The 71,119-nt window shown below is 46.4% G+C and overlaps 1 protein-coding gene across 5 annotated transcripts; it reads left to right on the top strand.

The window, feature by feature from the left end:
* Positions 1-12,379: 12,379 nt before the first annotated feature.
* RGS8 (regulator of G protein signaling 8) lies at positions 12,380-59,747 on the top strand. 5 transcript variants are annotated; one of them, XM_027565515.1, is made up of 9 exons: positions 12,380-12,614; positions 25,616-25,731; positions 26,888-26,960; positions 28,317-28,464; positions 28,868-28,996; positions 31,424-31,525; positions 32,763-32,827; positions 53,153-53,319; positions 54,764-59,747. In XM_027565515.1, the coding sequence occupies exons 5-9, from the start codon at positions 28,971-28,973 to the stop codon at positions 54,944-54,946; spliced, it is 543 nt and encodes a 180-aa protein (XP_027421316.1). In that variant the 5' UTR covers positions 12,380-12,614; positions 25,616-25,731; positions 26,888-26,960; positions 28,317-28,464; positions 28,868-28,970; the 3' UTR covers positions 54,947-59,747. The 5 variants fall into 5 exon arrangements, with proteins under 5 accessions (XP_027421316.1, XP_027421317.1, XP_027421320.1 ...); XM_027565516.1 differs by lacking the exon at positions 12,380-12,614 and adding an exon at positions 25,284-25,470; XM_027565519.1 differs by lacking the exons at positions 12,380-12,614; positions 25,616-25,731 and adding an exon at positions 25,856-25,911.
* The last annotated feature ends 11,372 nt before the right edge of the window (positions 59,748-71,119 follow it).

Genomic DNA, 71,119 nt, shown 5'->3' with positions numbered 1-71,119 from the left:
GAAATTTGGGTTGTAGGACAAAGTGCCCCTCCCCCTTCAGAGGATGCTCTGCAGAGGTTGAAGCCTGGAGGGCAAGGTCAGGGCTCTGACTGGGAATTGGAGACTCAGTCTGGACCATTCAGAACCCCTCTATCTTGTCCAGCCTTGCAGAGGGCATGGCACTTGACAGGTACTGACAATGAATGAATGAACAGGTGAGTGCATGGATGAACTTGCTGGAAACAAGTGCTCCTGCCCTTTGTCCTGGACCTGCACATTCCGATGACCCGGTGCACTCCCATTTAGCACAGGTAACTTACCGGCCATGGACTTGCGCTTAGTGGACTGTGCTCTAATGTTAGCTGGCTGTCTATTTGGTGTAAATCAAGGGACAAAAGTTTTTAATCTCCTTCAAAGTATTGGGTCATCTCCCATTGATCCATTCCTTTAACCTGGTCTGAAATTCCTATCATGATTATCAAAGGGGTTAGGTAACAAAGCTGAAGAGTTGAATTTCTTTAGGAAGTCACTAGAAAACTGTAACATTTATTTATTTAGGAAGACACAGATAATGTAAATATTTTACTTAGGATTGGACTTTTAACTCTCTCCCAAGTTAGCTGGTTGGTCCCTTTGCTAACAAGTACATGAAATATAAGGCAAAAGCTTTAAAAGCGGAGAAACCAGCAGTGATCAGGAAGGATGTAAGGACAGAGACAGCTCAAGGGTTTCAGCTCAAAGGTTGACTGGACTCTGAAGGGGAGACCTCTGCCTCTGCCTCTTTAGATAGAGGGTCCTGCTTTCTGATTTTACCCAGACTTTGCCCCCTCCTCAGCTGGAAGTCAAGATCCTTTGTAAGTAACATTCAATTTTCCAGGCTGCTAGACAGGAGGAATGCTTCTAAGAGTATTCTTGAGGTCAACCCTGTAATCTTAGCTCCTCTGAGGAGCAGTCACTCCCTCCCATGTAAGCGTTGCAGGAACCTCTTTTATGGTACACCCAGAGGGGCAAAAAGTTGCAGTTGTCGCAAGGGAAGATTGGAAGATCGCCCGAGAAAAGTGATAACTCAAATCTGCCTTTTCTTCTGACACCTGGGTGAAGTTTTCTAAATGCAGCTGTTATAATATTATAACATAACAGCTCAAAGACAACATAATTCTGCTCAAAGACACCCAATGTTTGTTTTTGTCAATCAGCTCGAACTCCCACTCTTCTACTGTATGCCTCTAATGTCAAACTTATTTGTCATCTTATTTGGGTTAGAGCAACAGATAGGGGGAAGAAGAGGCCTGAAAGTCATGTGGGATATATTTAATAGATTTTCAGGAAAATTGAGTACATGTACATGACAAATTTCTGACATTCACAATATTTATTAATTTGTTTATTAGAATGGGGAGGATTGGAAAGAATATTTGACTGGGACTGGAAAACTTGAATATGAATCCCAGCTCTGCTGTATTACTCACAATAAATTCTTAGATAATTTCGTTTTCTTCTGATGTCTCAATTTCCTCCAAGTTATTTGCTTAACTTACTGGATTGTTGTGGTGATCAAAGAGGATGAGTGGAAAAGAGCCCTTTCAAGTGATAAAATTTCAATTCAAAGTACTTTCAAACACAAAATTACATCAGTTAACAAAAATTAGAGATTTCATGAATTTTTAGGTGAAGTGCTATTTCAGTTTTTTCGTACTTGATAAAATGAGAAACCGAATAAAAAGTATTCAGTCTTCCTGAGACACTTCTGGATCCAGGAATGCTGCTGTTTTATGGAGGCTGGTGGCTCAGATGGCAAAGAATCTGCCTCCAATGAAGAAGACATGGGTTTGACCCCTGGGTCGGGAAGATCCCCTGGAAAAAGGAATGGCTGCCCACTCCAGTATGCTTGCTTGGAGAATCCCATGGACAGAGGAGCCTGGTGGGCTACAGTTCATGTGGTTCTAAGGAGCTGGACATGACTGAGTGACCAAACGTACATACACACACGGAACTTAGAGGGTGAGAGAGGCATCTTGCATCTTCTGTAGGCAGACTTCACCTGAAGAGGGACCTCGGGTCTTGGCTAGAATATTGCCCGGGACTGGCACCTCTTTCTGTCAAAGGGGAAGCCGAAGAGTGATGCTCTTGGTTTCATTTTAGGGCAGAAATGCTAAGGGGTCAGAGATTAGTGTGCTTATTAAAATACACAGGGACAAAGTGACGCGATGATTTGTAGAGTGTGTGCGGGGAGGGTGTTTTTGAGGGTCGGGTTGGGGTGAGCGGTTACACCTGCTTCCTTCCATTTTCCAGGGCAAATGACTTCAGCTGCTGCCCAGCAACAGCCGGTTCATCAAAGCCTTTGAGAACAGCTTTGAAAAATGTGTCAGCCAATAGGCGGGCAGGACCAGCCTGGCAGCTGAGGGACCCCCTCGCTGGAGCGGAGACTTGGGTAGGAGCAGATGGAGGCCTTCCTCCTCTTGGCTGGCTCTCAGGGCATGCAGGCACTCAGGGCTCAGAAGCTCAGACCAGGGCAGATCCTTGCCCTTGGCCCACAGCTCCAGGAGGAGTTTCTCCTAAGCCCCTCTGCGGTTTCCTCGGTGGGTGTGAGGCGCCGGATCTTATCCAGGGCAGGCACCCTGCAAAGGTTTGCTCTCCCATTACATTTGCCTCGAGTCCTCTCACGTGTCATTAATCAAGCTGCTGAACCGAGCCGACTCTGCTGGAGCACGGCATTCATTATAGTCCTCAAGGGATTCATTTCTCTAGATTCCAGACCTCTTGGCTCTCGGAATAGAGATATCTGTGCTGCCAGGAAGGCCCCAAGTCTGCAGGCCACTCCGGGGACTTTCCCCGCGTCCCCATCCCCAGGTTCTGTGAATCCCCTTTCTATTCTCAGGGTCCTCGAAGCAGGAATCTGGCTTTGGGAAGTGGCAGTGCAGGGAGAAGGGCCTCCCACAGGGATCTGTATGGGAGTTTCTGTGGACACAGCCGCATGGCAGGGATCTAGCCTTGTTTTGTAAAAGGTTTTTCGCTTTCCCTCTGGCAAGTGCTGGGACGACTCTGTCCTTTTCTTTTTCAGAACCGGTGCAACTTTGAACACTGGAAAAAGAGTCTGCTCAGTTAGCAGATTCACCCTCACCTAATAATACTGCTGATTCTTTACATCTACAAAAAGGAGATATCTTGGGGAAAGGTATATATGGCTTTAATTTTAGGGGGAAAATAATTACACATCAGGGAGGACTTAGGTTTCTTCTAGGACTTTATGGAAATATTTTTTGGCTTTCCAGAGAGAAGGGATCATTTGCTCTTCCAGGAAAATTCAAGGAGATTGTAATAATAATAATCACTTTATTAAGCATTTATGTCTGGCAGGCATTACTGCAAGTGTAACCACTTGTGAGAGCTGTTTTATACATATAAAAACTGAGGCACAGGGACTTCTCTGGCTGTCCAGTGGCTAGGACTCCGTTCTCTCGATACAGGGGGCCCAGGTTCGATTCCTGGTCAGGGAACTAGATGCTGCATGCCATGACTAAGTGTTCTCATACTGCAACAATGCTGCATGCCGCAAGACCCAGCACAGCCAAATAAATATTTAAAAACAAAAACAACTTAGGCACAGTAGGGTTAAGTCACCTGCCTAAACTCACACAGCTTTTAATTGGTGGAGCTGGGATGCAAACCAAAGCAGCCTGGCTCCAGAGTCTGCCCTCTTAACTCCTATAACAAACACAGTTAAACAAACAAACAAAAAACAAAGGAACAAACCATGTAATGAGCAGATGATGCAGCTCCTTATTCAAAGGCTATCCACCCATTTGTAGATTTTCATGGGTTTGGCTTCTTCTCCGTGATTTTATATTTTTCTCCTCTCTGTTGTCCAGCAGCCCCTGTTCCAGAGGGTGGCAGGGCAAAGGAGAGACAGGGAACTCAAATCCATCACTTTCAGTGATCATTAGTCATTCTAGCAAATGTCAAGTGAGAAAAACAATTGGTTAATTTGTGTCATCCTTTTCAGTAGTACCTCTAATTCCCTTAATTAGAGACAATAGCACGCTGAACTTTTTGGAAACCCTACCAGTTCTCAGGCCTTACTTTTCTCTGATTTCATTTGGATCATTTTCATAAACAAGGTGGTGACCCACAGCAACGCTTTCTCAGTTACAAGGCTTCATCCATCAATTGAAAAAGGAATCATGTTTCAATATATCTATTTTTTGAGGGGCGTTGGTGGGAGTGGGGGGTTACCAGTCTTAGCACATTAGACATACTTGCTGATTGTAAGACATCTTAGCTACAGACATGTTAAAATGTGAGCAAGAATGGGTTTTAGAATTGAGAAAATAGAGTATTTTATTTTTATTGTTCAACAAGGAATAAACCTTGTTAAGGTAGCATTTTGTAAAGGTTCTTCTTACGTGGTCTGCCCTCTCTGGGTATCGGAATTTTGATTACAGTTTTCAGCTGGAGTTCAGCCTGGTTCAGATATCTATTTTTAGCAATAGCTTAAGGGTTTTTTCTTTTTTTTTTTTTTTCATGACAAGAGGAGGATTACTTAAGAATAAGAGAACTGACTCATGGAAGGGGTCTGAGTTTCTCTCTTGTTAAGAAGGGGCTGGCTTCAGGGGTTGCCTTCCTAATGAGCTAGAAGTTAAGTGGAGAGTCTGATCTGAGGCAGAAGGGTTGAAAACCTCAGAGAGGTGAGCCAGGTTTGAGATCAGGGAAAGCAAAGACTCAAATTCCAGAAATAAATTCAAATACCAAGAATGTGGTAGATTTGTCATAAAAACAGCCCAATTCCTTAGCCTTTCCCTATACTCTTGCCTTTACGATGTGACTTTGCAGCCCTTCTCATCAAATGTGGTGTCTGTTTATAGTCTTGAGTCTCTTCTGGCCTTAGGACACTTGGTTTGGCAAATAAAGTATGGCAGAGTAAGGTTGTACCAGTGCCAAGCCTGGGCTTCAGGAGGTCTTTGCACTTCTGGTCTTTTCCTTGGGACCTTACCTCTGCCAAGAAAAGCTTGGATAGCCACCTGGTTGATGAGCAACATGTGTCCTTCACCACAGCCAATAGACCTTCAAGTGCCAGGCATGCTGGTGAGACCATCCTAGACCAACCAGGCCCTGCTGACCCACCAGTTGACTTTGGATTCATGCGCCAGCCTAACCAAGATCAGCCAAGTCTGGCCCAAATCATCAGAAGCAGCCAGATGACTCAGAGATCCGTAATCAATAACCAATGGTGATTATTTTAAGTTGCTAAGATATTGAGTGGCTTGTTACACAGCAGTAACTAACTGATGACAAAGACCAAATACAGGATTGAAATTAGGGCATCAGACCTAAGGGTACTTAGAGTAACAGAGACTAGGTTTGGAGCAACAGCTGATCAAAAACAAAAGATGGGCTCAGAGGGTCATTGTTGAGAACGGCCTTGCAATATATATGACTTAACTTCATAAACAGCAGGTAGATGCTTAAATTAGATAAGTTTTGATACAGGGACAGAGGCAGGGTAGGGAGAATGAAACCCAAGACAAGCAACCAAGATTGCTTTGTTTATAGAAGTATGCCTAACATTGGTATCCTTAGCATAATGCCTGATCCTAGCAAGTGCTAAATAAATAAAAATTGATTAAATTAATAAGTAAATCCTCTTTCTAGTAGAAATTTCACTTGTTCTTTCATTCATCCTTTCAATGGATTTTATATTAAGCACCATATATGGTCATCTCAGGCGAAGAGTTGACTCATTGGAAAAGACTCTGATGCTGGGAGGGATTGGGGGCAGGAAGAGAAGGGGACGACAGAGGATGAGATGGCTGGATGGCATCACTGACTCGATGGAAGTGAGTCTGAGTGAACTCCGGGAGTTGGTGATGGACAGGGAGGCCTGGCGTGCTGCGATTCATGGGGTCGCGAAGAGTCGGACACGACTGAGCGACTGAACTGAACTGAATGGGTGTACATGCTCATAAGTGGGCAGATATATGGGCACGATCCTATATAAGTTTTGAAATTCTATATCTACCACGTTATGTATGTAAACAATTTACTAAACATTCATCTTAAGCATGTGCTTATGTACATCAACCTGTAATGGGTTCTGATATTTACCTCCAAAAGGGCTGAGTGTGGACTGAAATGTCTCTTCTATTCAAGCTGTTGTTTTGTTGCTCAGTCATGTCTAATTATTTGTAATAATAATTACATGGGAGGAGCCCTCCAGGCTCCTCTGCCCATGGGATTTCCCAGGCAAGAATACTGGAGTGGGTTGCCATTTCCTTCTCCAGGGGATCTTCCCAACCCAGGAATCGAACCTGCATCTCCTGTACTGGCAGGTGGATTCCTTACCACCGAGCTACAGGGGAAGCCCCTCTGTTCAGGCTAGAACTCTCTTATTCTTTCTTTGACTTCTGCAAAGCCTATGGACCATATCTGGGTCCCAGGATACTCATGTCAGATATTAGTCTGGGATGTAACAAATGCTGTCTTAAATGGCCGTTCAAGAATGATTGTAGGTAGTTTTGCAGTTGCTCAAAATTCAGATAGGATTCCTGAGCTCCAAGAGCTGCACAGTGCTGAGTGAACTGAAATGTAGGAAAGTTTGTTTGCCTTCAAAGTGCTCTGTAAAATGTGAATTGTGGCTAGTTATTGCATGTTTATTTTTGTGTTGTTGCAAATGTATCTCACTGGGATCTACTGCAGTGATGGGAGGGGTTGGGACCTGCTCCTGGGCAGGTTTCCAGAGTGAATATGGAAAAGGACTAATCCCTTTAGCAAAGATAATGGATGCTGAAGACTTGATGCTTTTGAACTGTGGTGTTGGAGAAGACTCTTGAGAGTCCCTTGGACAGCAAGGAGATCAAGTCAATCCTAAAGGAAATCAGTCCTTGAATATTCATTGGAGGGACTGACGCTGACGCTGAAGCTCCAGTACTTTGGCCACCTGGTTTAAAGAGCCGACTCTTTGGAAAAGACCCTGATGCTGGAAAAGATAGAAGGATTGAAGGCAGGAAGAGAAGGAGATGACAGAGGATGAGACGGTTGGATGGCATCACCGACTCAATGGACATGAGTTTGAGCAAACTCTGGGAGATGGCGAAAAACAGGGAAGCCTGGTGTGCTGCAGTCCATGGGGTCTCAAAGAGTCAGACACGACTGAGTGACTGAACAACAACAACAACAACAATGAATGCTGAGGTAGCTCCTAGGTGTTCTTGTCAAACACCTTCTCTGATTATGGCCTTTTATTATTCTACTCTTTGTTTCATGTTGCAATGATGCAGCCCATCTGTAGGTTTCAAATACAACCCATTTATGCATGCATGTGTGTTCAGTTGCTCAGTTGTGTCCAACTCTTGTGACCTCATGGACTGTAGCATGCCAGGCTCCTCTGTCCATGGAATTTTTCAGGCAAGAATACTAGAACAGTTTGCCATTTCCTCATCCAGGGGATCTTCCCAACCCAGGGATTGAACCTGTGTCTCATGCATCTCCTGCATTGGCAGGCAGATTCTTTACCACTTGGAAAGCCCAATCCATCTTTGACTGTATCCAGTCAAAGGTACAGTTATCACTCACCACAAAAAATGAGAGAAAAAACTAATAATCCAGTGTGTGTATGCATGCGTGTGTACTTGTGTGTATACATGTGTATGTGTGTATATATTTCTTTATATCAGTTTCTAAGTACCTAAAAGTGGATTAAAAGTTTCCAATTGGGCTTTCATGGGAAGAATCCTTCATTCTAAGATGATGTCCTTCATACTTTTTTGGCAGTAAGATTATTTTTTAAAATAATGGTAATAGCAGATAACCACTTTTAATGTTCTTCTTTGGAAAAATAAAGATTGATGATCCTATGGTTGCTGCCTGGGAATTTTATAAATTTACCAGGACCATGATTTACCCATCTGGAAATCACTTAAAGGCTACACTAGGAAGTATAAAAGATACAGAAGGATGACTCCTTGCTCTCTGTGCGAGTGTGCTAAGTCACCTCAGTCATGTCTGACTCGTTGCAACCCTATGGACTGTACCCCACCGAGTTCCTTTGAGGGATTCTCTAGGCAAGCATATTGGAGTAGGTTGCCATGCCCTCCTACAGGGGATCTTCCCGACTCAGGGATTGAACCCACCGCTCTTTATGTCTCCTGCATTGGCAGGCAGGTTCTTTATCACTAGGGCCACGTGGGAAGCCCCTCCTTGCTCTCCAAGAGCAAGCAATCCCTGTGAGACAATTAGACATTTGGACAAAATATTGAATAGCTGGCAAGAAGTTAACTTCCAAAGCTACGCTCAGGGAATGGACTATGTCATGATAGGTGAGTAAATTAACATACTTATTATATTCAAGAAAAAAATTAACTGATCTGAGGTAAAAAAATGGTTGATGAAGGTTTCAGAAGAGACCAACACAAATCACCTTTGTCATAAAACCTGGGTTTCATTAGTGGCCAATGTCAATTTTATTCATTAATATTAGAAATGAAGTTGGGATAGTAGATATATTAAAATTGGCTGATGTGCAAGGAAAGGAGCTGGAAATACCCAGAATGGGTTTGAAATCTGGGCTACTCCATGATGTATGAGTGAGCTTTTGCTGTGTAACGTAATATCCTAAAACTAAAGCAAAATGGCTTAAAATAAAAATCCTTTATTGGGTCATAATTACATGGGTCGGCTGGGCAATCCTTCAGGTTTGTGCAGGTTAGTCAACCTTGGTTGGGCTTGTTCATGTATCAAGTCAGCTGTGGGTTGGATGATGGCTGGATTATCTACTATGGATTATTACTGTCTACTATGACCTCACCTGACTGATAGTTGACTGGCTGTTGACTGGACAAGTAGTAGTGACTGGATCACATGTTTCTATTCGTCCAGTAAGCTCTTCACATGAAGACCATAGGAATCCAAAGTAGCAAGAAAGAGCAAGCCCCAGTTTGCAAGTACATTCGAAACCTCTATTGCATCCTATTTGTTCCATCCTCTAAGCAAAATCTTCCCGACTCGTTTGCCTAGTGTATACTTCGATGTGCCCAAACATTTCTTCCCTCAGCGTTTGGCAGTGTGGCAGGGCCGTGGACCCCACTGTCTCCAGTGTTCCATATAAATTTATTTTTTACAACCAAAGTAAATATATTTATATCAAATAACCTAGAGAAATTAATCAGTGTAATACAATCATAGAAGAAATCCCTCGCAGGTTGGAGATGCTATTGGAACTTTGCAGAAAGGACACCCAAGAGAAAAGGGTTATATTTTGAATGCAAATGTGATTCATTGTTCTCATAAATTGCTATTCAATCATGCAAAATCTGAGATTCAGAAGGAAAAAAAATCTTGAGAAGGTTATGAACTCTTTTATCGATCTTTTTGCTAAATAGATCCATATTTTAAAAAATTTCATTGCAATGTAATTGACATGTAACACTAGCTTCAGATGCACAGCATAGTGATTCGATATTTGTATGAATTGTGAGTTGATGAGCACAGCTGCTGCTGCTGCTGCTAAGTCGCTGCAGTCGTGTCTGACTCTGTGCGACTCCATAGACGGCAGCCCACCAGGCTCCCCCGTCCCTGGGATTCTCCAGGCAAGAACACTGGAGTGGGTTGCCATTTCCTTCTCCAAGGCATGAAAGTGAAAAGTGAAAGCGAAGTCTCTCAGTTGTGTTCAACTCTTCGAAACCCCATGGACTGCAGCCCACCAGGCTCCTCCGTCCATGGGATTTTCCAGGCAAGAGTACTGGAGTGGGGTGCCATTGCCTTCTCCGGATTAGCACAGTAAGTCTAGTTTAAATCTATCACCACACATAGTCATAACATTTTTTTTCTTGTGAGTAGAATTTTTAAGGCTTATTCTCTTAGCAAGTTTCAAATATACAACACAGCATCATTAACTATTGTCACCATCAGTCAGTTCAGTTCGGTTGCTCAGTCGTGTCTGACTCTTTGTCACCCCATGGACTGCACGCAGAAGACAGGCTTCATTGTCCATCACTAGCTCCCAGAGCTTACTCAACCTCATGTCCATCGAGTCGGTGGACTCAGTGCATTCAATATACAAACAAATATCGAATCAGTATGTTGTAGGCTTGAAACTAGTGTTACATGTCAATTATATTGCAATGAAATTTTTAAAAATATGAATCTACTGTCACCATGGTATATGGTATACATTATATCCCCTGGCTTGTTTATATTATATCTAGAAGTTTGTACATTTTGACTCCCTTTACCCATTTCACTCAACCCCCCATCTGTTCACCAATCTATTCTCTGTATCTATGAGTTTGTTTATTTTTCAGCTTCCATATAAGATTACATGGTATTTACTCTTCTCCATCTGACTTGTTTCACTTAGCCTAACGCCTGTTGTTGCACTGCTGCTGATCTCTGATTTATCCATCCTCTTTCACCTAGTTGATGTTGTTTTTAAGTTGCTCAGTCGTGTCCACCTCTTTGCCACCCCGTGGACTATAGCCCACCAGGCTCCTCTATCCATGGGACTCTCCAGGCAGAAATAGTTCAGTCAGTTGCCATTTCCTTCTCCAGGGGATCCTTCTGACCAAGGGATGGAAACTGCATCTCCTGCCTTGGCAGCAGATTCTTTTTTCCTCCAGTCCTTCTCTACTCAGCATCTCCTCAAACCTGGATCTGATAATGCAAATGATTTGACCAACATTGCTTTGTTTAAACTTTTTTCTTTTTTCTTTTTTTTTACTATCTGTTTGCAATGCACACATTAATTTACATCCTCCTCTGCGGCCTCCTATCACACTCTACTTTCTACTCCAGCCTCCCTTGAAAGAGTGCTCACTGTTCCCCAACCCGCTGGGGGCACCTCTAGACCCTTTGCCTTTGCCCAGGCTGTTCCACAGCCTTGGATTCTCCTCTCACTAAACTCCATGGGTCAAAATCCACCAGTCACCTTCAACATGCAGGTCAGATGAGGCTTCCTGGGAGAGGACCTGGTGGACTTGGTCTCTCCCTGCTCCAGCGTTTCTGTGTCACCCTTTGAAGTCCTTAGCCCCCTTATCTATGAGTTAGCATCACTTACTTAAAGCTCTCTTTCCTCTGGATCACCTGAGACATGACAAGGATGTCTCAGTCATGTTTGCAACCCCCATGACGCACAATCGGCGCCAAGGATTGTTGGCTGAATTGACCTGATTTTGTGAATTGGGGCAATGTCTGATGCTGCAGTGAACTGGTTGGTGATCATGACCGATCACAGTGGCACTGTCCTAACGAGAGCAGCTGTCCCCTGGGGGTCATCTGGGGCGGCGCTGGTCAGGGTGTGTGGAAGCCGGCCTGAAGGAAAGGAACTGGCTTGTAGCGGGAGGACGGGTCCCTGGAAACCCGTCGCAGTTCTTGGCCCCTATATCCCCCTCCCTGCCCTCCGGAGAAGGTCCTCATCTGAGATCTCTTTCCCTTCATTAGCTGTGCTCGTCGAGTCTCCCCAGCTGCACTTCCTCTGGTCTTTTCTGGCTTTGCTGTTTGTTTATTTGTTTCCCTGTCAGCCTCTTTCTCTGGCTGTGCTTGTAAATAGAGCCGATGACTGTCAGCTCCAGGGCCTGTGTGGTGAACCTGCTGCCCACGTGGGGGCGGCAGGTCTCGTAGACTCTAGAATCCGATGCCAACGGTTATTTATCCCTGATGCTCAGAAGCTGCTCCAGGCACTGGCCCAAGCTGTCCAAAAGGTTTTTCTCCTGATCATCTAAATGGAACTTTACAGACAGAAGCATCACATGACATGTTCTCTCTGTCCCCTCCCAGCCCTCTCTCTTGCTCCTTGTTCTTGCCACCACATCCCCATCACAGGTTGGGCAGCTGACCGAGGGGCACCCAGGCTGGCCTGTGGTGTGGAGTGGCAAATAACACGAAACGTTTCATGCATTACACTCTTCCCTGGCTGATTTTTAATCCTCATTGAGAAAGTTAGAACTGGGCTTCCTCTACTTTGCCCAGCCATTCCAAATTCCTAAAGCCAGAGCATCCTTGCTTGTTGGCTATGGCAGGAGAGACCTCTTTGAGGCTGAGCCTTTGTCTTTTGCGCCCATCCCGGTCTGTTTTTGAGCCGAGGCAGGTTCTCCTCTCTCTCCTGAGGCCAGTTACCCTGTTTCACCCGCTTCCCCGCTGTGCAACCCTGGGGGACCCCCTCTGCCCCCACTTCCAACCTCAGACCCCTGTGGGCTCTGCTTCTCCCTGCCTTCTGCAGCGCATTGGCCCCTCGGAGGCAGCTGCCAGTGAGCTCGCTGTCAGCAGGAGAGCCTCATAGGCAGTGCCATCCTGCTTGAGTCTGCGGTCCTCCCCCGACTCTGCGTGGCAGCGCGCATCATCTGTCAGAGTGCCCCCTCCCCTCCCTCCGCTTCCCCACCCCCTTCCCCGGGCGCTCGCTGCCTTCCCAGTTCATGAGATGCAAAGCCCCACAGGCGGGTGAGGAGCCAGCGGGAGCTGCATGTTACAGCCGCCCTGCTAGGGGCACCCCCACCCCACCCCCCGAGGTGAGGTGAGCCGCCCCTCGGCAGCCCTCTCCCATGTACCAGGAAGTGGCTGACTTGGTCACTCAGGGCTTCACCGAGCCATGCCCAGCTGGGACCAGCACCAGACAAACCTTCCCAGCTGCACTGCCCTCCACCAGACAGGTAAGAGAGAGCCGCTCTTCCAGCCGGGCGAGAGGGCCCCCGAACTGGCCCTCCCAGCCGGCCATCCTGAGCCATGAGTCTTGCTGGGAAGTGTAGGACACCCCAGGGCAGAAAAGGCGCTGTCTGCCTGTCATAACCCTACCCTCCCATTCTCTAACAGAGCTCCTTAGACAGACTGGGTTAAGCCGGTCACTCTTGCCAGGAGCAAGGGTGCAGGGACATGCCCATTCTTCCCGGACAGTGGGTGCTAAGCTGCCAATATCCTGTTTTTGTTCTTTCTCCTCCTCTGAAACCTCCTTTCTTGTCCAAGGGGACGCAGTATCTCCCTGCAGATCCCTTCGGGGGCTCTGTGATTATGGTTGATTGCTGCCTAGACCGTGTCACTTTCTGTTCGTTTCATTCATGTCTTCTTTGCTGTTGCGTTCAGCGGATCGCCGGCACAGCAGTCTGGCTGCCCACAGCATCTGTTCTGTTTCCAGACAGCGTGCAGGTCCCCTGTGCTGCTGGTGACTAACGCTGGTGACACATTCCGATGCAGGAGAACTCACAATCACAGTGGGTTCAAGGGAGATCAAAATACATCGGAGGTCACTGATCTTTTTGGGTTTTTTTTCAGCTTTATTGAGATGTAGTGACAGATAACATTGTAATATGTTTAAAGTGCCCAATGGGATGATTTGATACATGTATGCATTCTGAAAGGACTCCTACTGTCGAGTTAATTAACACATCCACTGGCAGATCACCAACTTCTAGTTTCAAATATTTTCCCACATTTTTATTATTGCATATAATATTGGAAGAATATCATCAAGTTTTGTTCACATTCTGTATTGTTTTCTTAGACTTAGTCTTAAAATGAGACTTGCTGGGATGGTGTGTGTTTTTTTTTTAAACTGATACAAGTGACATATAACATCATTTTGGTTTCAGGTTACAGTGTAATGATTTGATATATGTATGTATTATGAAAAGATCGCCACAATAAGTCCAGTTAACTTCCATCACCACACGTAGCTGCAATTGTCTTTTTTAGGAGAGGGCAGGTCACCAATTTCTAAGCAGTGAGTTGAGGACATAGTAAACACCTATAGGAGGGGATGCGTCCTTGGCATCAGCTTCTCAGAGCTGTCTAGAGGGGCGTGGAGGAGAGTGGCTTTTCTCTGTGCTAGAGTCATTCCATCTCAGTCTATTGTTTCACTCCATATTTAAAACCTGGCTGAAGGTCCTCATAGGTGTTTATCTTGGGATGCTTTCAAACTAATGAAATAGGAAGGAAAGCCTACTCCTCCTGCAACTTGGGTTATTTTTGGATTATTTGTTCCTACAGTTTTGGAAAATTCCAGGTTTTTTTGGGAAGATGCAGGAGGTGCTGGAAAGTGGGGGAGTGAGATAACGGTTATCACGAGAGCATCTAAGTGCTTGGGGGAAAGTTCAAAGCTCTAACTGGCAATGTGTTGTTATGCTGATGATGGCTTTTACTTTTAGTTTGGGAATGGTATCCCTGTGAGCACTCAGTCAGTCTGGCAAACTGTTTTTATTAACCATTTGTTCTTTGCTCAGTCCTTAGAATAGGTGTCCTAGTAGAAGATTGATGGGAGAGGGGTGAATGGGGATTGGAGAGTGTTGGGTGGCCCCTAGTCCACCGTGGCCTGGCCGAGGTAAGCTGCTCCTGGAGACCCTGTTATTTTGGCATTAAAATTTTTTCTCACACAGTGCTTTATGCACAAAGGAATCTTAAAACTTTCTCATATTCTTTGTCCAGTTGAATTAGACTTTTGCTTGAAGCCAAGGTCTTTCTCCTATGGGTCAGTGAGCTTCAACCACAAGAGTCATTTCACAAATGCCAGGGACTCCCAAGGGATTGAGTAAGAGGTAGATGGTTGGCTGCACAAAATCCATCATATTATCATTTTAAAAATCCTCCAAATGTGGGTCTCAGGGATGGGTCAGCAGCAGCAGTACTGAATGTGATGCAATGTTGGAGAGAGTGGAAAAAGCCCTGGTGGTCCTGGGTTTGAGTCTCCCTAGGGTCATTAATCGAATTACCCTGTGTCCTTCACTCAGGGATCCTGTACAGCTTTGCTTTTATCATCTGTAAAATGGGTACAATATCAAGGGCCCAACTTACCTCCAAAAGTTTTTATGAGGATCAACTAAAAAATGATGATAGCTGCCAGTTATCAAGATGTGCTGGGCAACTTTACTAGGTATCTTCCTCACAAGATGCTGTTTAATCCTTCCAACTTCCCTAAAACTTAGTCTCCAGGAGCTTAAAAAACTTGATCAGTTAAAGAAGTGAAAGCAATTTTTAGGTTTTGGCAGTGCCATACAAATACAAGTTTTGTTGTGTATCACGACTTCATGGCTTAGGATATTTATCCTGCTAATCCTTTCCCAGGCTCTCCTATCCCATGTGTTTGCTGATTTCATTTCTGTCCAAATACTTATAGCTCCAGAGCCACTAGAAATGCTCCTTGCTTTTCCTCTGTCTTGAAAATTAGAATACTTTTCACTGTTCAAGAAGCATCAACATTCTCATCAGAACCTTTATCAGGCCTCTCTGTTTGGAATTTCCAAAAAACTTTTGAATCCTTCAATAAAAGGTCCTAAAAAGAAGAGGGTCTCAGAAAAGCTGAATGGCTTAAGGTAGATTCCTACCAGGGCCTTGTCTCTCAAGGAAAAGTGTCAGAATTTGCTCAGCGTCTTTGTGCATCAGAGTGCACCCACGCAGCCCTGGTCCCTCCTCCCGCCCGCAGTGCAGACATTCATGTGTGCCCGGCACAGGCCTGAAAGCAAAGCATTTCATTTTCCAGGGGGGTCTGTGAAGGTAGGAATAGATCCCAGCAGGAGACCTGCCCCCAGTCTCCACACCACCATTTCCTGCCACTGTTGGTGTGGCCAGCCCCATGCCCTGGTCTGATGGCTGTGGAGCTTCTTTTTTGCATAAATCTGGCTAGCTGGCTGGACTGGACCCGTCAGGGAGGACGTAAAAGCCATTGGCTGAAGTCATTAAAAATGGAGGATTAGAAACACCTGATTTTACATTCAGAGGAGGGGGAGAGTGCTGAAGCTGCTTTCTGACCACAGCTGTAGACCCTGATGGCAAATGGTAAAGCTTTTGTTACTGTCTATGAAGGGGAAGAGATTGATAACCAGCACCCTGGCACTGCGACATAGGAGGAGAGCCACACTCCTATTGTGACAGGGCCTCGTGCACTCACATCTCAGCCCCAGGGCCTTGAAAACTAGGTCCCGCTGCTTCTCCATCTCCTGCCCTGCTGCCCCATCCTCTGTAGCCTCCCCTCTACCCCTGTGTGGTGTCGGACCTCTGTCTTCTATGACTCTGATGCTCTCAGTGTGACTTCATGTTTTGATAAGGCTGAAGAATTTACAATCCATGTTTGCTTTAATATTACTGAATTCTTACAGTAGCTCAGGAAGTTGGCATTGCTTTAGTATTCTGATTTCACAGAGGAGACAGCAAGGTCTTAAGCCAAGAAAACTCAGCCACGAAGAGGATAAGTTGGAGTTTGAACCCTTTTTACTGGACCTGATAGCTCATACCATTTCTGTAATTCCTTGCTGCCTCTTCCAGTCATCATCCTTGCTCCAAAGAGCCTCACTCACTCACCTGTTGTCTGGTTCAGTTAAGTTCAACAAACATTTATTGAGCATCTTCTTGGTGCCAGGCACTGGGCTAGGTGTTGGAGATGTAGAGAGGAAAAAGCTTTTACCTGTGTCGTCTGTATAGGTCATGAAATGGACCCATGCCGCCTGGTACATTGCTTGGCGCGTAGGAGATACCTAAGGGTTAGTTGAATAAATGAATGAAAGAATGGATACAGTTTCCTGTCCTTGGTGAATTTAAGAGACTGGGTAGGAGACGAGAGTTGTAGGCACTTAATCATGCCGAGTGCTGAGGTAGAGAAGTATGTCCAGGAGCACAGAGTAGGACACTTGCAAAACCTGGCTGTGCAGAGGAGCCTGCTTGGAGGAAGTGGTCCTGAGTGCAGCCAGAAGGGTGAGGAGGCAGAACAAATTACAGAAACAAGGCCTAGAGACTTGGAACCATGATGTGTGCTCAAGACTGTGAGCACTTTGGAGTTACTAGAGCATGAAGCATCAGCCACTGGGCTGGTGGGCAACTCTCAGGTAGGTGGGACCCAGGTCCTGAGAACTTTATGTGTCAGAATATTTAAGCTTGAACTTTATTCCGAGGCTTGGGCTTACAGGTTGTGAGGTGAAGGGACCATAATCATGTTTTACATAGGTGATTACGGCTGCAGACTGGAGTTGAATTTAAGGAGGTAGGCTGGATCACAGAGCCCGAGAACAAGAACCAGGAACTATGAGCCAGGAGGTGAACCAGAGCAATGGTAGTAAGAAAGAGAGGAGGCAGGTGTAAAAACTGAAGGAGATTTAATCAGTATGCTTTGGTAACTGCTTGACTATAGGAGATGAAAGAAAAGGTGTCATCTCTAATTGCTTCCCTATTTTTGGCTCGAGTTACTCAGTGGATGTTGGTGCCAGAAGCTGAAACCAAAGATGGCAGAGAAAGCCAAGATTTGTAGGTATATGGGGGAAGGGTGGGCGAAAATGGGTCAGGAGAAGAAGTGGGTATGATGTACTCAATTTTTAGATAGATCTGGGTATGTTGTGCCTGGGGAATATCTGAGAGGTATATTCAGCAACCATGGGCTATAAGAATGTTTACACTTGGGAAAAGGGCCAGAATTAGAGGAAAGTATTTGGAAATGGTCAGTATATCTGTGTAGTTAGGAGTGCGGACAAGGATAAGATTGCCCAAGAAGCATTTAAGGAGAGGAGAACAGGAAGCCAAGGTTAGAAAGCAGGAGAATATCAATATTTATGCTTTGAGAAGAGGAGGAGCTAGCAAAGAAGACCAAGGGAAAGGGCAGTTAGGACAGTGTCAGGTAGAGGAGACTAAGGGAGTAGGAATGCTAGAAGTGACAGGTCACCGTGGTGGATGCAGTGAAGAGGTCCTTAAAGACAAGTGTCATTGGATGTCACAGGATGGGGGGGTCCCTGTTTCAGGGCAGTGGTGGGGATGGAAGCCAATTGTGAAGAACTGAGGATGGGATAGGAAGTGGGGAAACGGGAGATGCTGTCAGACAGCTTTGCTGACAAAGGGAGGAATACCCAAGGGGGATTTTTTTTAATGAAAGAGTACTTTTATTTGTAAGTGTAATGGGGGAGAGAAAGAATAAAGATAGAGAGTTGATCAAGCAGGGAGGGTTAAGTGGGGAAGCAGGGCCTCGAGGAAGAATTTGCCCTGATAGACACACCTGCGAGGGGTGGATGTGCATAGACTTGCAGATGAGGAGACAGGAGAAGAGGTTGAGGTTATTTCATACCTGAGGGCTTGATGATCATGATGAACCAGGAGATGAGGCTGTGGACATGTGAAGGATCACGTTCTAGAAGCCCTCTCTTCTCTGTGGACTTCCCAGGTGGCTCAGTAGTAAAGAATCTGCCTGCAATGTAGGAGATGTGGGTTCAAACCTTGGGTCAGGAAGATCTGCTGGACGAGGAAATGGCAACTCCCTTCAGTATTTTTGCCTGAAAAATTCCATGGACAGAGGAGCCTGGAGGGTTACAGGCCATGGGGCTACAAAGAGTCGGACATGACTGAGCGATGGAGAATGAGCACGCACACTCTTCCTTACTCTCTGGCTTCCTGCCCTTTGCCTTCGCAGAAGCCAGCTGGCCACTGGGAAGCTAATTTGTAAAAAGTGAGTTCACTGTGTAAGGCTCAGGTCACAATAGGGGCAGGGAAGGGTTGGGGATGTAAGCAAACAGGTCATCCTTTGCATCCTCGTCCAAGGGTGACTTGTGGCCCTGGATTCTGGATGTTTGGGCAGCTCAGAAATGGGAGGAAAGGAAGTAAGTAGCTGGATGCTGTTCTAATAGCTCTGTGCTGAGTCCTGACTATGGCTCTAAGAAATGTGACTTTGGGCAAAGTCTTTAAAGTTTAGGTTCTGTAGGTGATATCTGAGAGTCATACCCACTCTAAACCTCTATGAATTTTAGCACCTGCTCCCTAGGAGTCAAACAGTTTTTTGGTTTTTTTTTTTTTTTAAGTTGATTTATCCTTGGGGAGGAAAGCTTACAAAGGAAAATAAACAGGAAATCAATTTCTATTCAAATTGCATCTTTCATATTTTGATTTCCTTGCACTAACAGTTTACACATATGCTCTTTTTACTAAAGCATATCTTGTCACACTAAAAAAAAAAAATTAGGCATACTATCAAAAATACACAAGTCAAGAAGACAGGACAACTCAGCTTTGATCCCCTTGCACTCACCACCCTGGGTGATTTTTAAGCAATTTCCAGATAGCATATCATTTCAATGTTAAATATTTCCAGGTGTATTTCTAAAGAGTGAGATTGCTTAAGGAAAAAAAAAAACCCTTAGTATTGATATCACATTAACAATAATATCTAATCAGTGTTCCCCCTTCCCCCAATTGTCTCATAATATTTTTTTATGTCTTTAAATTCAAATCAGGGTTCAAGTTAAATTTCACACACTGTATTTGGTTGATGTGCTTCTTAAGGTTTTGTTTTGTTTTTTAACACTGATGGCCACTGTCTGAGAGTCCTGTAATTCCATAACAACTCCTGATTTCATGTCATTTCTCCCAGTGTAGGTCTGCCATTTAATTTTAGGAGCTCTAGGGAACCACTGCAGTTTAGACAACAAAGCCTCCGAAGATTCATTTTAAAATTCCTTCTAGACACGCTTAGAGGGAGAAGTATAAAAATAATGAATAAAGAAAAGAGGATAGAAAGAAGGAAAGGCTGGAGGGAGTCATAAGGAGACACACGAAGGCTCAAGGGGGACAAAAGAAAACAGCTTTTGTAGCTGGGACTTGAGTAACGCCCATCCACCAAGAAGCTTGAAAATCCTTACAAATGTGTTTCATACTTTTTTTTTTTTTTGCTGTTACCTGGCTTAGCAAGTGGCAAACATGAATCTTTAAACAATAACATTCTATCTATTTAGCGTGTTTTCCCAGACAGCTTATCAAATAGCTGAGTGGGTATCGTTGAAGTCATCCCCTATGTAAAGTGGGGAAGGGTAGGAATTCTAATTCCCATTTTACAGATGATGAAACAATTGATACAGCTAATAATGGTGGCTCACAGTCACTTGCCGTTCATCAAACATAATGCTGAACTTGATGATGTTATCTAATTGGATCCTTTTAACAAGCTGATGACATTGGTATAAGGATCGTTATAATCTTTGTAGCAAACTGATGACATGATGAAAATAATACTCAGAGAGGGAGAATAACTTGCCCGCAGTTACAGATCTGGGGAAGTCAAGGAGCAGAGATGGAAATTCAGGGCTGTCAAACCCACTGTTCTTTTTTTCCAGGTCAGTCTACTCTCTACTAAGTCATCAATCTTGTTCTGCATAGACTTGCTTACTGGCAAAATTCCATTTAGAGAGTAGCACAGAGCATCACCAAATATAATAACAGGGTACAGTGTGCTGGAATTTGCAAAGCATTTTCCTTCCCACAGACTGTCTCATTTCTTTCTTATAACCACCTTGAAAAATAGGGCAGGTGTGTTAATTTGTGTTTTACAGATGAGGAAATTGAAATTCAAAGCTCTTGGTTATGTTAGTTGGTAATCATGCAGCTAGTGAGGGCAGTGAGTGTCACCGAGCTAGTTTGCAGCAGAGTGAGGATCAGAGGCTCTTTCTTCTGATTCCAGAGCCCGTGTTTCTCGGGTCCTCTTTGCAAACCTCCTGGGCCCACACCTTTAGCTGCTGACTTTTTTCCATGCCCCCTCTGATGTTCCTTGTGCAAAGTCGAGTAGGCTTATTACAAATTAAATATCAGGAAGCTCGAACTGATGAACAGGAAGGAAATGAGGCTGCTAATGCTCAGAGGAATGGAATCGAGATGCATTTTTTTTTTTTTAGCAGAATTTTGGGCCAACTGGCCTCTTTCTGTCCTTCCCTTCCCTGTGTCCTTCCAGTCTCCATGGAAACCCCAAATCAATGTGGCATATGTTGATTCATGTTTCTACTGTTACTAGGAAGCTACAAACTGGAAATTGCTTTTAAAAGATTTGTGGAAGAGCTTTAGCATGCTGACCAGAATTCAAATCTAATATCCAAATGACTGTTTTATTAAAAGCTTTTAATGTGGTCCTATCCTAGGTGGTATGTTGATGAAATCAGCACACAGGGGGCATTTGGCAATAAACCTCCGCTTCCACTATCGTGGCTTTTAAAAATATTATATTGCAGTCTTTAATTCCCTTTATCTTCAATGTAATTACATTTCTGTGGCCCGTGTGACAATGCCAGGTGTCCTTTTGCTCTTGATTAATTCCACTCTGCCCCGACCAGGCAGTTGGGAACAATAGTTTGCAGATGCCGTACATACCTGGATGGCTGCCCCTGGGCGTCATTAACGTTGGTCTGACTTCCATCTTGACCTGGAGACTGCAGAAGTCTGGTGTGTTTCTGCCATAAGGAATCCTCGGTGATTTTTCACATTTTCTCATGAACTGAAAATCAAATGCAGCTGACATTTATTAAACATCTGCTCCATACCAGGCAATGAAAATTGATGGCAGGGGGAACGAGTCAGAGACTCTGTCTTTGTGACACACACAGTCATTTGGGAGGATCTGAAAACATAGATCACAAGGATAAACTACAGGCTGTGATGCGGGCTGTCAGAGAATCACAGCACAGCGGCGATGTCGGAATGGGGGGATTCCTCCCAACTGAGGGAGCTCTGGAAACGCTTTGGAAAGGCGAAGTTTTAGCTTGGAGATATTGGGTTTCAGGAAGGAACTGGGGGTTAAGAGACAGACCCAGAGTGGAGACATTCAAAGAGACTAGCTGAGGAATCAGGTGTGTGCTTGCATGCATGTGTGCACACATGCACATGCCTGAGTGTACAACGGGATGTGAGACTGGATAGGTAAGTGAGACCAGATTATTGGAATATCAGGCAGAATAGGGAGTTACGGTGGAGCCCGTTACACAGATGATCTGCTTTGTTGTTGGTTGTTGCTGTTCAATCGCTCAGTTGTGTCCCAGTCTTTTGCAACCCTGTGGACTCTAGCCCACCAGGCTCCCCTGTCCATGGGATTTTCCAGGCAAGAATACCAGAGTGGGTTGCCATTTCCTCCTCCAGGGGATCTTCCCGACCCAGGGATCAAACCCGTGTCTCCTGCACTGCAGGTGGATTCTTACCACTGAACCACCAGGGAAGATTTGCTTTATGGATCTATTCAGTAGGTTACTCTTGTGGAGTGTGCCAGAAGGTTTGTGGGGAATGGGGGTGATGAAATAGGGACAGGAAGGTCAGTTATTTAGGGGAGGTGAAAGGGCATGCATTGTGCTGGGTGCTGATAACCTCTGACATGGCAGCATCAATGGATGCGAGATGAGGAAATTCAGAAATAAATCAGAAGTACAATGACAAGGTTTAGAAATCAATTCAGCAAGAGGAATGGAGGGAAAGAAACCCCAGATACCTGCATTTATTACCTTGAGGGTCTGGAACACAGTGATGTCATGAATGCACACAGGAGCCCAGCAAGAATGGAGGACTTGGAGGGGAAGGTGGTTGTTTTGGAGACAGTTGAGAGTCTGCAGGGTCTGAGAGGGGTGGGGCTGTTTAGAAGACCTCTTGAAGTGCAGCATGGAGCTCAAGAGAGCTAGGACCAAAGTCGTGATTCTGGAGAGAAGCCGTGACCGGTGCTTGGGAGGATGGAGTTCCACAGAGGAGCAAGTGCAGAGAGGGACGATCATCGAGGTGCCCGGCAGCCAGAAGTGCCGAGAAGCCAGAGCAGGGCTTGCGGTGATTGCTTTCCCAGGAAAAACCATGAGTCGCAACCTGAGATGCTGTCCTATGCCTAGTTTTCAGCCAGCAGCTCAGGAGCTGTAAACAGAGAAGAATCCAGAGTTCTATGTCCCTGGACCAGAGTCCAAGTAGCAGGGGCCTTTCTCATTAGCCCTCCAACCTGCTTGCCTTTTCCTATCTCTCTCCTTTGGAAAGAAAACCATGCCAGGATACATATCCCCTCAGTTCAACTTAATTTCCTGCCCCTAAATTCTTTATACACCTGCCTCTATAGGAAGGAAGATAAGAGTCCTCCCTTAAAAAATTATTTATTTGACTGCACTGGGTTTTGGTTGGGGCATGCGGGATCTTGGGGGCTTTTCAGGTGGTGCTAGTGGTAAAAAATCCATCTGCCAATGCAGGAGACTCCAGAGATGTGGGTTGGTTCCCTGGGTCGGGAAGATCCCCTGGAGGAGGACATGGCAACCCACTCCATATTCTTACCTGGAAAATTCCACGGACAGAGGAATCTGGCGGGCTACAGTCCATGGGGTCGCCAGGAGTTGGACACGACTGAGTCTGCATACCCGAACCACTTGGGATCTTGAACCTGGACCTGCTACACTAGGCCACCAGGGAAATCCCTAGAGTCCTCCCTTGGGAGGGACCTGTCTGGTCTGTGTTGCTCAAACTGGGGTGCTGTGAGCTTACTCCTTGGTGTTTAAGAGAGTTTTCTTTTTACTCGTGTTAGAGTCATGTCTACACACCCTCATCCCTCTGCTCTTTATATTCCTGTTCTTTCTTTTAAAACTTTATTAATTATGGTATTTCTCCTTAAATGTTTGGGTTGGCTTATTGACTTGCTGCAACTGTATTAATTCTCTAAAAGCTAGTTGAAGATTCTGATGTCTGGTTAATATGGGTCAGCTTCCACTTGAGAGTTGGGCTCCCGTACAACACTCCCCTGCCTCCTCAGTGCCTTTAAATCCTGGATGCTGGACTGGGCAGTGTAAGACTTGGAGGAAGCCTCCAGCCCCCTGTGTTAGCACTAGTAAAGGGGTCCCACGCTGACCCTGCCTTTGTATTCAGGCAAAAGGTGGAATAGGCTGGAGGCACTGAGTTTGGTATCAGACACCCAGCTCTGTTGCTTATAAATGGCTTTTCTCTGTTTTCCCATCTGTAAAACAGATGGTAAAGACGTTGATCTTGTAAGTTTGTGTTAGTCACTCAGTCGTGTCCAACTCTTTGCAACCCCATGGGCTATGGCCCACCAGGATCCTCTGTCCATGGAATTCTCCAGGTAAGAATACTGGAGTGGGTTGCCATTCCCTTCTCCAGGGGATCTTCTGGACCCAGGGATGGAACCCAGGACTCCTGCATTAGGCAGATTCTTTACCGTCTGAGCCACCAGAGAAGCCTGTAAGTTTTTGGTGAGAGTTAAATAAGATAACAAAGTGCAATGTTTAGCACAGTGTCTGGCACATACTAGTCAGTTCAGTCACTCTTTCATGTCCGACTCTTTGTGACCCCATGGACTGCAGCACGCCAGGCTTCCCTGTCCATCACTAACTCCCGGAGCTTGCTCAGACTCGTGTCCATTGAGTCGCTGATGGCATCCAACAATCTCACCCTCTGTCGTCCCCTTCTCCTCCTGTCTTCAATCTTTCCCAGCATCAGGATCTTTTCCAGTGAATCAGTTCTTCTCATCAGGTGGCCAAAGTATTGGAGCTTCAGCTTTAGCATCAGTCCTTCCAATGAATATTCAGAACTGATTTCCTTTAGGATTGACTGTTTTGATCCCCTTGCAGTATGAAAGGAGTATGAACAGTATGAAAATGGCACATACCAAGTGCTCATTAAACATTAGCCCTGGATGAGGAATCTAGGGGTGGATCCAGCTTATAGTATAAACTTACCTTGGATTGCTGCTGCTGCTGCTAAGTCGCTTCAGTCGTGTCCAACTCTGTGCGACCCCATAGACGGCAGCGCACCAGGCTCCCCCGTCCTTGGGATTCTCCAGGCAAGAACACTGGAGTGGGTTGCCATTTCCTTCTCCAATGCATGAAAGTGAAAAGTGAAAGTGAAGTCACTTGAGTTGTGTCCAACTCTTAGCGACCCCATGGACTGCAGCCTACCAGGCTCCTCGTCCATGGGATTTTCCAGGCAAGAGTACTGGAGTGGGGTGCCATTGCCTTCTCCGTACCTTGGATTAGGGAAGCGCTTATCGCTGGGCTTTTATTCACTGGTTTATCTGTGTGCCTGTTTCTGATGGTACAGTTCACCAGGAAAATGCCCAGAAGTGAACGATTCTCTTTATGCTTTAATTCGAAACCCCAGTTTGCCTTGGGGTTCAGGACAGGAATTCGGAGGGATAGAAAACGCTCGTTTGCATCTCCTTTTATAACACGAAGTTCCCTTTACCTAACAGAGGGGCACTGTGGACATTTTCAGAGAGAGACTATGAGTCACTGTGGAGGCAGCATCAGAATTTTTATTTCATCCTATCATCAGTGTGGTTGCGGCAGAGTCATTGCACTGAGAGGGTCCAGGCTATGCACCAATAGATCTGCCAGGAAAGACTGCGTTCTGGCGTGACGTAGTAGAAAAAGCTCTGCTCTAAAAGTCATAAGGAAGCAAGTTCTGGTCCTTGAAGTGCCGCTGATGCGTGGTGTCACTTTGAAAAAGGCAGGTCACCTTTTCTACCCTCAGTTCTCTGATCTGTGTCACAGGGATGATAATACTGTCTCTTGACTGTGGCAAGGGGTTGTTGAGTGACAACACATGACAATGCTTTCTACATTGGGAACGGGTCAACAAAGAGAGTCTGGTATCTTTAGAATAAAAGCATCACTTTCCATAGTGATATCTGCTGATATCTCCAGCCAGTGCTGCTTTCTGGGTTTCAGGAATGATTTGCAGCAAAGTCTAGGTGCATTGGGAGCTAGTTCCTGGGTGGGAGCAGGAGGCGGTGCCTTAGAGACCTGGAGTGGAATGAGGAGAAAGAAGGTAAGTAAGCTTTATCCCAGGGCAGCGGTTTGTAAACTTTAGCATGCATTGAAATCACCCGCAAGGCCGGCCCCATCCCCAGAGTCTCCAATTCTGTAGGTCTGGGGGTGGGGCCTAAGACTTTACATTTTGAACACATTCCCAGGTGATGCTGACACTGCTGGTCCAGGGACCACGCTCGGAGAATTACTGTACTAGGGCAAGCAGGAAGAGAGAATCCTCCTTGTGGAACTGAACCGGGCAGTGTGAAGATCCATGTGGGTAAGGCGATTTGAAAGAAAAAAAAAAAAAAAAAGACGGTAGAAGATAGAAAAATAGAGATAGTGTGCGGATTGGGCAGAACAAAGGGAAAAGTCTCATTCCGTGACAAATGCAAGTCGGGAGAAGTTGCTAGGTGATGGATGAGCGAGAGGGGTGAATTTCCAGTGTAGGGAAACCCAGGTGAGAGGCAAGAGCATCGATTTGGAAATGTACAAGTCTGGGGAGGTGGAGATTTCTCATCAAGAAGTGAGGAGTGGTGTGGTTGGTTCTGGGGGCTGGGATGGGTTGGGGGGGACCAACGCCCCTGTGGGGTAAGAGGGGCAGCTGAGCTGTGGCAGAGGGGGATAATTTCAGCGCTGTGTGGTGTGGCTTGGCAGTGTGGCACAATAGAAATTGGGAGAAAGGGGGTGGAATTTAGATGTGTGACCTGCCCCATAGCTTTCTTGCTCTCTGCATTTATCACATCACATCACACCCAGCAAGACAGCCCCCCTCCTCCTGGTTCATTAGGAGATTTGATTCGGCTTGGCTCCTGCTGTCAGCAGCTGTCTGGGGGCAAAATCTTTATGCTCCCTGCTCCCTAAGCAGCAACCAGCCTTCAGCCAGCAGCAGAGCTCATTAGAAGACGCCCCCCGCCCCCCACCCAAACCCTTGATTTTCAGCTCACTGGTGGCGGGAAAGAGTTAATACCTCCAGCTTTGCTGCCCCCCTGGGCAGCCTCTGGGTGCTGAGGGAGGCAGCTCTGGGCTGTGGGAACTTCTCCCTGAGCTGCTGAGCTGCAGCCAGAGGAGCAGTGAAGCAGGTTAGTGAGGCTGAAGACGGAGATGCAGGAGGAGTGCCAGGCGAGCTCCGCTCAGGGGCACCTCCTGCATCCTGCCAATGAGGATGGGCGTGCAGCCTGTACCCGGGAGCTGAGCCGCCGCCCGCTGGGTGTAGGCTGCTTCAGTATTTACCGAATGTGACAAGCGGAGAGAAGAGCTTTCAGCGGGGCCGCTTGCTGCCCGGCTCAAGTGGTGGGAGGTGTGTTGTGCATGCAGGCATGTGGATATGTGTGTGTGTGTGTGTGCGTGCGCAAGTGTGCCTCCGTGTTCATGCACACATGCCCTTCACCCGCCAAGGATTTGACTGCTAAGAGAAAGATCTACTCTTTCCCCAGAGCTCCTTACCCGCAGCCTCTCTGACCATCCCGTTGGCAAAGACGCGCAGGCCATGAGGACTGGTCAAAGACAGTGAGTATCGCTTGGGTTACTCTCTTTCCTCTCTGGGGTGCCCGTGTGGGCTGATTGCATTATCCATATTTAATTAACCTGCCTCTCCATGCATATTGATTGCCTTCTTCCCGCTGAGGCTGTTAGTTCCTCTTCCCTCTTTATAAATCTTTGCTCTTCGCTTTTAACCTTTTTTTTTTTCTTTCCCCTTGAGTATCCTCACTTTCTAATGTGTCTCAGCCTGTCTGCCCCAGAGTCACCTGTAACTCGATGCCCACTTATTAGGGCACATGGACTATGGTACCATCATACCTTTGACCTTCCTGGGCTCTGGGTAACCCCAAACTCTTCTACAAATCGAGGGCCAAGTAGGGTAAGAGCCCCTAGGTGCTGGGATGAATGAGAAATGTGGGGTCAGGGTATCCTGCAAACTCTTACATACTTGACTAAGCTGATATAAGGGGCAGTGGAGGGGTTTAAAGGGCAATAGTGGCCAGTGTTGGATGCGGAAGAGAGAGAGGCAGACATCTGAGCAGCCCTGGGAAGCCGGCATGGATGGTGGTGGGACCGAAGAGCCGCAGGGCAGGGACAAAGGCCAGGTGATACCGCCCAGGTGACCTTGCCTGCTGTGAGTGTGGGTAGTAGTACCAGATTCTGCTCGGCCCCAAGCTAATAAAGGCTCCTGGCCTGGGGGTCCCCCTCCTCTGGGGCTCTAACCCACAAGTCCATGAAAATGAGGCTAAGATACTGCAAGTAATGATTCCTGGTGACGCTTATGGCTGTGAAGGACTTTGATTTCCTGACTTCTGCGCATGCAGGTATACGCACTGTTAGGGCAAAGATTGAGGAAACGTCCCTGCCAGGAACACAGCCCTAGCTCAGTCCCCTGCACACAAAGTCTAATTCTTTTCCCCCCCAGTTTTAAGAAAGCAGTCTTTTAATTTGATTAATTATAGTAGTATGAGAGAAGGTTTTTTTTTTTTTTTTTAAAGTATTGGTGAAATGTTCCCGGTGATATCAAAATAATTTAACCTGCGTAGATCTTGCTGGGGCCGTATCTATCTAAATTAGGTTTCTTTGAAAATGGATTCTATGTTTGGTGTCAGGGTTCCCAGGGGAACCCTTAATGGATAGGCTGCTCTCCTCACGTGTTTCTTCCTATCAGTTTCGTCTGTGGGAACAAAGGGTTTGACGCCCTGAGAGTGGGACCCCACAGGAGAGAGAGGGGATCAAGTCAATCAGGCCTCTACCTGGAGACCCACGTTTCCCTGATGCGCTTCCTGCTTCAGGTCAGGGACAGGCCAGTCCCCAAACTGTGGAAGGTCAGGCAGTCTCCATCTGGGATGGGGAGAGTGACTTGCATATTCATTTCTTCAGCCTGTGCCTGTGATCCCTGCAAAGGAGCAAACCTGAGTGGTGACAGCGCCTGACGAGCCTCCCTTGGAGTTCTTCCAACCTTCCTCCCGCTCACGCCCTCCCCGGGCTCCGGCACTCCCACCTCCGGGACAGGTCCCCTTGGAGGGAGGTGAGAAACAGCCAATTAAAGGATTCTGGAGCAAGCGCTGACCCCTCCTCCCCCACCCAGGGCTGGCTGGTCACTTGGGCCCCACTCAAGTAAGACATAGGGAACAGTCATTTTGGGCTTGCGATGCTGTGCCTTCCTCCCCAGGGAGGGGCTCGCATCCCACTTTACGTTGATGGTCAGTAGCCGGGGAAGCAGGGACTCCTGACCAACAGGCAACAATGTGAATCCACCCAACACCTGATCCTTGTGCACCCTGGTTGGTCACCCTTGGTCAGGACCAGCAGACGTTCGTGGGGGACAGGGGTGTGTGGGGAGGTATTTCCTTGGCAGACGGTCACCTGCTAGGACTTGCAGTACCGTCAGAGAGGGGGGCCCCCTCTTACAGCAGATTCTTTGATTTTAGGTGAGAGGACGTGAAAGGGTAAATCCCTGAGCCCTGCAGTCTTATCTCCCGCCCTGTCGTCCCTGCACATCAGCCAGAGGGTTAACCATAAGTGGGCGCCCGTATGGCCGCTTTACTGATGCCACGCAGGTAACTGATGCTAACATGTTTTCTCATCTTTCTTTCCTCTTTTTCCACCTTCCCACCTACCCTGCTGTCTGAGCCAGCCCCAAACCTAATCCTGTGGGTGGATCACTGGCCTCCATCCCCCAGGCCTCCTGTGTGGACTGTGCTGTGTTTGCCTGGATGCTTCTTGCAGAGTTGGGGCCTTGCAAGCAGAACCTGCCTTAGCACCAAGCCCTGCCCTATGGGATGGGACTCAGAGGGTGGGACTGTGCATGAGCTTGTATTGAACCTTTTAGGGGTCTCTCTGTGTTACTGGGATAGAGAAGAAAGATGAGGGCAAGTCCTTTGTTTTTAAAGTAGCCTTAACCTTTGACTCTTGCTTTTGCTCCTGTTATTTCAGACCTAATGAAAAGGTTAAGTCTCAGTTAGACAAGATAGAAAGTCAGAACTATTTTGCCCCAAAGGATATTTTATGGAAGACTTTTTGCAAACTATTTGGAAGACTCACTGTTGTCTTGGTAACAAGCAGCACCCTTTACACTGGCCCCTGCTAAACCTTGTTAGATGGCTTGCATGGATTTACCACTTATTGAAGTCCTCTTAATTGCTCTTTTGGGGGCATCGACCTGACTATTCACTGACTGATGTTTCTGAGGCACCGAGGAATGAGCCAACTCACTCTGAGTTGGTTCTGGCCTGTGGTGCAGCCTGGGCAGGACCTGCACTTGAATTCATGGAATGTGATGATTCAAGGGCCCTTAATCAGTTGCTCCAATAGCCTGATGCTGGGACACCCTGTGATTTGTAAGAGCAAGTGGACATGACATGCTCACTGTTGAGGGAGAGAGAATGGCTGTAGCCAGTGTTTTGAAATGCAAGGAAATCGATGGCTGCACAGTGAGCCTGGCTGAGATGAGAGCTGGGGGCACAGGATATGCAGGAGAGGAGATATTTCTGGGGCCTTGGATGTTCTGGCCTTAAAAGGCTCCTCGGAGATAGGCTGTGCATGTGTTGTCCACCCCCGCCGAAGGTAATACCATCCCCGTAGACGTTTGCTGGATGAGATTTCTGTGAACAATGACCGGGGTCAGAGATGAAAACCCATTTGAAGTAAAAGAGCTTGAATTGGATCTCACATCTCTGCCCAGGTTCAGGATTTGTGAAAATGAGGAAGGGAAACCAGGATGGAAGAAGTTCCTTTTAACAAGGAGAATAATGTCTTCTTGGACTATTTCCAGGCCAAATTGTCACCAGCGTGTACATGGCGGTCCCCTTTTATCAGCTACTTTTAAGTCCTGCTCATCCCAAACTCCTCCCTCTTACCTTTGCCCTCCATCCAAGGAGTGATCATGGTTAGAGGTCAGGGGTCAATGAACTTAATCTATCAGGAACCAGGGAGTAAATATTGTCAACTTCATGGGCCATACAGTCCATCCTCAACCACCCAACTGTGCCCTTATGTTCGAAAACAGCTTCAGACCATATATAAACAAGCAGGGTGTTTCCAATAAATAAGATTCCAATAAAATTTTATTTACACAAACAGGTATCTCTCAGGGCTGTAATTTTCCAATCTCACTGAAAGGTCAAAGGGGGCTAATATTGAGAGTCTGAAAGAGATATTAGCTTCATTTCTCTTGGATGCTGTCACAACAAGTAACTGCAAAGTGTCTGGTCCTTAAGAAAACAAAAAATATGAGAAATTTAAGCACGCATGTTAAAATTTTAAATGTGTTGATTGAGATTAGCCAAAATACAAATAAGTGTATGAGAGCTTAGTTAAGTGAAATTGCTAACAGAGGGTACCCTGGTTCTTAGCTGCTGATTGTACCCACTGCTTCTGCTTCCCACCTGCAGGCATCAGTCCTCTGGTCTGTCACCATTCATGTCTATCCTCAGCTTTGTGGGATGAATGGGAAGGACCTGAGGTAGAATTGACCTGCCCTGAAGGTCCCTACTTTGTGCTCTGAGATCCTGTGACAGGCATCACTGTGTCACTCGAGCATCTCTCTCTCTCCGTGTGGCTATCACTGGGGCTCTGCAGTCAGGAGTTATCGCTGCTGCTGCTACTTTGCCCTCCTAGAGGGAGAGCAAAATGTGGATTGTTACTTCGCCATCACTGTATTTCCTTTCCCCACAGAGAATCCTAATTTAGAAATTCTTCCAAGCTAATGACCTTCATTGACTTACCATCAACTTGCATGTCAGCTTTAAAAAGCGTTAAGCCTCTAGGGCTAGGGGACCTATTACTATTCCGGTCGTCAAGATAGGGAGTGAATACTGCCCTTGATCCTCTTGGTGTTTCTCCTCTCGCTCATGAAATCTTCAGGGGCCACCTGGGGAAGGATGGGAGCGGGGCGGGGCTGGCCTCTGCCACAGCAGCTCCCCTTTGGGGGCTGACAGTTATTTTCATGACAGTTCCCCATCTTTCTGCCCTTGTGTTTTTTGCAGGAACAAAGGGATGAGGACTCGACTGGGATGCCTGTCTCACAAGTCTGACTCTTGTAGCGATTTCACAGCCATTCTTCCCGACAAACCCAACCGTGCTCTAAAGTGAGTTATACGGCCACACTGCATCCCCAGAGTGTCGGCCATGGGATGCTCACGCTGGGACTATACAACCCCTTCTTCTCTGGTAGATGGCTGAAGAGATGAGCCGAGTGACAATAACTTCCAGTCTCTTGGTGGCTTCTTTTCTATCTTTGAACGCAAGTGAAAGAATGTTATCTTCCTTTTCAAAGCATATGGCTTCAGAATAGGGATCCTCCTTTTTCTCCTAAGAAAGCCATATTAAGCACCACTCTTATAAAGCTGCAGTGAAGAATACTTCTTTGTTCTACTTAATTGTCAACCTGAGCTTCTCAGTTTGGAAACACTCAAATCTACTCTTAAAAATCTGCTTAGGTTGAGATGATCTGGTTTCAGTGCCTATTCTCTGTGCAGGCACTGTCTTAAATGACGTCACAAACGGTACCTCATTTAACCCTCATGGGGTGCTGTGATGGGTGCCTTCAACCCCATTAAAGAGGCGAGGAAACAAAGCTGGCAGTAAGAGATGGAGTCAGGAACTCAGCCTCACTTTTGTTTCCAAGTCCAGCTTCTTTCCGTTGTGATTGTGATATGTTAATTAACTAATTTATTAAGGAGAGGTATAGTTGGCTTGGTGGCTCAGATGGTAAAGAATCCACCTGCAATGCAGGTTTTGATCCCTGGGCCGTTAAGATCCCTTGGAGAAGGAAATGGCAGCCCACTCCAGTATGCTTGCCTGAAGAATTCTATGGACAGAGGATTGTAGGGGAGGGGGTCACAAAGAGTCAGACATGACTGAGCAACTAACACTTTAACTTTCATAGTTGGCTTACAACGGCATCTGTTTTCTTATTTTTTAAATTTTGCTTTTAATTTATTTTGGCTGCCCTGTGCAGCTTATGGGATCTTAGTTTCCCTTCCAGGGATTGAACCTGGGCTCTTGGGAATGAGAACACTGAGTCCTAACTGCTGGGTTGCCAGGGAATTCCCCTACAGTGGCATCTTTAGAGGATATACTTTCTTAGTTTTGCTTTTTAGACTGAAAGCCAACTTATTAAACTTACGGAATCCCAATTCTGAGATTCTTCTATCAGCTACTTAAGAATGTGTACATTTCTAGCAACAGGATTGCAGGAGTCCAAACGTGGTCTTCACTTGCCCTCCATTGCTTTGATTTGTTCTCATGAGCAAATCTCAGTGGTGGCTGAAGGAGAGGAGGTCATTGCAGAAAGATTCAAGACAGATGTTTCTTCTTTCCTAGGAGACTATCCACAGAAGAAGCTACAAGGTGGGCAGATTCCTTTGATGTGCTTCTCTCCCATAAGTGTAAGTAAAATTCAGGCTTTATCATGTCTCAGCAAATCATTCATTTTGTAAAAGATGAACCCACCATGATCCAGGTACTGTGCCTGGTGTTTCAGACAGCTCCAGCCTGCACCCTCAGAGAGCCTGAGTATAGACAAGAAAACATAATTTAAATGCTCTGGGAAGAGGGCCCTTATTTTCTGTTTTCTGAGCTGAAAATTTGGTCCCAAGAAGCCTTCATGTCTCAGCAACTTTAGCAAGAAAGAATTTGATTTAGAGAGTTGGAGTGATGGGTTCTTTGGGAATGAAAGTCTAGATTCCATGCAGATCTTGCTTTATAAAATTAAATGACCTCCCCCCAAGTCACTGGAGAGCCTGGGGTTACTCATCAGTCAAAAGAATATTTTGTGCATTTTGTTATTGACTTGGGTTGGCAGAGTTTTGAGTTTTCTTATCCCTCCTTATTTGGGGGGTTTACTATCCCAGCTGTATTATACCCTCAACTTGCCATAAGTTTTATTAGTACACACTTCTGGTATCTTTCCTCTTCTGTTGCCCCCTTGCCTCATCTCATATGCCTTCTGCTTGCCACAAAGACAGAAAGAGTTGTGCATTTTCATAGGAAGGGCATTTTGATGGGAGCTGGACTTTTCAGCTCTTGCTTTTTTTCTCATCGTAAGCAAGTCCAAGTTCACTGGGCTTCACGACCTAGTGGCATGAAAAACATGGAAGTAGGAAAGCAGAGGTAAAGAAGATGGAAGGGTCTTTTGAGGAGAAAGGAAGGTTTTACACAGGCATTCAGTGCTCCCTGTAAATTTGTCTTGTTGGTATTAGGAATCCTGATTGATCTGGGAGCAGGAGGGAAGCTTTTGGCATGGAGTGTGGAACATGATTTTGCACTGCGAAGTGAAGGGCATTGGCTGGTATATCCTTGTTTTCTGGATTCTGACCCAGCTCGGCTACCAGATAGTTGATGGCCTTGATGGGGTTGCTCCGTCTTTAGAAAATGTCTTTAAAAGTGACTTCGCTTTCATCTAGAGGAGCAGTTCCTTCTAACCATATCCTTGGTCCTAATACTAATTAACAACTGCTTTTGAATAGTTTTTAAAGTGAAATGCAAAATTTAAGAATAAGCGCATATTGTAACGAGTAATTTTGTGAGACAAATAGTCATTTTAGTGTTCTATGGATTACAGTTAGGAAGGAAAATAAAGCAGAGGAGATACAGCAAGTATAACATATGGCTGTAACACCAAACAGCAAACTTCTGTGGTGAATTTGCCAAAGCAATGGCGTATGCGCAATAATACTTAGGATTTGACAGCAATGGTCGTTTTTTTATGCGGCAATTCTGACTTATTTTCTGGAGTGACATTAGGCGGCTAAACAAGTGTCACTATCAATTTACTCCTTCTTTTCTGGCTGGATTTGACTCAAGGTCATCTTGAAGTTTGGTTTCTATTTCAGCCTCATGACTGACTCAGTTTAAGTCCCTGAGGCTGTTTCCTCATTCTTAAATCGGGATGGAAATACCTGTGTGCCACCTGTCACCCAGGTGTGAGAATCTTCACGAGAGGTCACCTTTAGATGATTTTGGGGTTCTCTATGCAAAGGTGTTTTGTGAGAATATGGTGGAATTTTTTTAAGAATGGAATTTTAAAAGAATTTTTCTCAAATGAGAAATAAATGTGCCTTGAGAATAAGACTGCAAATTTTGCTGCCGATGATTAATGAGAAGCCTTTACAAAGTTTATGGTACTAAAGCTAGTGGATGGATGCTCAGGGTATATTTGGATTTCTTTAATGGTAAGACCCGGAGATTGAGAGGTTTAATTGTATTTGTTTGATTCAATGACTTTTAGAGCTAAAGACACTTGGTTCTGCTTCTGTCACAGGTACTTTGGGTTTCCAGGAATGAAATAACAATTTTCTGAGAGGGAGATTCCACTAAAGGGTTACAAGCTGACACCAGATTGCCTCTTTGTAAAAAAAAAAAAAAAAAAAGGTACAGAAATAGGCTTTTTGAACTTTGAAGTTCTGTGATCTTTCTTGGAATCTGATGTTCATTTTTATTTATTTATTTTTTACTACGGAAATAAAAAGCCGATGGAGTGAATGTCTTTGAGAAGCAAGGGACTTTCATTTAGGGGCTTCTGGCAGAATTTCAAGGTTTTAACACTTGAAAACTTACTCCCCGTGAATCTGTGGAGGGTCAGAGACCAGCCTACCTCCAAGAGTGTTGGCAACTTTCTAAAAGTCTAATTAATTTGGGTTAGTATTATGACTCAATTAGGCCTGATTAAGCTTTTCCAAAGGGATTACATGTGTGCTGGTCTCTTAGGAGGGACAGCAGTTGATCAGAGGTGCACAGGAATTTAAACAACAAAATGTCCTAAAAAGAAAAGAGAATGATTGAATGACTGGGCTCCAGGAACACTTGTGTTGGTCTAGAACACACTGGCTGGTAATTCTCCAGGCAGCTGTCCTCCCTGCATATTCTATTTCAGAAAACTCAGATAATTGTTCTTGTTCCCATTCTCAGTCGACAGAGCATCTCTGCCATCTTGCCCTGCCTGGATGTTTTCATTCTCTCCAAAAGGTGAACTGAGTCCTCATTATGGACAAAATCTATGCTAAGTTGCTGATGGGCAGGGGGCTGCAAGATGAACCAGACTGTCCTTCCTTGGTGGAGAATGCAGCCTTCTGAGAAAACAGACATGCCTACAGACAATAAAGATACAGGCAGTGTGCTAAGACTCGGGGGGGTGGGGGGAGTTCAAGATTTCACATAGGATCTTGGCATCCAGTGTTTCTCTTAAATGCTACCTAATCTGTGTTAGAGGTCCTTACCAATCCAGAGCAGAAGGGCTGCTTTTGGTTTAGAACAGCGGTCCCCAACCTTTTTGGCACAAGGGACTAGTTTCATGGAAGACAATTTTTCCATAGACTGGAGTGAAGGGATGGGTGGAGGGGTTGTTTTGGGGATGATCCAAGTACAGTACATTTACTGCATTTTATTTCTATTGTTATTACATCAGCTCCACCTCAGATCATCAGGCATTAGATCCCAGAGGTTGGGCACCCCTGGTTTAGAGATTTGTTCCATTTAATGGGGAGCATGTTTCTGCTTGGAGAAGGCAATGGCACCCCACTCCAGTACTTCTGCCTGGAAAATCCCATGGATGGAGGAGCCTGGTGGGCTGCAGTCCATGGGGTCGCTAAGAGTCGGACACGACTGAGCAACTTCACTTTCACTTTTCACTTTCATGCATTGGAGAAGGAAATGGCAACCCACTGCAGTGTTCTTGCCTGGAGAATCCCAGGGACGGGGGATCCTGGTGGGCTGCCATCTATGGGGTCGCACAGAGTCGGACATGACTGAAGCGACTTAGCAGCAGCAGCAGCAGTGTGTTTCTGCTCACACTAACTGGTAGTCAGACCTCTCAATTTTGACCCAGCTCTACTGCTTAATAGCTGGATGGCCTTGATGGAATCCTTCATTCTCTTGGAAAATCTGTTTCCTCATCTCTACAGTGAAGGCTCTGGACTCAAGAGGGCTGGATTGAGCTCTGCCCTGTTCTAGGAGGCTGTCTACAGCAACCACCAGGATTGGCAATCACTCGTCACCTACGGCAGGTGGTTTGAGTCAGCACTGCCTGCAGGGTTATATAAAAGTGCTTTAGAGGTGAAATGGCTTGAGCAAGCAGATAAGAGGCGAGGCCACCTGTGTTATGAAGCCTTCTCTCCTTGGCAGGATCCCACTGGACAGGGATGCACCTCATGGGTTGAAATCTCAGGCAAAAAAGAACTCTACTAAATCTTAAACCGTAGAATAAAAAAAGCTAGGACACAAATACTTGAAGCAGTCTTATTTCCAATTACATTTGCTTACAAATGTAGTACAGAGCTGAAGAAGAACCCGTGGCGGTCTAGGAGATAACTATTTGCTAAGTGCTCTTTTTTTTTTAACCAACAAATGAAAAATGAAATTGAAATTGCTGATGGCTTCATTAGATAGAGAGGGATTTCTAATGTGTGTTAATTTGGCATCTTTTTCCTGTTCAACCAGTGACAATTAGACTTGGTGCCTGTGAGTGTGCACGTAGTCTGTCCCTGGGGGGGTGTGTGCATGCGCCCACCTCTGCAGTTCAGACCTGGGATGAAGCCTCCCGGCTTGTGGGAAATCTTCTCTGACAGGTTGCTGGAGAGTACAGAATTGTGTGTCTTCTGCTTTTATTCCTCATGAGGTTCAGACATATGCTTGTTATTTGTCCAGCTTTTAGTAGGACATTCAGTCCTTAACTCTGAATTGATTCTCTCTCCTTCCCTCTGTCCCTCCCTCCTTTTTTTTTTTTTGACATAAAAGTTGAAATTCATTCCAGTTTTAAGGTGAAGGTGGAGACCGTGTTCCTTTCCCGTCCTCTCACTTCTTGCAGCCTGATCCCCCACCTGGATGACAGAGCTCCCCATCCTGGGTCTCCGTTTGGTCCTTGTCTGTGTTTCATTGTTTGCAGAGCATGAAGGGTCCAGACTGACCTGTCCCCACCAGGCCCAGGGAAAGCAAGATTCATGGAACAGTATAATTGAAAGCTCTTTTACATTTGCAGAGTTAGTGTTCATCTCTGAGCAAAGGAGATCAGTAAAGAAGCTTTTAGTTTAATGAAAAAATTAGCCCCTTTGGGATAATGATTGAGATACAGAAAAATAATGATGTGACCTGGTCACATGGCACCCGAGCAGAAAACCCCATACAAGCAGACACTAAAATTATCAGCTCATGAAATTCCACACTCGTTCGTCCAAGTGGCCTTTAGCTCTAGAATGTACAGTTTAATAATCAGATTTCCATTTGTCACACAGGCTTCCCCTCATTCCTCTCCAAGCCCTAAGGTTCTAGAATAGTGTTACTCAAAGTTGGATCCATGGAAGGCTGCATCAGCAGCGGATGATTCGATGGGAGCTTGTGAGAAAGGCAAATTCTTGGGTCTTGGCTCATACCTACTGAATCAGAATCTCTGCAAGTAGGGGCCCGTAATCTGTTTTTTCTCTATACGGGTGTGTGCTCAGTCATGTCCAGCTCTTTGCAACTTGGTGGGATTATAGCCCACCAGGATCCCCTGTCCATGGAATTCTCCGGGAAAGAATGCTGGAGTGGGTTTCCATTTCCTTCTTCAGGGGATCTTCCCGACCCAGAGATGGAACCCACATCTCTTGCATCTCCTGCACTGGCAGGCAGATTCTTTATCACTGCTCTCAAATACAAGTAGGGAAAACTATGAACCTGGAACATCTTGGTGGGGCAGGTGGTTAGTGCTTTCCAAGAGAGACACTAAAGACTGGACTTCAGTTCTCCAAGATTCTCAGGCAACACATCCATTTAATGGGGCAGCGTCTATGTGTTGCAGAGTCCTCATATATAGCAGACATGGTAGAGGGTCTTCACAGTAAATAAATACGGCAGGTGTACTTTCTGGATAAAGTGAGGATAAAGGTTAGAAAGAGATACTCTAACTAGAGGTGGATGGAAAAGAAACTTCTCTTCCTCTTTACTACCCTCTCTGTTATCATTGTTAAGTCATTAAGCTGTGTCCAACTCTTTTCCGACCCCATGGGCTGTAGCCCACCAAGCTCCTCTGTACACGGGATTTCCTAGGCAAGAATACTGGAGTGAGTCGCCCTTTCCTTCTTCAGGGGATCTTCCCAACCCAGGGATCGAACCCATGTCTCCTGCGTTGGCAGGTGTTTTCCTTACTGCTGAGCCACCAGGGAAGCCTGCCACCCTCTCTACATTGCTATAATTTTTACTTTCACCCACCCGGGAGCATGGGTGCATTCAGCCTTTACAGAAGAACTGCCAGGAATATATAAGGCAGCTATTAAAAGCTCACTGGAAAAGGTTTGAATGAAAGCAATTGGACACTCATTCTGTTGCTTACCAGCTGTGACCTTTGGTAAATTATGTAACCTCTATAAACCTCGCTTTCTTCATCTATGAAAGGGGAATGCTTAGACTTACCTTGTAGAGTTATGAAAGTGAAAGTGAAGTCGCTCAGTCGTGTCCGACTCTTTGCGACTCCATGGACTGTAGCCTACCAGGCTCCTCCCTCCATTGGATGGCGAGAATTAAATGTGATTGTGAAATGCTATGCATGATGACTGGTGCATAGTGAGGCTCCATGAAGGATAACTATTACTATTTTTGTTATAACCCAACATTAAATTCACTGAGAACAAATGCCTTTTATGACTCCTATATGCTAGAGATGGTGTAAGCTCCTTGATCCTGTAGGCAGCTTGAGGTTGAACTCGGTGGGTGGGATGTGGGTCACGTTAGTTTCACCAGTGGGCTTATTTAGATTTCATAATACCTCCCTCCACTTGCCACATGAGGTTTTGACATCCTTTCCTCATAGCATCCCAATTTCCTCTCAATGTATGTGAGAGAATCTACCTGGATATGTAGTCTTTTCTTTTTTTAAATTTAAATAACATTTATTAACAAAAGTATTGATTTTATTTTTAATTTTATTGGAGTATAATTGATTTACAATATTGTGTTAGTTTCTGGCATACAGTAAAGTGAGTCAGTAATACATATGCATATATCTATCCTTTTTTTAGATTCTTTTCCCGTATAGACTGTTGCAGAGTATTGAGTAGATTTCCCTGTGCCACACAGTGGGTCCTTATTAATTATCTCTTTTATGTATAGTAGCATGTATATCAATCTCAGTCTCGCAATTTATCCCTCCCCTCCTTAGACCCTGGTAACCATCTGTTTGTTTCCTACTTCTGTGACTCTATTTCTGTTTTGTTCATAAATTCATTTGTATCCTTTTTAAAGATTTCATATATAATTGATATTATGTGATTTGTCTTTGACTCACTTCACTCAGTATGACAATCTTTAGGTCCATCCATGTTCCTGCAAATGGCATTATTTTGTTCTATTTTATGGTTGAGTAGTATTTATTGTATATATGTACCACATCTTCTTCAGCGGGAGGTAGTTTTTAAAAGCCCAGCAGGTAAATCTGCTATGTTCCCTCTTTGAGAGTCCTTGCAGAATTGTTATATCAAACCAGCCAGACAAGCATTCCCAAACACTTAATTTTTGAAATCTTTTAAGCTGTGGGCTGTGTACATGGGATTTGACAATATTTCTCTTGTCTTTATAGTTATTTGTGGATGCTAAACTTTCACTCTATTTGGGGCACATCTCCTTTTTCACATATTTAATAAAAAATATTCCTTGCTAATTTCTTATAATAGTTGCAGATACAGGTTCTATCATGTTCTGTTACTTGACTAAGTTTCTGCTTGACAAAATAAGAAGGAACACTGGACTAGAAGTGTTAAGACCCAGGCTCTCCTTTCTCTTCAGACCACATCCTAGGAATGAGGAACTGTGCAACCCAGGGCCTCACGGGTTCCTAGTGTTCAGTGTAGGGCTGGATCGTAGTATCTCCCACGTCCTTCCTGACTCAAAGATTCTAGCAACTAAGTCCTGCTACTTCATAATCTAACATCTTCCTGTATATACACTAACAAAGTAGAGATCATTGAAGAAAATTACGTTAATCACAAGACTGAAGTACAATTAGCATAGTAATTGCTTGCCAATAAATGTCAAGAACCGGAAATAGTTTGTTCTCTAAATAATCTTCCTACCTAAATCTTCTTAGCCAAAGTTATTTGCTTTAAAACCTTCATTCTGTAGATAACATAAAAGGAAGGCTTTGATCCTGGTGCTATTCTCATCACAAATTTCAAATTAGTAAGCTTGGCTCTGAATCACAGAGGTTTTGATTTGCCGTTAATGTATGTAGCCTAGATTTTATAAATGTATATTCCTCTCTTCTCCTGTCTGACCTTGGACCCATGCGCCAGCTTATTTTTCCCAATTGGTCAGGGATGCAAGAGGACTCTGGTCTTTGAGACTACTACACTTTAGCAAACAGAAAGCTAAAAAAAATAAATAAATAAATCATTCTTGTGATCTTGTATTTTTCCAAGCCTGGGGACTGAGTTAGGCTGCAGCCCACCCCCACTGCCGGCTAAATCAGGACTCCTGGACCTTGAACTGTTACCTAAGCCCCCCTCCCCACCGCACCAGCTGCACTGATCATTCATAGTGACCCAGTTTCTTTTCTTATGTAAGCACCCTGCATCAAAGAACTAGAGGGAGGGTGCCGGCAGCAGGCAGCGTGTGCGGCCACGGGTGTGTTCTTGGAGATGCTGTGCATGCTCGGGAGGACGTCAAAATTCTGTCCCATGTTCCAGGAATTCTGGTCACCAGCTTTTCCGTTCCTGCGACTCAATAGACACTACTTTCAGACATGTCTGATGTCTTTAGAGCCTTGACTTCTTAGAGGGTTGTACAGAGAAAACCCAGTATGAAATGAAAAAGGAAAAAGGCGGATCCTCCTGTTTCTCTCTCATTTTCCTCAACTGTTTCTCACCCATCATCTTTAAGTTACCAGGGTCGTTTTTCCGTGTTAGGCATTTTTTTTTAATTGGAGGATAATCACTTTACAATGTTGTGTTGGTTTTTGCCGTGCAACAATGTGAATCAGCCATGAGTATACATCAGGCATGTTATGTTCTGTCTAATGAGTCCTTAAGGCAGCAAAGTACGGGAATAATGGTCATAAACATGTATGGAGCAATCACTGTTTTGGTGTCAGACTCTGCATGCGCTTTACATGCATTAAGAGTTTCACGGGGAAGGTACTATTAGCATCTGCATTTCACGGAGGAGAGAACTGAGCCTCAGAGAGGTCTAGTGTCTTGCTCAAGGTCACACTTAACTAGTGTGTGTCGAGCCAGAACACAGTCCCAGGCAGAATAGCTTCAGGACTCAGAAGTCACTCTTCCTGGCTGCCTGGAATCTGTGGGTGTGGTGAAGGGGGGACTCTATTTCTCTGGGTACTGGGGAGGGAACTGGGTCTAGGATGCCCCAGGGAGGGGTGGGTAAGGAGGGGTGGATGTATATGGCTGGGCGGGGGTGGGGGGAGGGCAGAGGAAGCACAGCTAATAAAGCAGGTCACTCTCAGAAGCCAGTGGAGGCTATGAGCCTTTCAGAGATGAAGCAGCATCTTGCATTTTAACCAACTGCAGTTTATGGACAAGTGGAAGGGAAGGAGAGGGTCCTGGTAGAAAGAAGGGGAAAGATGGAAGGAGGATCGAAAAGGGATGGAAGACAGAAGAGAAGGGGAAAAGGCAGGGAAAGATGTTGAGGAATCAGGCAGAGGACCAGACAAAAGACTTGCTGGGAGGAGGTGGGAGGTGATAGAAGGGGGAGGAAAAGATGCAGATGAAAAGAAGAAACACTGCTGTAGTCCCATAAGCTTCCTCAGCTAGGTCACAGGATCAGGAAAGGTGGGCCAGGTCGGGACCAGTGGTCTGTACACAGCAGGGAAGGGGAGGGGCTCCTGCAGTCATGGGGGTGGGAGGCTTCCACCTGCATCTCAGGGTCCTTTTTGCAGGATGAAACTTCTCTTTGCACAGTGACCCTCCTCCCTGCCTTGCTCAGAGGCGGCCCTGGGAATGTAAAAGGAGGGGGCGATAGGCTGCGCTGAGAGGGGAGGGGAAGGAAAGGAGGAGGGCTGCGATCCCCAGGGTGGGGGCAGGCGTCTTTCAAAGACACTTTTCGGGTCATCTTTGCTACAGTGCTGCTGTTCGGGTCCAGACCCTCCCAGGCCTTTCTCCCTTCCTTCCCCATCTCTCACTGAGCTCTTCCCTTGGAATGCCAGGCAATTTTAAGTACCATATTTTGCTTCAGTTCCCCTCCCACATCCTCTGAAGCCTCTGAAATGCAAGCAAACACATTTTGGATCAAGGTCACCTGGAAGGATGCACTCTACAAGGTCACTCAGCTGTGCTGTGTGATGGTGTCCTGGGGCCGGGGTGCGGGAGTGTGTCTGTCTGCTCTGTGAGGTACCTCTGCATCCTGGGAGGGACACTCAGGGTGGATATCAGAGCTGTGGAAAAGAAACAAGCCTGATTCTAGGTTATGGCTGGTACCTGGTAGCCTCTGTGGACCACACAGAGATGGTGGTGGCCGATGTTGTCTTGCTGGAGAATCCCCGGCTCTGTGGGCCAAATGTTGCCTTTGCCCTGGTGGAGCGTACTTTCATCATACCGTCCAATGTGGGGTTATTGTTCATCCCGCCTTTGGAGGAAGTGATAACGTGGGACCCACCAATGTTCACAAGCGGACAACAGGCAGAGTGGGCTCCGAAGTCATGTAGATGTGTGTGTAAATCCACCTTCCACCCCTCACAGGCCAAATGACCACAGTCATTTCACTTGAACTCTCCAAGATGAGAAGACCTGGGCTTCAAGATGTTAAGATGTTTTTCCAAGGTCTCACAGGATTCGAACCCAGGCTGTCTGACCCCACAGCCTCTGGCTTAATAACGGGCTTGGTGTAGAGGTTATGTGAGTTGATAACTGGACTGCACACCATAGAACTTGCCCTGGGGTAAGTTCTGGATGTGTGATGGTGAGGAGGAGGAGGATGGAAAGCCATCTACTGAGAGCTGTGTGTGATGCAGGCTGGTGATTGTGATGGAAGCCCAGGGTGGAGCACTAACCCTACCTGGGAGAGTTCATGAGATAGACCACCCTCACTTACAGACCAGGGTGCTGAGGCTAGGTCAGGTTGAATGTGCTAATTACCAGTGGCCTGCCTGTGACCTGAACTGGTACTCTAGCTGAGACTGCAGTGCTCCCACCCTAGGTGGGATGGGCGGACTCACCGGGCTGCCTGACAATCTGAGTATGAGCCCACCATGCATTTTACTCCAAATCCCCCTCCCCACACAGTCTGAGCTGCTGTAACTCCATTGGATTCTCCTGCCAAAGCGCATCCCTCTCTCCATGTTGTTCTCATCTCTCATACCCTTCCGCCTCCCTTGGTGACTTTTTTCATCTTCTCTCCACCTCATCTGTTGTCTTCATTACTGGAAATGTTGTCACCAGCATGTTCTCCAGACCGCCTTGGCTTGCACTGCAGTGGCTCTCCTCTCTAGTCGTCACTGGCGCAGGCAGGCATCCCTTGAGACCATCATGCAGAGCTGGGGACTGGACCACCAGCCGCAGAAGAATGCTGGCTCTGCAGTTTGGCCTCCTTGCCACTTGCTAACCATGCGACCTTCAGCAAGTTATTTAACTTCTCTAAGCTTCATCTTTCTCTGCTGTGAAATGAAGAAACTCTCAGGACCTATGCTGTTGATTTGCTAGAAGCAGCAAATGCCATGAGGCGCACAAAGCATTTGGTGCTGTGTCTGGCCCAAAATGCGTGCCCAGTACAAATTGGCAGGGAAAAAGAAATGCAAAAAGGCAAAATGGTTGTCTGAGGAGGCCTTACAAATAGCTGTGAAAAGAAGAGAAGTGAAAGGCAAAGGAGAAAAGGAAAAATATACCCATTTGAATGCAGAGTTCCAAAGAAAAGCAAGGAGAGATAAGAAAGCCTTCCTCAGTGTTCAGTGCATAGAAATAGAGGAAAATGACAGAATGGGAAAGACTAGAGATCTCTTCAAGAAAATTCGAGATACCAAGGGAACATTTCATGCAAAGATGGGCACAATAAAGGACAGAAATGGTATGGACCTAACAGAAGCAGAAGATAGTAAGAGGTGGCAAGAATACACAGAAGAACTATACAAAAAAGATCTTCACAACCCAGATAATCACGATGGTGTGATCACTCACCTAGAGCCAGAACATCCTGGAAGGCAAAGTCAAGTGGGCCTTAGGAAACATCACTATGAACAAAGCTAGTGGAGATGATGGAATTGCAGTTGAGCTCTTTCAAATCCTAAAAGATGATGCTATAAAAGTGCTGCACTCAATATGTCAGCAAATTTGGAAAAAGCAGCAGCAGCCACAGGACTGGAAAAGGTCAGCTTTCATTCCAGTCCCAAAGAAAGGCAATGCCAAAGAATGCTCAAACTATGGCACAGTTGCCCTCATCTCACACGCTAGCAAAGTAATGCTCAAAATTCTCCAAGCCAGGCTTCAACAATACATGAACTGTGAAATTCCAGATGTTCAAGCTGGTTTTAGAAAAGGCAGAGGAACCAGAGATCAAATTGCCAACATCTGTTGGATCATCGAAAAAGCAAGAGAGTTTCAGAAAAACATCTATTTCTGCTTTATTGACTATGCCAAAGCCTTTGACTGTGTGGATCACAACAAACTGTGGAAAACTCTTAAAGAGATGGGAATACCAGACCACCTGACCTGCCTCTTGATAAATCCGTATGCAGGTCAGGAAGCAACAGTTAGAACTGGACATGGAACAACAGACTGGTTCCAAATAGGGAAAGGAGTATGTCAAGGCTGTATATTGTCACCCTGCTTATTTAACTTCTATGCAGAGTACATCATGAGAAACGCTGGGCTGGAGGAAGCACGAGCTGGAATCAAGATTGCCAGGAGAAATATCAGTAACCTCAGATATGCAGATGACACCACCCTTATGGCAGAAAGCGAAGAACTAAAGAGCCTCTTAATGAAAAGGAAAGAGGAGAGTGAAAAAGTTAGCTTAAAACTCAATATTCAGAAAATCATGATCATGATCATTCAGAAAAATTTGGATCATGGCATCTGGTCCCATCACTTCATGGGAAATAGATGGGGAAACAGTGGAAACAGTGACAGACTTTATTTTGGGGGCTCCAAAATCACTGCAGATGGTGACTGCAGCAATGAAATTAAAAGATGCTTGCTCCTTGGAAGAAAAGCTATGACAAACCTAGACAGCATATTAAAAAGCAGAGACATTACTTTGCCAACAAAGATCCGTCTAGTCAAAGCTATGGTTTTTCCAGTAGTCATGTATAGATGTGAGAGTTGGATTATAAAGAAGGCTGAGCACCAAAGAATTGATGCTTTTGAACTGTGGTGTTGGAGAAGACTCTTGAGAGTCCCTTGGACTGCAAGGAGATCCAATCAGTCCATCTTAAAGGAAATCAGTCCCGAATATTCATTGGAAGGACTGATGCTGAAGCTGAAGCTCCAATACTTTGGCCACCTGATGGGAAGAACTGACTCATTGGAAAAGACCTTGATGCTGGGAAAGATTGAAGGCAAAAGGTGAAGGAGATGACAGAGTATGAGATGGTTGGATGGCATCACCGACTTGATGGACATGAGTTTGGGTAAACTCTGGGTGTTGGTGATGACAGGGAGGCCTGGTGTGCTGTAGTCCACAGGGTTGCAAAGAGTCAGACATGGCAGAGTGACTGAACTGAACTGAATTCACTGAGGTGTTATTTTAAAAATTCCTCCTCTAACTTCAAAAAAGTTTTTTTTTTCTCTTTAACCTTCTGCTTAGCCTCTTCCTTTTTAAGTGTCCCAACTCCTCGTTCCTTTCTGCTCTCCAGGTTCCAGCCTGGAGCTGATGCTCCTGTCCTTGAATGATGGGCACACCCCAAAACTAAAAGGTCTTAATCTTTTCCCGGTGCATCATAACCTTTTCCAGGAACTGAGATCTATGTCTTCACAGTGGTTTGCCTATTTCCTATCAGATTCCTGCTCTTTTTTCCAAAGTAGCTGTTCTAAACTCTTTCTACTCTCATCGATATTCCCACTTCAGCACACACTGCACTTGTAATTATTCAACTGATTATTTTGTTATTTATTTACTTATTTATTTTTGGCTACCCTGGGTCTTGGTTGCTCTGAGCGGGGGCTACTCTTCATTGCAGTGCCCTGGCTTCTCATTGCAATGGCTTTTCTTGTTGGAGAACTTGGCCTCTAGAGTGTGGGCTTCAGTGGTTGCAGCGCACGGGCTTAGTTGCTCCAAGGCATGTGGAATTTTCCAGGACCAGGAATCGAACTCATGTTCCCTGCATTGGCGGGCGGACTCTCAACCACTGGACCACCAGGGAAGGCCCTGAATTAATTATTTTAAATGATTGCTTAGTCTCTGTTACACTAGACTAACTTGGAGTTCTGTGAGGTTGTGACCTTATCTGATTTGATTCTACCGTATCTCCAAAATCTAGTGCGTGGAGGAAGACCACCTGCAGGGCTTTCACCCCCAAATTAAGAAGAATATCAAGGCTGTTCAAATTGATGCATCTCAAATATGTCCCTCCCTGAACTGTTTGTCTTCTTCGACCCCTGCCCCTCTTTCTCTACTTTTGACTCTTAGGAAGTCAAGTTCTTCTACTTCTTGATCTTTCTCCTTCTCTAGAATTTGCCTTTACCAGATACTATGCTTTTCCCCTTTAATTGTTCTCTTCCCTTGCTCTTCTTTTCCTTCTGCCTGCAAACACATCGGGAAAGATCCTGCTTTGGAGCCATATGGACGGTAGGGAAACTTGGCTGTTCTTACCAACTGTGTGACTGGGAAGTTTATCTGACTTCCGTATGTTTTAATGTGGAAAATGGAGTGGGTCATTTGTGCTATCTATGGGTCAGCACTGCTGTGAAAGTACAATGAGCTGCTGTGTGTGAAATCTCTAGCCCAAAGCATGGTGTGGAGTAAATACATAAAACTCTCTGCCGCAGACCCTAGATAAATAAGTAAGAAACTTATCTTCAGTTCGTACCACTTTTCCAGCTAACATCAGATAGGACCTCCTTCTGTATCCTGCGTCCAAACTACAGACTTCCCTGCATCCACACACAGCTTTTCTTCTTTCTCTCTATCCTAACATGGCCTTTCTCCTGCCTTCCTGGAGACAACATTTTATCAATTAAACACTTTCTTTTAAAAAATTATTTATTTAGATTGCATCAGATCTTAGTTGCAGTGCATGGGATCTTCATTGCGATATGCAGGCGTCTCCTTAGTTGCGGCATGTGGAATCTTAGTTCCCTGACCAGGGGTTGAACCCATGTCTCCTGCACTGGAGGATAGATTCTTAAACACTGGGCCACCAGGGAAGTCCCCTCAATTAAACTCTTTCTTTTCGTTAGCTTCAATTCCTCCTGCTCAACAAGTATTTTCTGGCCAGATCAACATTTAATCATACCCAAGGCTATCTTGGAGAAGGAAATGGCAGCCCACTCCAGTATTCTTGCCTGGGAAATCCCATGGACAGAGGAGCCTGGAGGGCTCCAGTCTACGGGGGTCTCAAGAGTCAAACATGACTTAGCTACTAAACCACCACCGAGGCTATCTTACCAAAACCCCAACAGACAGACAGACAGACAGACACACCCCAGAGCTCTTTCCTGACTTCCAGCTATGCTCTTTCTCTCCAGATATGCCCTCTGATCTCTCTGCTCCCTTTCTTGGAAGAGGCATCTAAATTCATTGTTTCAACTTCCTCCCCTCTCACTCACCCCTGTACTTAACCACAGTATGACTAGGGCTCTCATCACACCACAGTCACCCTTCCTGCCAATGGTTGCTGAATCTTGCTGCTGAGTCTAACAACCACTGCTTCTCAGACCATATCTAGCTTGATCTCTGGGCAGCACTGGACATGGTGGCTGCCTTCCCTCTGAAATGTTGACTCCCCAGGCCTTTGGAGGGCTGTGTCATCCTTCTGTTACCAAGTGCAAGTTTGCTCTGCACATCACGACAGGAAAATGAACCCGAGAGTCGGGGGTTGAGGCAAGGAAGAGACGTTAGTTGGAGAGCTGGCTGACAGAGAAGATGGCAGTCTAGCACTTCAAAATGACCATCTTATAATTGCGGGCAGGTGATCTGGAAGCCAGGCTCTTTTACAGAGCAGAGATGGGGGAGGTGAGGAAGCAAAGCAAAAAGTCCATTAATCTTGCAAACATCTCCCAGAAATGCAAGCCTCAGGCAGGGGATGTGTTAATTTCTTCCTTCCTGCCATTCACAGGTGGAGGAGGTTCTGAACAAATGCATTTTAAACAATCAGGCAGAAGGGCAGGATTCTCCGAGGCAGATCATTCTGTAGGGTTATAATAATAAAAGCAACAAAAAGCAAGTCAAAGAAACAGTTCCAATGTGGGGTCAGAACTGGCTTCTTTGCAGCACTTCTCTCTCTGGCTCTTTCACAGGCCTCTTGATGTGTGTGTATCTTCTATGCTATGCTATGCTATGCTAAGTCGCTTCAGTCGTGTCCGACTCTGTGTGACCCCATAGACGGCAGCCCACCAGGCTCTGTCGTCCCTGGGATTCTCCAGGCAAGAATACTGGAGTGGGTTGCCATTTCCTTCTCCAATGCATGAAAGTGAAAAGTGAAAGTGAAGTCGCTCAATCGTGTCCGACTCTTAGCGACCCCATGGACTGCAGCCTACCAGGCTCCTCCGTCCATGGGATTTTCCAGGCAAGAGTACTGGAGTGGGGTGCCATTGCCTTCTGCAGTGTATCTTCTAAGTAGGCTCAATAATTTTAGCATTATTATTAGTAGTAAACATTAGTCTTAACTATTTCTGGTTACTCTAACAACGTTTCTTAACTGTAGGCCTCTGCTTGTGTGACTCGCCTTTCCTGCCAGTCTCTTCTCCCTCTTCCCCTCCTGCTTTCACTTAACTTCCTTCTCAGCTTCACATCTCAGCCTAGAAGCTTCTTCCTCCTGCAAGACTTCCCTCTTCTCCTCAGCTCTGGCACAGGCACCCTTCCTGGGTACTTTCACAGCAACCTACGCTTTCCCTATCATATCACTTATCATCTATACCATAATTACCATAATTATGTTATCTTGGCTCAAATTGCTCTTTTACTGCAAGTTCTGTGAGCGCTTAACTGTGCTTATGTTTTTTGCCCAGGCTCCTAGCAGAATGCCTGGGTCGCATAATGGGTGCAAGAATAAATGAATGAACGGGTAGAGATGGCATTACTGCTGTATTAGATTGGAAGTTCACCTATCTTATATTTTTTAACGCTGCGTGTTATTACTTGTGTGAACTCAGTCTAGCCACTTTCTCTAAGCATCCATTTCCTCATCGATAAAGTGGAGAGAAGTAAAGCAATGATCCTGAGAATACTTTGCAAGTATTATCTCCTTTAATCCACACAAAGACCCAGCAAAGCTGAGCTCTGATGCAAGGAGATAAGGTCTGTACCTTGGGTAGTATGAGGCCAGAAAGTTTCCCTGGGAGGGCGATTCTCACTGATACCATTGAGGAAGGCGGAGAGGTAATTTTCTTTATCTCTGCTCGCTCACAAGCACCTGTTCTTGCTTGATGAGAAGCAAAACAAAATCTAACAGGAGCCACAAACTTTTCAATTCGAAGAATTTATCCTCTTCTGGTTTAAAAACAATAGGCTCTTGAGAGAGTAGCCTTGACATATATACACTGCTGCTGCTAAGTCACTTCAGTCGTGTCCCCATAGACGGCAGCCCACCAGGCTCCCCCGTCCCTGGGATTCTCCAGTCAAGAACACTGGAGTGGGTTGCCGTTTCCTTCTACCAGATGTAAAATAGCCAGAAGGAACGGGCTGTCTAGCACTGGGAACTTGGTGCTCTGTGAGGGCCTAGAAGGGGGGGGGGGGGTGGGAAGGAGGTTCGGGAGGGAGGGGACTTAGTTATACATATAGCTGATTCTCTTCAGTGTATAGTAGCAACTAACACAACATTGTAAAACAATTAGACTCCAATTAAAAAGAAGAGAAAAAACCCAGGCCCTTCCTAGTCACTCTTCTGAGTCTCTTCACATTTGCTCCTTTAGATCATTGCAGTGTTTTAGGGTCCCCCCAACTTTTTCCTTCCATACCCTGACCACAGTGGGAAGGCACAAGGACAGGGCCTCTGGCCTGCGTCCTCCCCACGCCATGGACAGGGTCCCTGGCTCTGGTCACATGTGGACTGATCTCTGCTCCGAGGTCGCTTTGCTGGAGCAGACCCCCACCGCCCACCCCTCGCCTCTCACAGGCACTGAGTCCCCTCAGAGGCTCCCACGGCAGCAGGTGGGTATGGAAACCTGTTGAACGCCTCTTTGAGACCTTGGAGGAGACAAGACATGGCAAAGAGAGCACCCACAAGGGATATCATGGACAGGAATTTTATGATTCGTTCTCTAACGTATCCCAAGACTTTGAATAGTACTTTGTACATAAGTAGGTTTTTTAAAAAGTTGTTGAGTCGAATGAATGATTTTTAGACTCTCTTTCTGCCTAATCATTGCCAGGCCACTGTTTCACACGTACACTGATCCTCAGTTTATCTCGCATTTCTGTTCCCTCCTCTCAGGGCTTTGAACCCAAGGCAGGTATAAGGGTGCGTGGAGCCCTGAGCGGCCTCTTATATGGATCTAAACTGTGAGTTACTTTCCTCCTGCCTGGCACAGCAACAGTTTTATTTCCATCCTGCCTGATGCAAAACAACCTTATATCATGTCCTACTTTCTCCAGTCTCCTTGTCTTACTGTTAAGGTGACCGTGTGTCCTGGTTTTTGGCTATGGTGGTCATGGTGTATGCCCGTTCTTCCTGTGTAATTAACAGAAGTGGTCCCCTTCACTCTCAGAAATGTCCTGGCTAGGGTGATAAACGTCATGGCCAACCCTACCTTTGTTTAACACTTTAAGCTCAGGCCCCCAAACTTAGATTTCTTTGTGATTTAAGGTTTAGGTTTGAGAGTTTCATCGAAACCCTTTTCTCTCCCAAGTTCCTGGCTCTTAAAATTAAAAGTTTGGGTTTTTATAACTACGGTTCTAATGCGGGCAATAAGATGTCTATTTTGAAATAGACGTTTTAATTAGAAATAAAAATGTTTCAGGAAATTAAAACAAACATTTAAAATGTCACCCACGTGGGTGGTGCCGCCGGTCCATGGAATGAAGCTGGGCAGTGGCCAGTCCTGGTACATGTGCGTGGACCTAGGCTGCTCAGGGGAGTCCACGGGTACCAGTGGGGGAAGTGGGTGTGAAATGAACTGGGAGATTTCAAGTGGTATGTGTATATATATATACTACTATGTATAAAATTGGACTTCTCTGGTGGCTCAGGGATAAAGAATCTGCCTGCCAGTGCAGGAGAGTAGGAGATGTGGGTTTGATCCCTGAGTTAGAAAGATCCCCTGGAGAAGGCAGGGGCAACCCACTCCAGTAATCTTGAATCTGGGAAATCACATGGACAGAGGATCCTAGTGGCTACAGTCTGTGGGGTCATAGAGTTTGACACAATTTAGTGACTAAACAACAACATGTATAAGATAGATGACTAATGAGAACAGACTGTAGACCACTGAAACTTGTACTCAGTGCTCTGTGGTGACCTAAATGGGAAGAAAATCCAAGGAAGAGGGGATATATGTATATGTGCGGCTGATTCATTTTGCTGAACAGCAGAAACGAACACAGCATTGTAAAGCCAACTATAATAAAGAAATTATAATACTATATACTATATATAATACTATATAATAAAAAAAATCCAATTGAAAAAACAACTAAAAACTGAAAAAAAAGAGTGAATAAAAACTTGTTAACATATTGTCCTTCTAGTAAATTTTAGAAAAGAAATGACACATTCTAGCCAGAATCATTTTTTACGAAATGCAGTCTCTCCTTTGTTTTCAGTTGAATCTGCCCTTTCTCTGGGGACAGTTGGTAGAAAGTGATAGGTCTTATTTGATTTAAGGAGTGTGTGTTAAGGGTTAGGATACTTTATAAAAACTCTTTTAAGATGAAAACATCAGCCCAATGCATAGGCTAATGTTTCTTTTTCCAAATCTGTGTGATAACCCTACCCATCTTATTCTGATCAGAAGCTCCATTTGGCAATATGCGTGACATTAATTAAGAAAAATGAAAGGATATGTTAATCATTAAATCATTTGGTAGAAAAGTTATAATTGATCTTAATTAAAACATATCATTTGATAGGCAAGCTTTTTAAAAATAAAGGATCCATGTAATTAATCATTAAGGTATGGGACCTCAAAAGTTTGTAAAAAGAGGCTGAGCACCCCTTCCATATAATAGGATGGTTTTTCTGACTTCATGGCAGTGGGGTGTTTACTTTCAGACATTTTTCTGATATTAGTAGAGGATTTGCCCTGAGACATTCACACACCCTGACCCACCCAATTTGTCTTGTGACAGATTGTTTTTTTCAGGTTGGTTGACTTGGATTGGGTGAGAACGAATTCCATATATTACTTTGGCCTCATTAGAAACACAGGCTCACCAGTAGACCCAGGGGATAGCTAACTCTGCCTTACGGGACAGGCAGTGACCACTGAGGGCTGATCCTCTAATGAGGAGCACGGCCCACCTCTGAGGTGCCTGTGTGTTTAAGAGAAGAGAATCTTCAAGAGGATGTGGAGGAGGATCAATGGGGGCTGGACAGTGGCCTAGCTAGGGCCACTCTTGCATTCTGACCACCTTTCTTTCTTTCTTCTGCAGTTCTTGAACTGAAGCCTCTCCCTATTTCTCTTCCTTTCCACACCCCTCCACATCCACAGATGGAGTGGCTGCCTTCCGCGCCTTCCTGAAGACGGAGTTCAGTGAAGAGAACCTGGAGTTCTGGTTGGCCTGTGAGGAGTTCAAGAAGACCAGGTCAACCGCCAAACTGGTCTCCAAGGCCCATAGAATCTTTGAGGAGTTTGTGGATGTGCAGGCTCCGCGGGAGGTGCGTTGGCGGTGGGGTCTTGTCAGACCTCCATCCATAACCCTCTCTCTTTGAAGGGGTTTGAGCCAGGTTTGACGGGGACTTTCTTCTGTACTGAGCCTCACTGCTCTGATGGCTCTTGATGAAAAAAGGGATCACTTTTAAGGTGCGGAGCCCAGGGATTCTATAAAAAGGAGCTCTATTAGGAGTATTTTAGCTGTCTGTCAGTTCAATATGTGCCAGCAGGAACTGTGTTTCTATAGGGATTCTGCAAGATAGATGCCAATAAATCCATGTTAGTTTTCCTAAAGGAAGGCAGCATGGCTTAATGGAATGAGCATGTACTTTGGAATCTTGTTGCAACATTAGCTCCACCACTTACTTGCTGTGTGATCTTGGTCAACTTACCATGTTTCTCTGAATCACATTTTCCCCAGTGTAAAAGGGTATAATATCACCTCCCTTTCAAGACTACTGTGAGTATTAGGGGTCCAACACCTAGCCAATATTTGCCATTGCTTATTAATGAGTGATTACATTCACTTATATTATTTTATGGTATTTCATTTATTATAATTACTTATAATGGTAATATGAATTTCTATGTACTGCTATTCTGAGTTATAAAACAGGGTTTTACCTGGGAGGGTGTTATAGAAGAAAAATATTTGCTCTCTATGAATTTAGACGCGTTATGTATGTAGAACTCTTCAATTATGCTTTGACTTGGGACTCAGGAGGTCTTTGGCCAATGGCCAGGATACAGCAGGCTTCTTATAAATGTTGGTTGGATGAGAGATGTACATTCTTAACATAGTCTTTCTCCCCAGGGCGTTTGTTTCCTTAGCTGAGAAAGGACAAACGGTCAAGTTTACTTTAGGGAACCCACATTAATGCTAGTCTCTGGTTTAACTCTTGGCCTGACATTGGGAAGACCTCTGGATTGAGGGTTGAGTAATTTGGGCTTTTTTACCTTGACTGTTACTAACTTTCCATAGTACGTTAGACCAGCTTTTTTTCTTTTTTTAAGATTACGCACTAAATTTTAATAGCAACAGGGAATAAAAATGGGGGAGTGAGTGGGAAAGAAGAGTGTTCAGTCACTCAGTTGTGTGTGACTCTTTATGACCCCATGGACTGTAGTTATCCCACCAGGCTCCTCTGCCAGTGGAATTTTCCAGGCAAGAATACTGGAGTGGGCTGCCATGTCCTACTCCATAGACCAGCTTTTTGATAACTCATTTCTTCAGTATCTTTATAAATTGGAATGAAGCATATCTGGTCTTTAGACCTTACAGGACTCTTCCTGGGATCAAAAGGGATGACTTTCATGAAAGCAGTTTGAAAAGTATGAATAAGCTTAATGTATTTAAGATGCTGTCATGAATAATTATTAAGTAGGACCAACTGCCAGGTGCCTTGGCCCTTGAGGGCCTGTGATGATGTTCTCTGCTTGTGTCTCCAGGTAAACATAGACTTCCAGACCCGAGAAGCCACGAGGAAGAACATGCAAGAGCCATCCCTGACTTGTTTTGACCAAGCCCAGGGCAAAGTACACAGTCTCATGGAGAAAGACTCTTACCCCCGGTTCCTGAGGTCCAAAATGTACTTAGATTTGCTGTCCCAAAGCCAGAGGCGGCTCAGTTAGAACTCAGATGGGGACTCTTGGAGATCACTGGCTTCCCCTTCCCCTTGCTGCCAAGACCATATTCTAATGTGACGTGTCATAGGTGTTCAAAAGCAGTGGCGATTAGGTTGGAAGGCCAGGAGTGAGGAACGGATGAAGAGCCATCCCAAAGTCTGATCAGCCGCCGGAGCTCGGACTCTGTCCTGCCCCCTTTACCCGTGTTTGTGTCTTGGTTAGTGGTAGTACTTTGTCACCCTTCTTTGGGTTGGCAACTTGCTCTTCATAAGGCCTTGGGTCATCTCCACCAAGAAGGGAGATTTGCTGTGCTGGGCTAATCTGTAAATAATGCAAAGGCAATTTCCACCACTTCCACACGCTCCTCATTTAGGATTCCTGACTCTTTGAACTTCTCCTAGACCCCTGTGAAGAAGGGCTGGAAGACTCAGGATCACATTTGTGATTTGCTGTCATAATGTAATGGCCAGTCCTGGGTGCTGAGACCTCAGTGTTATCTGGGGTTTTCCGCACTGTCACTGACAGGTGGCCTCTGAGGAAAGGGACAAACTCCATGAAGTTGGCTATTTCTTCCATTTCCATAGGACCAGTATGAAAGGCCGTGATCACTGCCCATCCCAACCTAGGAAATTCACAAGACTCCTATACACTTGCAAATCCAGGAAGGATCTTGGGAGACGTCCTTCATCACTTCTGATATAGAGCTGCTATTGAGAAATAGACAGCTTGCAAGTCTTCCTCAGTTCTACCAAGAAGTTTTCCAGAAGTTGAATGAGCAGGGAATGTAGCACCAGTAGACTTTTGGGCAGCGGGGCACCATATAACCTCTCTGTTGCTTAATGTACACTCTGTCCTCACCTCCCTGTGGCATCACACATCACTGACCCCGTAGAATGATGGACGGCTTGGTAAAGGGAGGTGAATTCCCCTAGCATGGACAGCTCTCATGTGCCTAATACTTTCCCTGTCTCTCCCTCTTCCCCACTCCATGCAGGTCATGTAATTCTGATGGGGGAGAATGGGAACTTAGGCTGTCACTCTCTTTCCAGCTTGCTTCCTGGGAGTATGCTTTCTTAGAAAGGTCCCTCTCATGAGGGCCATCTTGGCTGATCAGCCGCTTCCTTCTTGATGTTTTGGGATTGAAAATGGAAGCGAAAGTGAAGCTGAGAAGATGACTGTGAACATCTGGTTTATGGAGAACCTTCCTTCAAGGTGACTTCATGGTACCCTGGTGCTGCTCTTGGAAGTACATCAGGAAACTCTTCCTTGGATGGTGAGTGAGATGCAGGAAACCTTTTTCTGGCTGCCCAGGAAGAAGCTGACTTTGGCCCAAGACTGTGGTGCCAGGGAGATGGAGCCTCAGCAGAGAGACCAGAAAGTGGAAGAGGAGCCTGGGAGGTGCTGGTCTCTTGGTAGACTGAATCAGAGAGAACGGGCTGGAGGTCACTCGGGGTGATTGACAGCCGATGGATTTGGATTCAGTGCAGAGTTCCAAAGCTTTCAGCTGGACTAAATGAAGCCACACAGGTGTGGGTTCTGCAGCACAGGTGACTGAGGCCTTGGTGGAAGCTGTCTCGTCCTGGGGGAAGGATGGGCCTCTTTAAATGTGAGGGTATTCCACGTTTGCATTCTCGTCCAGCAGCTTCATGAATCTCTTCCTTCCTCGGCTACAGCTACAACAGGCCAAGAAGGCTCTTGAGTCCCACTGGCTGTTAGGGTCCGCTGCCCTGCTGTGTATCTATGAGCATTTGTGAATGAGAGTTGATGTGTCTGTATAAACCATCAAGGAGAGAGAGAACACAGGACTCCTGAAGAGACCTGTGGAATTTCATGTTCAAGAACTCTGCAGCCTTATGTGGGTGTTCCTAGTTAGATCGGGTAGTATTCCCCCGTCCTCATTGGTGAAAAACCATCCTTAGCTTACGCTGCCAGAATTAATTTAATGATCAAATTCTCAAACAGGGTATTTCCAACGTTGTTTACATACAAAACGTGCATCTGCTGCCAACTCTACTGTCGAACATGAAGGGCATGTAAATTGGAACAGCACTGAGTTACAGAAACATGAAACGTTCTAAGAGGGGCCTTTTTACCACTTCCACTGTCCCCAGGAGAAAAGTCTGAACAAGACTGTTGTACCGGGGAGCCTAGGGTTCTTCCCAAACTACTGGTGGAAGGAAGGCAGCAGATGGTGATGTCATGGAGCCTGGTGACTTCCTCCCACGATGGGGAGGTGTGACGGACCCAGCTTGGGTATCCCGAAATTTGCCACTAAGTGAAGGGTGGGTGGGTTTGTGTTTGTATGTAGAGGAACGTGATAGCTATGTTTATGGTACTCCCATGGAGAGAGAGAGAGTGTGTGTGTGTGAGAGAGAGAGAGAGAGACAATTAAGAGCACTAGACTAGTACACCACAGAGATGATCTTCCCATGGGTGGAGCTTTCCTCACACCCTTTATGTTCTGCTTCCCACAAGTGGCACAGGGCTCTCTGCTCTGATGCTTCTTTCAGGCACTTTGGTCATGCCAACCCAGATTCTGGTCTGTGACGAAACAAAGAGAAATGTTTACAACATCTAGAGCAATATCCGAGCATACCTCATCCTTGACCTTCCCCATCACCCTGTCCCGCCCGCTCCCCTGCCCTCTTCACAAGCCCTCCTCTGCCTCCTTAGGGGGGCATCCCCAGGGGCCACTTCTCCCATTTGCCGTCTTCCTTGGCGCCTTGTGCCGGGCTTGTGCTGTGGCCTGCCTTCCGGGCGCAAGCCGTGCAGTGGGCCGGGCAGAGCTGTGACATTTAGGGCTGCTCTCCTCCCTGAGTGGCCTTTCAGCCCCACATGAGTCGTAACCGATTTGGGGGCTGGTGTGAGATTTCCTGTCGCCCTCGCTAAACCAAATACAACATCATCAATGACAACCCTTCAGAGCTCTGGGCACCTCTGGGGTGAGGAAGGATCCCCGAGCAGCATCTATTATGAAACCTGAGGATGTGCAGGGGTTACCCAGAAAGCCTGTTACAATTGCTAATTCCCAGCTTCCACACCCAGAGATGCTGATCTGATAGATCTGGGGTGGAACTCAAAAATCTGCATTTTTAATAAGTTCCCAGGTACGTAGTGGCTTGTGAACCATACTTTGAAAAAAGATGGTCTAAGACAGTGGTCTAAGACAGAAGCTCTCCCCCTTGGCTGTTCAGTGGAACCACCCGGAAAGTTGAAAAAACCCAAATGTCCAGATCCCACCCCAGACAGCTTGGGGTTGGAACTCAAACATCAGTAGTTTTTAAAGCTCCAAAGGTGAATTCAATGTGCAGATGAGGTTGGGAAGCTGGACCCGAGGAATGGGGAGGGAGGGGTGGTGGTCTCCAGCTGGTCTCAGAGGGCTAGAGCACACCCAGCCACAAACAAGCACAATAACCAGGAACCTGCCAGCCCTGAATCTGACTCCTAGGGTGGCTGTCTCTGTGCCCTCTCTGACTTGCTCTTTTGAGATAAAAATATTTCTGTCCCAGCTGCATGCATGGGGTATGCCAATGGTGGGGGCTGAAGGGGTCCTTGGGGTTTTCTATGGCTCCCGGCTCTTGTTCACAGGGCTTCCTCCAAGCTTGCCTCGTGGGCTGCTTCTCTGTTTTTTGTTTGTGTTCATGCACTCATGTGCTTGCTCATTTCATGTTAGGCTGTGCCTCTGTGCCCAAGACCATGAAACATGGGAGCTGGTCTTAGGTAGCGGGTGAGGAGTGCATAGCAGTAATAATAGTGGTAGCATGACAGCTTCAGATTTCTCAGTGGAGGGTGTCACACCCTCAGAAGTGCAAGCTCTTTGAGGCTTTCTCTGCCAAGGCCGCCGTGGGGTTTGGGTTGTTGCTCTGCGCCCTCACCATTCCCTTGTTGGTCTCAAGCCGGGTGGGCAGCTGGGAAGCTCCTAGTTGATTTTACTCTCTGGTGCTCTCTGCAGAACTTGCTGCTCTGGATTAACCAAAGCTGTGAATGGCTCTCCGCCCAACCTGCAGGCCCAGCCGCTGGGTGCAGGCCCTGGGCACGTGTCCCCAGCACGGCCGGGTATCCAGGTGTGAGGGCAAGGCGTGAACTCACTGTGGTTGAGCAGCGGGGCTGCGGGTGGGATGAAGACAAGCTGCTCCTGTGGCATCTGCTTCTCCATAAACCGGAAAGGAGAGGTGGTGAGTGGTGAGTTCAGAGGCAGGATGTCTCCCATCATCGAGAGCACCCAGACCTCTCCTGACCCCTGTCTGTGCCCACTTCCCAGCCAGGCAGAGGAATTAGTGATTTTCCATCTGAGGCTCTCTTGCAATCTGCCAAGCATTAGCCCTCTTTAAATCTGCATCCTCCGTTTTGAAAGCAAAAGAGGTGGCGAAGTCACCCCCTGGCACGGGGAGCCTGTGCCACTTGGCATGAGACTGAGAAGGAAGAAGCCAAGCGCGGAGATGTCTTCCTGTCCCTGCGACCTCGCCGAATCATGCGATGCCGTGGTCCAAGTCGGCAGGATGAGGCCACTGGCCGTCCCAGCTGTGGGGGCCGGGTCCTGTCGATACACTGGTCCCCTTCCTGCTTCTTCCTCCCTTCTGCCCCTTGGCTCCCTCCCCTCTTCCAAAGACAGAACCGGTGGCTGGGCTTGTGTGCCCTCCGGGCGAGGCAGCGTTAGCTGCCGAGTCACGGGGCGCAAGCGCATCTGTAGCAGCTCATCCTCATTGAATTGTTTCATTACTGTGCAAAGTGGAATAATGTCATTCACCTCTACTATAAACAAGGCTGTGAGAACATAATAAACCAAACCTGAACACGCTGCCCTTCACTCTCTGCCCACATTTCTGGCCGGCTGACTCTTTTGTGAGGCAATGCTTCCCGTAACACATGGACACCCCGGGAGGGGGCATGCGGCCTCTCCCTGGCAGAGGCTGGCACGGTGCCAGCCATGAGGAAAAGCAGTGGTGTGGGTGAAAACGGGATGGGAAGGACTTGGGATGAGTGGGGGTGGGTGGAGAGCGACTTCAGGCTGCAAGAGTGGCTTTGAAACTGTAAAGTGCTGTGCAAACACGAGGTGGTATTTTTATTAGTACCACCTACTGCTTGAAAACGCAGGGAGAGAAAAGAGTGAGGCATGGCTTGTATATTTGTTCAGCTGGAGCTATCTGAGAATGGAGTGGGTTGATCTTTCTTATGCCTGTATCTCACTTTATACAATCGCTGTGCCCCTGAAAGGCCTGGGTGAGTCATCGAATCTTCCAGAGTTTCTGGTGATGGGTCCCATGTAGGGGACCCACAGGAGAATGAGCTGGAGAACCTGCTCGAAAAAGCTCATTTTTCAGGGGTGGTGATGAGACAGAGATACACGAAATGTTAATCGTCCAAAATAATTAAAATGCACCAGAGGTGGTCTGTCTTTAAAGGAAAGCTGATGTTTCTTCACAGGTGATTGCTTTGGGTTAAATAAAGAAGCCTTCTGCCTGGAAACAGTCCGCCCGCACCCCCCATCCCAGTTTTGTGGACTGGCCACAAGAGCTGACAGCCCGGCTGCTGTAGATGGGAACGCTGCCCCTAGGGAGCGGGTGGGATTGACTCCTCTCTTGCCACTTTGCCCTGCTGGCAGCTTTCTTCCTCCTGCCTTGCCAGCTTTCCTACCCCAGTTGCCGGCTGGGTTTTCCAACCCTCCTACCCCCAGGTGGGAGAAGAGCAGGGTAGGAGGCGAGGTGAAGGAGCATGGGGCTTATACCTGGCACACATGTGTCCTGGGACAAGCCCCTGTCTCTTGGAACCTGGAAGACTCGGGTGGGTCCTTCCCGGGCTCATGGGGGACCCTGTCTCTGGGGGATTCCTCCCCACTGCAGCTCTCCCAGCTAGGGTAGTGGCTTGCGCCTTCCTGGGAGGTACCCCGGCGTCTCTCTGCTGCAGTCCATTTGTCCCTCCAGGACCTCCTCTTGGACAGCCCCTAGGATGACCCCACGGCAGTCTCTTTCTTGCAGAGACCCACACCTGGCTCATTGGAAGCACCGGGCCCTTATGTGGCCCTAGAATTACAAAGCAGCAGTTGCTCTGCCTATGCTCTGCAGCCAAAGCCTCCAGCCCGCCCCTGCTCACGTTTTCTATTTTCCATGCGGGAGTCAGGACCCCAAACATTAGGAGCCACGTCTCAGGCTCTCCAAGGGAACCACTGTTCTTGGGGGCCAGGCGAGAGAGACGGGCATTCAGCCCCATGTGCGTGGGGTAGTACTTAGAGTACACCCACAGCTCTCTCCAAAAACCTTCACAGATTCTCTCTAGCCCTGACCGTTTTCCCTTGGAGACAGGTTTTGAGTGCCTGCCACTGGTTCGAGACTGCCTCCCTGCAGTGTTTGCTTGATCTGCAACCCTTTGGATCTCAGATCTATCTCCTAGATCTTGAAAGAAGTCTCTTACAGATGGGAAATACTTAACTCTATGCCGGGCATCTCATTAACACACAGTAAGTGTGGGGCGGAAAAAACAAAGCCCTTCTGGTCCAATTGTCTACATCAACAAGGTGACAGCCACAGTCAGAGGGAGACGGAGCAGAGGTCCTTGAGATAACACCCTGCCACAGATATATTTCTTGGTTGGGGTCTGTCCTGGTCCCCTGCCCAGAGGCTGTGGGACACAGCCCCCCTGAAGGCTGGCGGGGAAGGGTGGAGATCCATCACGGACGCTGCCTCCCCATCTATGACTCATTCTACAACAGAGAGGGAATGAGTCATGGGGACCACCATGACCCCGCGGCTGCCGGGGGTGAAACAAAGTCACAAGCCTGGCAGAGCTTTCTTTGATCAGGGTGTCATCATACACTCTTTCTCATATTTGGGGCTCTGATGCAGATTCTGAGTTTGAATCCCAGCTCTAACTCTTAGAAGTTGAGCCTAGGAAAGTTATAGCTCTGTTTTCTCATCTGTAAAATGTACATAACAGAGCCAACTACTCGGGGCTGCTGTGAATATCATGTAAGTTAACACAGAAGAGTATTTATTATGATGCCGGGCACATAGTAGGCACACAGTATGTGCTGTCATCTTCTCTCACACTGGGGTCACCAAGGTCCTAGCCAGCACCCACTTCTTGATTGAAAAATGAAGCCATTCAAACCAAATGATACGAATTCAGTGGCTCTTGTGAGTATGCTCAGTCACTCAGCAGTGTCTGACTTCTTTGCAACTCCATGAACTGTAGCTCACCGGCTCCTCTGTCCATGGGATTTCCCAGGTAAAATACTGGAGTGGGTTGCCATTTCCTACTCTTGGGAGTCTTCCCAACCCAGGGATCAAACCCATGTCTCTCGTGTCTCCTGCATTGACAGGTGGATTCCTTACCACTGCGCCCTCTGGGAAGCTGTCAATGTCTCTTCCCTCCCTGCTAAATCATAGACTCCCTGAGGGTAGGGACTATATCAGCCTTGTCCCCTGCTCTAGTCCTTAAATATTTATTGAAAGAATATTGTGCCTGTAAGTGTTTTCTGAGCACCTCTTACCGGTTGTTGTTCAGTCTCTAAGTCGAGCCCAACACTTTGCAACCCCATGGACTGCAGCACACCAGGCTTCCCTGTCCTTCACTATCTTTCAGAGTTTGCTCAGACTCATGTTCACTGAGTCGGTGATGCTATCTATCCATCTCATCCTCTGTCGTCCCCTTCTCCTCCTGCACTCAATCTTTCCCTGCATCGGGGTCTTTTCCAATGAGTCAGTTCTTCACATCAGATGGCCAAAGTAGAGCTTCAGCTTCAGCATCAATTCTTCCAGTGAACAATCAGGGTTGATTTCCTTTAAGGTGGGCGCTTACAGGTTAGGCATCCAGACTGTTTGGAGACGGAGCAAGAAACCCACAACTTGGGCCATCAAAGAGCTTGAACTTAACCCTTCCCAAGGCCTAGAAGATAGATCTTAGATACCAAAGGACTTAACAAATGGATAGTAAAGGAAGTAAGTGGCTGCATAGTCACTGTGAAAGTACTAATAGAAAACACCTAGGAGCCAAGAACTTTGAAGAGCAATTTAGATGCTTCATCTAGTTGAATCACCACAATAGCTCTATGAGGTAGTGTATTGGTTTACTGCTGCTGCTGCTGCTGCTAAGTCGCTTCAGTCGTGTCTGACTCTGTGCGACCCCAGAGATGGCAGCCCACCAGGCTCCCCTGTCCTTGGGATTCTCCAGGCAAGAACACTGGAGTGGGTTGCCATTTCCTTCTCCAATGCATGAAAGTGAAAAGTGAAAGTGAAGTCGCTCAGTCCTGTCCGACTCTTAGGGACCCCATGGACTGCAGCCTACCAGGCTCCTCCATCCATGGGATTTTCCAGGCAGGAGTAATTGGTTTACTAGGGCTGCAATAACAAAATACTACAGGCTGGGGAATCTCTAAACAACAGAAATCAATTTCCTCATGGTCCTGGCATCTGGAAGTCCAAGATCAAGGTGCAGTCATGGTTAACATCTTCCAAGGCCTTTTTCCCTGGCTTGCAAGGGGCACCTTTGCTCTGCGTCCTCACGTGGCCATTTCTCTGTGTCTAGGCCCTTGGTGTCCCTACTTCTTATAAGGACACTAGTCAGATTGGAGGAGGGCCCACTCTAACAGCCTGATTTTAACTTACTCACTCCTCTAAGTACCTATCTCAAAATGTAGTCACATGTGAATTTTGGTTGGGGGGGTATAATTAATCCCATACAGATAGAGAGTGTATTCTGTTGTTATCCTCATTTAGAGATAAGGAAACAGAGAGTTTAAGCCACACATCCAAGGTCACACAACTTGCAGATGGCAGAATGGGGATTTAGAACCCTAAAATCCAGAACCCCTGCTATGCTAGTGGACCAGAGGGGAACGTGGGGATGGGGGGCGTGGGGGTGGGGAATTGAGCAGATGCAGTAGTGGGGGAGGGAGTTCATTCAGTTCAGTCACTCAGTCGTGTCTGCCTCTTTGTGACCCCATGGACTGTAGCACACCAGGCCTCCCTGTCCATCACCAGCTCCTGGACCTAGCTCAAACTCTTATCCATCGAGTCAATGATGCCAACCCTCTCATCCTCTGACCTCCCCTTCTCCTCCTACCTTCAATCTTTGCCAGTATCAGGATCTTTTCTAATCAATCAGTTCTTCCCATCAGGTGGCCAAAGTATTGGAGCTTCAGCTTCAGCGTCAGTCCTTCCAATGAGTATTCAGGACTGATTTCCTTTAGGATGGACTGGTTGGATCTCCTTGTAGTCCAAGGGACTCTCAAGAGTCTTCTCCAATACCACAGTTTAAAAGCATCTATTTTTCGGTGCTCAGCCTTCTTTATAGTCCAACTCCCACATCCATACATGACTGCTGGAAAACCATAGCCTTGACTAGATGGACCTTTGTTGGCAAAGTAATGTCTCTGCTTTTTAATATGCTGTCTAGGTTGGTCATAGCTTTTCTTCTAAGGAGTAAGCGTCTTTTAATTTCATGGCTGCAGTCACCATCTGCAGTCATTTTGGAGCCCCCCAAAATAAAGTCTGTCACTGTTTCCACTGTTTCCCCATCTATTTCCCATGAAGTGATGGGACCAGATGCCATGATCTGAATTTTCTGAATGTTGAGTTTTAAGCCAATTTTTTCACTCTCCTCTTTCACTTTCATCAAGAGACTCTTCAGTTCTTCTTTGCTTTCTGCCATAAGGGTGGTGTCATCTGCATATCTGAGGTTATTGATATTTCTCTTGGCAATCTTGATTCCAGCTTGTGCTTCATCCAGCCCAGTGTTTCTCATAATGTACTCTGCATATAAGTTAAATAAGGAGGGTGACAACATACAGCCTTGACATACTCCTTTTCCTGTTTGGAACCAGTCTGTTGTTCCATGTCCAGTTCTAACTGTTGCTTCCTGACCTGCATACAGGTTTCTCAAGAGGCAGGTCAGGTGGTCTGGTATTCCCATCTCTTTCAGAATTTTCCACAGTTTATTGTGATCCACACAGTCAAAGGCTTTGGCATAGTCAATAAAGCAGAAATAGATGCTTTTCTGGAACTCTCTTGCTTTTTCGATGATCCAACAGATGTTGGCAATTTGATCTCTGATTCCTCTGCCTTTTCTAAAACGAGCTTGAACATCTGGAAGTTCACAGTTCACGTATTGCTGAAGCCTGGCTTGGAGAATTTTGAGCATTACTTTGCTAGTGTGTGAGTGCAATTGTGCAGTAGTTTGAGCTTTCTTTGGCATTGCCTTTCTTTGGGATTGGAATAAAAACTGACGTTTTCAAGTCCTGTGGCCACCGCTGCATTTTCCAAATTTGCTGGCATATTGAATGCAGCACTTTAACAGCATCATCTTTTAGGATTTGAAATAGCCAGTTTCCCTGGTGGTGCATTCAGGTGCAGTTATGCAGGTTTGTTTTGCTGATGGCCTGCCCTTTATACTCTCTCTCCACTAGTACAACTTCACTGTGGCCGGTCTCACCCCAGCCCACCACTCTTCCAGGGAAGGCTGAGTCACAGCCCTGCCCACAACTTCCAGACAAGCTTTGGCTCCATTTCCTACATCTGCCATAAGGTAAGCAGATCCTGATGGTGCAGGCTCCAGACATGCCCTTCCAAGGAGGAAGAAACAGCTCATCTTCTCAAGCACTGAGACCAGGCAGGCTGGCACCAAAAGGGACAGAGAGTTATCAAGCCACAGCATGGGAGAAAATAAGGGATTTGGATGTGCTGGCCTGAGACTGAATCCTGACACTGTTGCTTACTCCGTGTATTTGACTCTGGGAAACTTAGCCTCTCTGTTTTCTTATTAGCAAAAAGGTGTGTGTAGTAATGCCTATATTTCCAGGTACAGTGGCTGCAAGGATTACAGGTGGAACTTCCTGGTGATCCAGTGGTTAGGACTCTACGCTTCCACTGCAGAGGGCGTGGGTTCAATCCCTGGTCAGGGAAGTTCTGCATGCCTTGGGGTGTGGCAAAAAAAATTAAAGAATTAGAGGTGATATGTGCAAAGCACCTGAGGCAGGAGCTGATATGGGTTGGGACTCAAAAAATGGCAGGTATAAGTATTAGTGATCCAGCCCTGGGGTGGCAGGCATCCTGGCTCTCAGTCTATTTTTTTTAGGTTTTCTGAGGGTCAGAACCTGTCATGAAGCTGGTGGCAGTGGAAAATCTATGGGGTGGGTTGAGTGTAAGTTACTCTTGCAGGAATGCAGGACCTCGGTTAGCTAGAAATAAGACATGATGCCTTTCATTGAGGAGGGCGCTCTGCCCTGGCCAAGGTACTAGGACCATGAATGCCATGATGAACTGTAACTGGCATCACTCACTTGTCACACAGGCTCTTCAAAGGGCACTGAAAAAGCAACAAACTAACCGGACTTTGAATTGGCAGAATTAAAAAATCCCTGTGTCTTTCAAAACCAATTTCACAGATCAAGCACCTCCAGTACCTTCTAGTTCATCCCGGGACCAAAATTATAGTTTTGACTTGTAGCCTTTGCTGAAACACAGGAAACATAACTGATGTGGATATTCTCATTCCAGGTGCAGAGAATGTAAGTGGCTCTGGAGTAGATTAAAGTGGAGCCTGCCTCGACTACAAAATAGCCATGTGGAGGTTTGCTGGGGTATTAAGGGAAATCATTTCAACCGTGTATTTTTAAAATGAATTCGGCAGAGTTTTCCAGGCAGATGTAACCAATAGCACAGATGATGTAAATCTACAAGTCCACGGGGTCTAGATTGGCAGCAACTCCCAGGAAATAGCAAAGAAGGGATGAGGAGCTGGTAAGCAGTCTTCTAGGACCGCAGGCTTCACAATCACGTTCCCATCACAGAAATCCTGGGACAGGAGCACGCTGGGTTGGGGCCAGCTTCTTCTCCCTGCATCCTGGGGAGGAAGGGAGCTGACTCCGTGGGAGAAGAATAAGGGGCAATTACCCATGAGAAACACCAGCCCCCACTGGGGCCTGGCCTGGGTGAAGTCTGAACCCAGACCAGAGGGCAAGCAGCTTTCCTTTCCTGACTCGGGTGGGGCGGTTGCTAAGATGCAGGGAACTCACTGGAGAAGCAGGGACCTAGGGCTTGCGGGCGGCCAGGGGAGTCTGGGACCCTCACCCCTTTCCCTGGCAGATGGCCCTGGGCAGGCAGCTCTGCAGAGTACTTGTCTCTGCCGGGAGGGAACATTCTCACGCAGAGGGGCAGCATCTGGGCCCCTCTACAGCGGCCGAGACACTCTTGCTCTGTCCAGGGAGCAGCTGTTGGCCACCTGCTCACTAAGGCTGGGTTAAATCCTCTTTTGAGCAGGAACGAAGCGGGCTGGCCTCTAGAATAAAGGGTGCGTTCAGCGCCGCCTGCCCGGGCCATTAGCTTTGGGAGGAGGTACGCTAGTCACGTGCCCTCGCAGCTCCACCTAAGGTCCCACACAGGGCCCCCCTGGATGCTGGCAGCTGTCCCGTCTGCCAGCCTTTTTGTCTCAGTAGCACCTGCCCTTGCTCCCACACCCGTGTCCCAGAGGAGGTGTCTGTCCCAGAGCCAGACAGGCTGGGAGCCCATAGTCAGAGAGATCGGGGTGGGGGGGGTGGTGAGGGGGTGGGGGAGCATCAGACTCCCACCCCTGCTCTCCTGCTGGAACACATGCAGATCCCAGAGCAGAGCCAACCAACCACCTTTGGGGTGTCTGTACTTGTGTGTGAGGAGGGTGGAGCGGGGTCAAAGAGCGGAGACGTATTCTCTGAAGCTGTAGAAGGAAATGCCATGTGTACAGATCACCACAAATCAAGAAGGAGAGAGGAAAGAAACAGAGGTGAGGAAGTAAAGCATCTTGTCATCTTTGGGTTTGAGCAAAGAACTCGATGGGGGTCCTCCATTCTTGATGTAGGAATTGCTGCTCTTCACGAAGCCCTGGTTATAAACCTTACAAACCGGACGTGACCCTCCAGGCAGCCCTGGGAAGCAGGCACCATCATCCTGTTTTACAGAGAGAGGCGTGGGGCTCTGAAGGCTTGGCAGGACGAGACTGTAGACTCCGGTCCCGTGCCCTTTGCCCTGGCCTGTCACCACCTCCTGTGTCTGTGCGCCACCTTCCAAGAGACAAACCACTCCTAAGAGCTAAGCCATTTCTTTAACGTTTCATCTGTTGTTCATTTTCTTTTTATCCAGAACGTAAGCTTTCCAAGGGCAAGAGCCACATCTGATACTTCTTGGCAGGCAGCTCCTGATGCCCGGGCACTTGGATGGTAGACACTAACACCCGAATGTTCTCTGATGACCCAAGTTCACCCCGGGCTGTTCTCTTGCAGGAGATGGTATTCCTGACCCTCTATCTGCAGGGCTTCAACACTAGATAGGTATCCCAGCTGGGACCCATACTCTTTCCCCTCATGGCCTTCAGCAAATTCCGTTAGAAGAGAGAGGTCTGAGTGAGGGCAGGTCTGTGGCCTTTCTCCAGAGAACAGGATCTGTGTGCCTGGGGGCCCTCTGGGGAGGGGTTTTATGGCTCTGCCATTACTTAAACAAGCACAGATCTGTGAATCCTGTAAGCCTGGGGCCAGTGAGCAGCTGGCAGGCTGAGGGCATATTTGCCTGGTAATTCTAAATTTTATTTGAACGCCCATCTGCCCCGTCTGCTGACATCACAGCGCAGCTGCGGGTCTTGTTTTGCCTTCCGGTTGCCTGCGCCTGTGGTGTGGCCTTGCTCTGGGGATGATTAAATGGCTCTGTGGGTGGCCTCACCCTGTAATATGTGAGCATAGGGTGGGGGTGGGGGCAGGCAGGCCACAGGGGGTTGGGCAGGGACACCCTAGAGCAGGAAAGACAGGGGAGGTTCTGGCATCTCATATGCACCGTGGGGGGAGGTGGGGCTGGGCAGGGGCAGACTCTGGGAGCACCTTGGCTACAGGTAGGCAAGGGGGGGCCCTGCGAAGAGGCTGCCCCTAACGCCCAGAAAGGTCTGCTGCTGCTACTGCTGCTAAGTCGCTTCAGTCGTGTCTGACTCTGTGCGACCCCATAGACGGAAGCCCACCAGGCTTCCCCGACCCTGGGATTCTCCAGGCAAGAACACTGGAGTGGGTTGCCATTTCCTTCTCCACCAGAAATATCTGGCCTGTAATAAAGCTCTCAGCACTGGTGATAAAGGGCCTAGTGGCTCCTTTTCCAGAACCAGGGCCAGAGTTTTTCCCAACCTCTGTGCTTTCCAAGTCCAGGACAAACCAGGGCCCATGAGGACAGGGATACAAAGTGCTGAGCACATGGAGCAAATAGAAGTTCTCATCTCATAAAATCATTAAGATATGGAGTCGCCTCATTTCTCTGAATACGCCTCATTAATGCTTTCTCCCTCACCTACTGCTTTCCCTCACCTTCTGCTCTTCACAGCTGTCCTGGATTCAAATCCTGGATCTGCTTATTTATTAGTTGTGTAATTTTGAATAGTTTCCTTAATCTTGCTAAGCCTCAGTTTCCTTATCTGTAAAAGGCACCCAGCATTTCCTCCCCTTTAGGTATCAGTCAGTTCAGTTCAGTTCAGTCGCTCAGTCATGTCCGACTCTTTGCGACCCCATGAATCACAGCACGCCAGGCCTCCCTGTCCATCACCAACTCCTGGAGTTCACCCAGACTCACGTCCATCGAGTCAGTGATGCCATCCAGCCATCTCATCCCCTGTTGTCCCCTTCTCCTCTTGCCCCCAATCCCTCCCAGCATCAGAGTCTTTTCCAATGAGTCAACTCTTCGCATGAGGTGGCCAAAGTACTGGAGCTTCAGTTTTAGCATCATTCCTTCCAAAGAAATCCCAGGGCTGATCTCCTTCAGAAATGGACTGGTTGCAGTCCAAGGGACTCTCAAGAGTCTTCTCAAACACCACAGTTCAAAACTATCAATTCTTTGGTGCTCAGCCTTCTTCACAGTCCAACTCTCACATACATACATGACCACAGGAAAACCATAGCCTTGACTAGATGAACCTTTGTTGGCAAAGTAATGTCTCTGCTTTTGAATATGCTATCTAGGTTGGTCATAACTTTCCTTCCAAGGAGCAAGCGTCTTTTAATTTCATGGCTGCAGGCACCATCTGCAGTGATTTTGGAGCCCCCAAAAATAAAGTCTGACACCGTTTCCCCATCTATTTCCCATGAAGTGACGGGACCAGATGCCATGATCTTCGTTTTCTGAATGTTGAGCTTTAAGCCAACTTTTTCACTCTCCACTTTCACTTTCATCAAGAGGCTTTTGAGTTCCTCTTCACTTTCTGCCATAAGGGTGGTGTCATCTGCATATCTGAGGTTATTGATATTTCTCCCGGCAATCTTGAGTCCAGCCTGTGCTTCTTCAAGTCCAGCGTTTCTCATGAAGTACTCTGCATAGAAGTTAAATAAGCGGGGTGACAATATACAGCCTTTACATACCCCTTTTCCTATTTGGAACCAGTCTGTTGTTCCATGTCCAGTTCTAACTGTTGCTTCCTGACCTGCATACAAATTTCTCATGAGGCAGATCAGGTAGTCTGGTATTCCCATCTCTTTCAGAATTTTCCACAGTTTATTGTGATCCACACAGGCAAAGGCTTTGGCATAGTCAATAAAGCAGAAATAGATGTTTTTCTGGAACTCTCTTGCTTTTTCCATGATCCAGCAGATGTTGGCAATTTGATCTCTGGTTCCTCTGCCTTTTCTAAAACCAGCTTGAACATCAGGAAGTTCACGGTTCACATATTGCTGAAGCCTGGCTTGGAGAATTTTGAGCATTACTAGCGTGTGAGATGAGTGCAATTGTGCAGTAGTTTGAGCATTCTTTGGCATTGCCTTTCTTTGGGATTGGAATGAAAAGTGACCTTTTCCAGTCCTGTGGCCACTGCTGAGTTTTCCAAATTTGCTGGTATATTGAGTGCAGCACTTTAACAGAATCATCTTTCAAGACTTGAAATAGCTCAACTGGAATTCCATCACCTCCACTAGCTTTGTTCGTAGTGATGCTTTCTAAGGCCCACTTGACTTCACATTCCAGGATGTCTGGCTCTAGGTCAGTGATCACACCATCGTGATTATCTGGGTCATGAAGATCTTTGTTGTACAGTTCTTCTGTGTATTCTTGCCATCTCTTCTTAATATCTTCTGCTTCTGTTAGGTTCATACCATTTCTGTCCTTTATCGAGCCCATCTTTGCATGAAATGTTCCCTTGGTATCTCTAATTTTCTTGAAGAGATCTCTATTCTAGGTATATGACTCCCAAAGACAG

Source organism: Bos indicus x Bos taurus, chromosome 16, assembly GCF_003369695.1.
Source record: "Bos indicus x Bos taurus breed Angus x Brahman F1 hybrid chromosome 16, Bos_hybrid_MaternalHap_v2.0, whole genome shotgun sequence".
Lineage (NCBI taxonomy): Eukaryota > Metazoa > Chordata > Mammalia > Artiodactyla > Bovidae > Bos > Bos indicus x Bos taurus.
This window is presented reverse-complemented; position numbering and strand designations above follow the sequence as displayed.

What these genes read in the sequence shown, in the direction of transcription:
- RGS8 (XM_027565515.1), top strand. Translation starts at nt 28,971, where the DNA reads ATGGCCGCTTTACTGATGCCACGCAG. An exon ending in GCTTTACTGATGCCACGCAG is followed by an intron (nt 28,997 to 31,423) that starts GTAACTGATGCT and finishes TGTTTTTTGCAG; the next exon opens with GAACAAAGGGATGAGGACTC. An exon ending in ATGTGCAGGCTCCGCGGGAG is followed by an intron (nt 53,320 to 54,763) that starts GTGCGTTGGCGG and finishes TTGTGTCTCCAG; the next exon opens with GTAAACATAGACTTCCAGAC.